This window comes from Anomaloglossus baeobatrachus, chromosome 12, assembly GCF_048569485.1.
Source record: "Anomaloglossus baeobatrachus isolate aAnoBae1 chromosome 12, aAnoBae1.hap1, whole genome shotgun sequence".
NCBI lineage: Eukaryota > Metazoa > Chordata > Amphibia > Anura > Aromobatidae > Anomaloglossus > Anomaloglossus baeobatrachus.
Genome location: NC_134364.1, coordinates 106,264,623 through 106,332,221, shown reverse-complemented (window position 1 = coordinate 106,332,221; position 67,599 = coordinate 106,264,623). Strand labels below are relative to the sequence as shown.

Genomic DNA, 67,599 nt, shown 5'->3' with positions numbered 1-67,599 from the left:
CCTTGAAGCATTTATCACTCAAAAGTCACAGCTGTGAACAATTTTGTCCGCGTTTCACGCCATTTTTACGGACTCACCAGAAAACCTTCCAAAATGACCCCAAAATGATTTTTCATGGCAGAAATGTTAAGGGCACATACCCTATAGTGAGATAGAGCTGGTGTATGTTACTTTTTGAGATTAATACATGAAAGATTTTACGTGAAAACATTGTGTGGCACTCCGATGTCCCTGAGAAGAGACGTACATGAAGGCCTCTTGAGTCTAATGTGCCCATTTTGAGGAAGTGAGTCTTTGTAGTATTTTCCTTTGCCAGGGCAGTCCAAAATTGTGAGGTTCACCAATGCCCCTGCATACAGACGTGCATGATGGCCTGTAAACCTGAAGTGCCCATTGTAAGGAAGTGGGTCTATTTCAGTATAGCCCTTTGCCAGGGCAGCCACAAATTGGGAGGCTCCACATTGTCCCTGGATAGAGACGTGCATGATGGCCTGTAAACCTGAAGTGCCCATTGTAAGGAAGTGGGTCTATTTCAGTATAGCCCTTTGCCAGGGCAGCCAAAAATTGGGAGGCTCCACATTGTCCCTGGATAGAGACGTGCATGATGGCCTGTAAACCTGAAGTGCCCATTGTAAGGAAGTGGGTCTATTTCAGTATAGCCCTTTGCCAGGGCAGCCAAAAATTGGGAGGCTCCACATTGTCCCTGGATAGAGACGTGCATGATGGCCTGTAAACCTGAAGTGCCCATTGTAAGGAAGTGGGTCTATTTCAGTATAGCCCTTTGCCAGGGCAGCCAAAAATTGGGAGGCTCCACATTGTCCCTGGATAGAGACGTGCATGATGGCCTGTAAACCTGAAGTGCCCATTGTAAGGAAGTGGGTCTATTTCAGTATAGCCCTTTGCCAGGGCAGCCAAAAATTGGGAGGCTCCACATTGTCCCTGGATAGAGACGTGCATGATGGCCTGTAAACCTGAAGTGCCCATTGTAAGGAAGTGGGTCTATTTCAGTATAGCCCTTTGCCAGGGCAGCCAAAAATTGGGAGGCTCCACATTGTCCCTGGATAGAGACGTGCATGATGGCCTGTAAACCTGAAGTGCCCATTGTAAGGAAGTGGGTCTATTTCAGTATAGCCCTTTGCCAGGGCAGCCAAAAATTGGGAGGCTCCACATTGTCCCTGGATAGAGACGTGCATGATGGCCTGTAAACCTGAAGTGCCCATTGTAAGGAAGTGGGTCTATTTCAGTATAGCCCTTTGCCAGGGCAGCCAAAAATTGGGAGGCTCCACATTGTCCCTGGATAGAGACGTGCATGATGGCCTGTAAACCTGAAGTGCCCATTGTAAGGAAGTGGGTCTATTTCAGTATAGCCCTTTGCCAGGGCAGCCAAAAATTGGGAGGCTCCACATTGTCCCTGGATAGAGACGTGCATGATGGCCTATAAACCTGAAGTGCCCATTGTAAGGAAGTGGGTCTATTTCAGTATAGCCCTTTGCCAGGGCAGCCAAAAATTGGGAGGCTCCACATTGTCCCTGGATAGAGACGTGCATGATGGCCTGTAAACCTGAAGTGCCCATTGTAAGGAAGTGGGTCTATTTCAGTATAGCTCTTTGCCAGGGCAGCCAAAAATTGGGAGGCTCCACGTTGTCCCTGGGTAGAGACGTGCATGAGGGCCTCAAAACATTAAGTGTCCATTTTAAGGAAGTGGGTGTATTATAGTATAGCCCTTAGGCAGGGCAGCCAAAAATTGGGAGGCTCCACGTTGTCCCTGGGTAGAGACGTGCATGAGGGCCTCAAAACATTAAGTGTCCATTTTAAGGAAGTGGGTGTATTATAGTATAGCCCTTAGGCAGGGCAGCCAAAAATTGGGAGGCTCCACGTTGTCCCTGGGTAGAGACGTGCATGAGGGCCTCAAAACATTAAGTGTCCATTTTAAGGAAGTGGGTGTATTATAGTATAGCCCTTAGGCAGGGCAGCCAAAAATTGGGAGGCTCCACGTTGTCCCTGGGTAGAGACGTGCATGAGGGCCTCAAAACATTAAGTGTCCATTTTAAGGAAGTGGGTGTATTATAGTATAGCCCTTAGGCAGGGCAGCCAAAAATTGGGAGGCTCCACGTTGTCCCTGGGTAGAGACGTGCATGAGGGCCTCAAAACATTAAGTGTCCATTTTAAGGAAGTGGGTGTATTATAGTATAGCCCTTAGGCAGGGCAGCCAAAAATTGGGAGGCTCCACGTTGTCCCTGGGTAGAGACGTGCATGAGGGCCTCAAAACATTAAGTGTCCATTTTAAGGAAGTGGGTGTATTATAGTATAGCCCTTAGGCAGGGCAGCCAAAAATTGGGAGGCTCCACGTTGTCCCTGGGTAGAGACGTGCATGAGGGCCTCAAAACATTGTTCCCATTGCAAAGGAGCGGGTCTCCTGTCGTTGTAATGTCCATTCTGCAAAGAATGGGCGAAAAAATTTACCACTGGGGGTATACCTGAAACAAAGGCCTAAGTATTGCAATTTGTAACGGTCATCATCATGGTGGCGCATGAGGAGAAGGAGGAGCAGTCCAGCGATTATCCAAAGTCCAGAAGTGTGTACCCATGGGTGAGTGGAGGTACATGGCAAACTTTAAATTCCGCTCTCATTTGCTGGTGGTGTGGTGAAGTCTGGCCCAATCCAACCCTTGTTCATCTTGATCAGAGTCAGCCTGTCAGCATTTTCAGTTGACAGGCGGGTGCGTTTATCTGTAATGATTCCACCTGCGGCACTAAAAACACGCTCTGACAAAACGCTAGCAGCAGGGCAGGCCAGGACTTCCAAGGCGTAGAGAGCCAATTCATGCCACGTGTCCAGCTTGGATACCCAATAATTGTAAGGCACAGAGGAATGTCGGAGTACAGTTGTTCGATCTGCAAGGTACTCCTTCAGCATCTGGGCAAACTTAGGATTTCTTGTGGCACTACCCCGCACCTCAGGGGCTGTGGTACGTGAGGGGCTGAGAAAACTGTCCCACATCTTAAAGACTGTTCCCCTACCTCTGGCGGATTGGACTTGTGCCTCTCTCGGCTGTACGCCTCGGTTGTCCACTGATTCCTGACCTATGCCGCTAGCGTTTTGTGAGGGGAATGATTTGCCTACTGCCGTGAGTATGGCCTTCCGGAACTGCTGCAATTTGGTTGACCTCTCCTCCACGGGAATAAGAGACAAAAAGTTCTCCTTGTAGCGTGGGTCTAACAGTGTTACCAACCAGTAATGATTGTCGGCCAAGATGTTCTTAACGCGAGGGTCACGAGACAGGCAGCTTACCATAAAGTCAGCCATGTGCGTCAGACTCTTAACAGCCAGGACTTCAGTAGCCTGACACCCACTACTGTTTCTTGCTGCAACTCATCGCGCTCCGCCTGCAATGCATCATGTTTGTTTTTCAGCAGAGACCGTTTTAGAAGGCAGAGTAGCGGTATGGTGACGCTAATAATGGCGTCATCACCACTCACCATCTTGGTGGAGTCCTCAAAGTTTTGGAGGATGGTACATAGGTCTGACATCCATCTCCACTCCTCAGGTGTTATGTGTGGAGTTTGACCCATTTCCCGACGGCTTAGGTGATGCAGGTACTCAACAACTGCCCTCTTCTGCTCACATATCCTGACCAACATGTGCAGAGTTGAATTCCAACGCGTGGGGACATCACACACCAGTCTGTGAGCCGGAAGATGCAAACGGCGCTGAAAGCCGGCAAGGCCGGCTGAAGCAGTAGGTGACTTTCGAAAATGTGCAGACAGGCGGCGAACTTTTACCAGCAGATCAGACAGCTCTGGGTATGACTTTATAAACCGCTGAACCACGAGGTTGAGCACATGGGCCACGCATGGAACATGTGTCAGCTGGCCTCGCCTCAAAGCCGCCACCAGGTTCCGGCCATTGTCACACACGACCTTTCCTGGCTTTAGGTTCAGAGGTGTGAGCCAGTGATCTGCCTGCTGTTTCAGAGCTGTCCACAGCTCTTCTGCATTGTGGGGTTTGTCACCTATGCAGATTAGCTTCAGCACAGCCTGTTGCTGCTTCGCCGAGGCAGTGCTGCAGTGCTTCCAGCTTGTGATTGGTGTGGAGGGCACAGTGGATGAGGATGCGCAGGAGGAGGAGGAGGCTGAAGAGCATGACATTCCGGAGCTGTAGAGTGTGGGTGAAACACTGACTGAGGTAGGGCCTGCAAACCTTGGTGTGGGAAGGACGTGTTCCGTCCCTCGCTCAGACTGGGTCCCAGCTTCCACAATATTAACCCAGTGTGCCGTCAACGAGATGTAGCGGCCTTGCCCACAAGCACTTGTCCACGTGTCTGTGGTTAGGTGGACCTTGGGTGAAACAGCGTTGTTCAGGGCACGTGTGATGTTTTGTGACACGTGGTTATGCAACGCGGGGACGGCACACCGGGAGAAATAGTGGCGGCTGGGGACCGAGTAACGTGGGACAGCTGCCGCCATCAGGTCACGGAATGCTTCTGTCTCCACCAGCCTAAAAGGCAACATTTCCAGCGCAAGCAGTCGCGAAATGTTAGCATTTAGAACTGTGGCATGTGGGGTGTTGGCAGTGTATTTGCGCCTGCGTTCAAAGGTTTGCTGAATGGATAACTGAACGCTGCGCTGGGACAAGGACGTGCTTGATGATGGTGTTCTTTCTGCGTAGGCAACTGCAGGTGCAGGAGTGGAGGAGGCTTGTTCGCAGGCAGCATGGACAGGGGATTGGCTCGCATGCACAACCAGCGAAGACGTAGCAGTGACATCAGCAAGCACTGCTCCTCGACTCTGTTGTACTTCCCACAAAGTCGGGTGCTTGGCTGACATGTGCCTGATCATGCTGGTGGTGGTCAGGCTGCTAGTTTTGGTACCCCTGCTGATGCTGGCACGGCAGGTGTTGCAAATGGCCTTTTTTGAATCATCTGGATCCAACTTAAAAAACTGCCAGACTCGGGAAGACCTAACATTTGTACAGGCACCTTGTATCGTCGTGTTGTTCCGGGGAACGGTTGCCTGACTTCTGCCTGGGGCCACCACCCTGCTTCTTACTGCCTGTTGTGATGCTACGCCTCCCTCCCCCTGTACACTGCTGTCCTCGCTCTGCATATCCTCCTGCCAGGTTGGGTCAGTTACTGGATCATCCACCACGTCGTCTTCCTCTTCCGCACCCTGCTCCTCCTCCTGACTTCCTGACAATTGTGTCTCATCATCGTCCACCACTTGTTGAGACACGTTGCCAACTTCGTGAGAACGTGGCTGCTCAAATATTTGGCCATCTGTACAGACGATCTCCTCATGACCCACTTCAATATGAGCTGGCGAGAGGCCAGAATGTGTGAATGGAAACGTGAACAGCTCTTCCGAGTGTCCAAGTGTGGGATCATTAATGTCCGAGAAGGACGTGTACTCAGCCTGGTGGTAGGAAGGAGGATCAGGTTCAGAAATGTGCGGTGCAGTATCACGGCTACTGACACTTGACCGTGTGGAAGACAGAGTGTTTGTGGTGGTGCCAATCTGACTGGAAGCATTATCTGCTATCCAACTAACAACCTGTTGACACTGGTCTTGGTTCAAGAGCGGTGTACTGCTGCGGTCCCCAAGAATTTGGGACAGGACGTGCGAGCGACTAGATGTGGCCCTTTGTTGTGGCGAAATTAGAGCTTGCCCACGACCTCGGCCTCTGCCTGCACCACCATCACGTCCACTTCCTTGTTCCTTGCCAATGCCCTTGCGCATTTTGCAATGCTGTGCACTGCTGACGTGTATATTCACTACTTGTGCGTTATATTAAAGTTTCTGGAAATTGCACACAAGTGCACCTGTACGCTGCCACCAACAGGCACACACGTGCGGTTTTAAAAACCAAGCACGGACGCAATAAGAACCTAACAGGTTTTTTTGGGGAGCGACAATTACAGACAAGTCAGACACTATCTGGACTGTTTTACACTGTGTACACCAGCCCCAGATATGATGAAGGCTGGTATACGGTCACCACTACCCTGCCTGCCTGCCTGCCTGTATACTGGTACAATAGTCCTGACAAGGACTCTTTTGGTCACTAGCCTGTATTCAGACCTGGCTATACCCTGCCTGTATATAGCAACAGTAGTCCTGAGAAGGACTCTGCTACTGTACTCCGACCTGGCTATACCCTGCCTGCCTGTATACAACTAGAATAGTCCTGAGAAGGACTTTTGGTCACACTGTTTGCAGCCCTGCAACTGAAAAAGCTATAAAGGGCCGCAAAGCTTTCCCTGAATCAGCGACACTCTCCCTGCACTGACAGTCTGGATAGCTGTGAGCAGAGCACAGCGCGCCGGCCGATATAAAGGCTCGGTCACGCTGTGCAGGCCGGCCAATCACTGCAATTCCACAACTAACAGGGCTGTGGCATTGCAGTGGTCTGCCAGCCAATCCCTGCATGAGGGCTGGCTCTCAAAAGAGCGCCAACATGCAGAAATGAAGACCACGAGTACAGCACGAGTATCGCGAGATTACTCGGTCCCCGCCGAGCAGCCCGAGTACAGCGATACTCGTGCGAGTACCGAGTAGTGACAAGCATGCTCGCTCATCACTAGTCATGAGTGCTGCCGACTCTGGGGAGCTACAGTTCATTGAGGAACCATGAATATCAACATGTACTGTGACCTACTGAAGAAGAGCATGAGCCCGTTTTATTGGAAATGGAGCTGCAGGACCATATTCAAACATGATAAGGACCCCAAACATACCTCCAAGATGACTACTCCCTTGCTATAGAAACTAAGGTTAAAGGTACTGGACTGGCCAAACATTTCTCCAGACCTAAACACTATTGAGCATATGTGGTGCCTCCTCAAATGGAAGATGGAGAAGCACAAGGTCTCTAACATCCACCAGCTCTGTGATATCATCATGGAGGATCAAAGAGGATTCCAATGGCTCCTGTGAAGCTCTAGTAAACTCAATCAATTGAACTCTTATTAATGCTATCCTAGAAGACTGCCTACTATACCTGTCCACAAACATCTCTCAGACTATATATTTGGTCATACAGGCCAAATATAAAGCAGCTATCCTCAATAAAAAAAATCTTTACAAAGTATTAACATATTTTCTGATAAATTATAAGAATTAATGTTTTTGCACCCAACAATGTACAATCACTTGGCCAATTCCTTTACTTGCCAAACACAAAAGCATCGGTGGTCAAATATCAAATATGCCAAATCCTTATCCTATCTGACATCATTAGCAGGAAAAATTATGAGCTTCAATACACATTAGATTGCTGGCAGAGCCCACTGATATAGGTGGGTTTATCCTCTGTTAGTAGGGATGAGCAAACCCAAACTGTAAAGCTCTTTGTCCGGGTCTTGAACACAAACACATACTTTTACCTGTACATCTGGTACCTGTTTACCTGTTGGTTTTCTCATCCAAATAAAGCTGAAAAAAGGCTTTTCAACTATTGGCATGGTTGTGATTGGCTGGTGCACCACTGTAAAAAAAAAAAATATAATGTGGGCTTCTGCCCTATGTTTGTTAACCAGCACAGGTAAAACAGAAAGCCTGAAAATAGCAGCCAGCAGCAGCCGCTAGCAGAGCCGATGATCATGGTGGAGCGTTGTGTGGTTTACGTCGGACCTTCAGAGTGTTTAGGGGTTAAAAAATTGGTGAAAGAGGGTATCTGGTTTTTTTTTCCGAATAAAGGATTTTTCTGTGTTTGTGTTTATTTCTTTTAATTTACATGGTTAATGATCTGAGTGGGATGATGAAAGGCAAAAATTGTGCTGCCAGTGAAGAACCACTGATCCAAAGATGGTGAATTGGTGAATTGTTTTGTCAATGCGTTTCTGAGAATCAATCTCCTTCATCAAGACAAAAAAAATCACATGATAATTTTTGTCAGTGGTTCTTCAGCGGCAGGGCGGTTTTTCCTTTTTATCCTCCCACTCAGATAATCATCTGCACGGGTGCTGCAGCATCCATTTACATACATTAATAATAGTTGTAACTCTCAGAATATTTCAAGGTAAGCCTTGGAACATACAAGAACCCTCTCTGTTTTTCAGGTAAGACCATATCTGCGCTCCTTGTCTTTCTCATAGAAGCCTCCACATTACGAACCTAGGGCTTCATTGGTAGCTGTGAGTTTTGACAAACCACAGGTATCTTATGTAATACCCCAACTACCACTGCAACAGGGCAATCTGTATGACCAGTGTAATGGGATAATACAGGAAATAAGGTGGAACAGGGTTCCTAAACTGACCCTATGACTAAGGACCCTGAGCTGTCCCTTATCCCGATGATAGACTTTGTGGTAGTCAGGGTTGAGCCTCCATCATGACCCTGTCTCCTATTCAGGCCCTAACAACTGTATCCGCACCACCTAGGGGAATGACCCGGATGGAGCTTAAACACCCACCTACACAGAACAAAGAAAGGGATAACAAAAACTCCTATCTAAAACCTGCTCTTTGGGATAACACAGGTGCACGGGTACGGTACAAAGAAAAGGAGGGAGGAAAAATGACTAACAACAATTGCAGCAGGTAATAGCAGAAAAGAACAGACCTGTCCATTCTGCTCCTGGCCTAGCACCAACTAAGCTGAATATCCAGTAACATCTCCAGGAAGCAGAGGGATTATATCTATGCCAGAAATGATCAAATGGCTGAGAGAGACTGCTGCAGCACAGAAAGGAATTAACCATTAACTGCCCAAAGGAAATTAACAGCGTTAAAATGTGCATGGTGTAAGATGGTGATAGAGAGCGCTAAATCTGAGCCTGTCTTGACACACATGACAGCCAGATAAAGAGCAAGAATTGGAACATCTAATAGATTCGCCAATTCTTTGGCAGCTGCTGGCTGCTATTTTCAGGCTGGAAAGGGCCCAATAACCATGGAACTTCCCACCCTGATAGCATCAACCCCCAGCTGTCAGCCTTACCTTAGCTGGTTATCAAAAATGAAGGGGGATGCCACATCATTTTTAAATCATTTATTTAAATCATTTTTAAAAAATTCTTGGGATTTTCTTTTTTTAATAACCAACTATGGTAAAGCAGACTGCTCAGGGTTGCAGCCCTTATTGTTCTGCTTAACACTCCCTGGTTATCAAAAATAGGGCAGGAGCCCACACCATTTTCTTTTAAATTATGTATTTTTACACTACAATGCAGCAAACTGCTCAGCATCTAATCACAGACACCAACACAGAGGGTGGGGGTCATGTGTAGAAGTCGGCAACCAATCACAGATGCTGCCACAGAGAGTGAGCAAGTAAGTAATGAATATTCATGAAGTTTAATAAGCGGGCCATAAAAGGACCCAGAAAAGAGACTGGCTGGTTTGGTATCAGGGTATGTATAACTGGCTTGCTCTTATTCCCATTTTGCTTCCTTTTGCAGTCCATTAGCGTTTACTACAACCATTTTACAGCCATTTTGCAGCACAGAAATTCAGGTACTTATTGACTTGTATGGAGTTTGGAAAATGGGTTCAAGTTCTGGTCAAATTCAGTTTACGAACCAAACTTTTTTTCACGTCAATGCGAATTTGGAGAACCTGAATATCCACGGGTTCACTCATCTCTATTCATTAGTGTAATGTGTCTGGAGGCCTTAACTGTATCTATTGTATTGATAGTTATTCTTCATTTAATGACCTCAGTGTACTTTCTTCTATATGAAATCTGTAAATAGTCTCCTTGTTTTAATTACCACTTTAATTGTAGCTTACGAATATGCGACTTAATTCCTTTAGGGACCTCGTTAGAAATAGATTTATTCCCAGACGACTTGTGCATCTTTTATATAAGTGATTTGAAGCCTTCAAATACATTTGGAGCATTACCATTTCCCAATATGAGAATTCCGGCTATTTTAGAGAAATACTCATACTTTATTGACCAACAATACAGTAATTTATTCCTTTTTTTAAGAACAAATGTCTCCCACCCTAAACTCAACACTTTAGTAGATATGTGTGGTTATATCATATAGAACATTTTATATATAAGGTTTAACATGTTGGAGAAACTTTGCTATTTTGCTATAAATATGTACATAATATATTTTTGTGATATTTCATCTCAATGGAGAAAAAACTCAATTCAAGCTTCATAAATTATATAGGGCATGTTTTTTTAATTCTGGAACTTACCGTAAATGTAGTTGATAATGGTAAGTGCTGGAAAACAGATATGCATAATTTTAATTAATTGATATCCGATTAACATGAGACTATTAAATAATTTAACCTTTATATTAATCATATATTTTCATCTTAATGTCAATGTCCAGGTCCCATATAGTTGGAGCTCCAACGTTTCTGTTGAGAAATGCCGAAATGGAAATACACAACTTGACTTCCGTAGATGGTTTCATTCTTCTGACCATCACTGATGTTCCACGCTTTCAGATCTTCCTTTTTATTCTTTTTCTCATGTTCTATCTGTTTAATTTATTAGGAAATCTCACCATTGTTCTTCTCATTATTATAGAACAGTCTCTTTACAAACCGATGTATTTCTTTTTGGGTAACCTTTCATTTTTGGATGCCTTCTACTCAACTACTATAGTTCCGACAATGCTGTCAGGCTTACTTCTAGGTGACAAGAGAATATCAGTCTTTGGTTGTATGGCTCAACTCTACTTTTTCCAATTTCTGAGCACCACCGAGGCCTTTCTTCTTTCTTCAATGTCTTACGATAGATATGTTGCCATTTGTAACCCTCTGAGATATCATGTCCTCATGGGAAGAATGTCCTGCATCCAGTTGGCTTCCAGCTGTTGGCTCATTGGATTTCTTTATTCTTTATCACAAACAATTATAACTTTTAGGTTGCCTTATTGTAACAAAAGGCAAGTTACACATTTCTATTGTGACATAAAACCAGTTATAAAACTGGCTTGTGCAAATACAAAGCAAAGTGAACTTCTAGCATCAGCCCTTTTTGCTATTGTGGCTTCCAGTACATTTCCAATGATTGCTGTGTCCTATATATACATTGGAAGCCATCTTTTGAAAACTCAACCTAGGCAGCAGAGACTTAAAGCCTTCTCCACTTGTACTTCTCATATCACGGTTGTTTTATTTTATTTTGGAACATTCTTGGGAACATATCTGGGTCCAGCCACACAGGACTCGTTAAAAAATGACAGAATGGGTGCCATACTGGTCACAGTTGTTATCCCAGCCATAAATCCTCTTATTTACACACTGAGAAACAAAGAAGTACATAAGTCTTTTCAAAGGCTATTGGCTCAAAAACAACTTTGCCTAAAATGTAACTGACACGTCTAAAAAATAGTCCAAAAAATGTGACAAAAATAATATTCAGCCTACCGCTGAATGCCTTAAATATCAGAAGGTCAATTTGATGCATAAAGGATCACCATGGTTGGAAGCCCAGAGGAACAGACTTCAGAAAATACGGAAAAAAACATCCAGCACCATAACGGAACTCCAACCAGAAAGACGAATAAAACATTTTCTCTTTCTTTAGATCTTCATGTTAAAAATGCAAAAAGGTTAAAAAGACATAACCAGCACCTGCCATGTTTCGGACCCTAAAACATGGACCTTACTCAGAGGTCGACCTCATAGGTCCAAAACATGTCAGGTGCTGGTTATATCTTTTTAACCTTTTTGCATTTTTTAAAATGAAGATCTAAATAAAGAAAAACATTTTTATTCATCTTTCTGGTTGGACTTCCATTATGGTGCTGGATGTTTTTTTTCCTTATTTTCTAAAAAATGGGACCAAAATGTATGCTTTGGATCAGTGTTGCAAAAAAAAATAGATGAATAAAAAAAGTATTTTTCTTAATGAACAAAGACTTGTTCAGCTTATTGTTAATAAATTAAAGATTGAAAATAGATTGCAATTGTTAAGAATTCTAAACCATGTTTTCACCATTTGCAGCTACAGTGGTGTGAAAAAGTATTTGCCCCTTTCCCGATTTCTTATTATTTTGCATGTTTGTCACACTTAAATGTTTCAGATCACCAAACAACCTTAAATATTACACAAAGATAACAAGTAAACACAAAATGTAGTTTATAAATGAAGGTCTTTATTATTGAGGAAAAAATTAATTCAAGCCTGCAGGGCCCTGTGTGAAAAACTGATTGCTTCCTCATCCGTTAAGACATAAATTAACTGTGGTTTATCACATCTTTGGGAAGCGGAGTTCAATTTCCCTAGCCACACCCAGACCTGATTACTGCCACGCCTGTTCTGAATCAAGAAATCACTTAAATAGGACCTGCTTGACAAAGAGAAGTAGATCAAAAGCTAGACATCATGCCTCAATCTAAAGAAATTTAAGATCAGATGAGAAACAAAGTAACTGAGATCCATCAGTCTGGAAAGGGTTATTTATAAAGACATTTCTAAAGCTTTGGGACTCTAATGAACCACATTGAGAGCAATTATCCACAAATGGCAAAACCATGAAACAATGATGAAGCTTCCCAGGAGTGGCAAAAACATGGAACAGTGATGAATCTTCCCAGGAGTGGCCAGCCAACCAAACTTACCCCAAGAGCCCAGTGATGACTCATCCAAGAGGTCACAAAAACCTAACAACAATATTCAAAGAACTGCAGGACCACTTGCCTCAGTTAAGGTCGGTGTTCATGATGACTCCACCATAAGAAAGAGATTGGGTAATAATGGCCTGCATGGCAGAGTTCCAAGATGAAAACCACTTCTGAGCAAAAAGAACATAAAGGCTTATCTCAGTTTTGCCACAAAAGATTTTGATGATCCCAAGACTTTTGGAAGAATACTCTGTGGACTGATGAGACATAAAAATGAACTTTTTGAATGGTGTATGTCCCATTACGTCTAGCATAGAGGTAACACAGCATTTCAGAAAATGATCATACCAAGAGGACAATGTAGTGGTGGTAGAGTGATAGTCTGGGACTGTTTTGCTGGTTTAGGACCAAGAAGACTCACTGTGGCAAATGGTACCATAAATTCTGCTGTCTACCAAAAAATTCTAAAAGACAATGTCCTGCTCATGACCCCAAACTGAAGTGCACTTTGGTTATGCAGCAGGACAATAATCCCAAACACACCAGCAAGTCCACCACTGAATGACATAAGAAACACAAAATAAAGCCTTTGGAGTGACCTAGTCAAAGTCCTGACCTTAACCTGATTGAGATTCTTTGGAATGACTTTAAAAAGGAGGTTCATGCTCGGAAATCCTCCAATGTGGCTGCATTACAACAATTTTGCAAGCAAAGATGAGTTGGCCAATAATCCATAAAAGCATCGTAAAAGACTCATTGTCAGTGATTGCAAACACTGTTGCAGTTGTTGCATCTAAGGGGGTCCAACCAATTATTAGGTTTAGGTACAGTCCCTTTTTCACACAGGGCCCTGTAGGTTTGGATTTCTTTTTCCCTTAATTATAAAGACCTTCATTTATAATCTGCATTTTGTGTTTATTTGTGTTATCTCTGTCTAATATTTAATTTTATTTAGTGATTTGAAACATTTAAGTGTTCCAAACATGCAATAGAATGAGAGATCAGTTAGAGGCAAACACATGTCATGGGTGTATCACGGGTGACAGACAGTCCTGTCGTGTCCGGCTATAGATGGTCACAGCATTTAGCTGCACAAAGTGCTTCCTGACGTTCTATCATTTCTGCTTGCTTTTCAACTCTTTCCCTTTAGGACCCTGTGGTGTTCTTCAACCTGTCAGCTGCTTTTCATTAGTGCCTCCTTTGTTCCTTTATATACCTTCACTTCCTATTACTCGATGCTGGTGATATTTCATGTGCCTTTATCAAGTATTCAGTGCTAGCAGTCGTTGTGATTGTTGCAGTTCCTGTCCTTGAGTCAACTGAAGTTATGTGTTGTCTCTGTGTATCTTTTAGCACCTAGTGGAGTTGAGAAATAACTCATCCCATCCACTCCATACCTAGGGCCCAGATCAGGGTCAGCCTAGGGTCAGGTATCCAGCTCAGCGCATAGGTGCAGAACTTATCTAGGGCAGTGAGGGAACCCGGGGCCCAGCGGTAGGCTTGGTCAGGGGTTAGCATCTCCCTCTTTCTTAGACACAGGGTTTCCCTTCCCTTTCGCCATTCGCTTGGTACTTCCCCATACCAACTAGATATGTAATATTATTTTAATAATACCCATATGACTTCTTGATTTGACATCCTCATACAATGTTATTGTTGCAGCATGTCCTGCAAATGATATCAGTCCGGGACAGATAATGAAAAGAGGAGCCAGGAATGCTGGAAGGTAGGAAATGGCTTGCAGGACTTTTGTCTGATGACCCTGCAATGATAATGTGGCCACTTGACAAGGGTCCAGCAAATCGATTTGAGCATCTCTAATGGTCATGTCACACACAACGACAGCGACGACGATGTCGCTGCTAAGTCGCCATTTTCTGTGACGTAGCAGCGACCTTGCTAGCGATGTCGCTGTGTGTGACATCCAGCAATGACCTGGCCCCTGCTGTGAGGTCGCCGGTTGTTGCTGAATGTCCTGAACCATTTTTTGATCATTGCTCTCCCGCTGTGAAGCCCACATCGCTGTGTGTGACAGCGAGAGAGCAACGAACTGAATGTGCAGTGAGCAGGGAGCCGGCTTCTGCGGACGCTGGTAACCAAGGTAAATATCGGGTAACAAAGCAAAGGCTTTGCTTGGTTACCCGATATTTACCTTCGTTACCAGCATTCGCAGCTTCTTGAAGCCGGCTCCCTGCTCCCTGCACACGTAACCAAAGTACACATCGGGTAACTATAAGCGAAGCGCTTTGCTAAGTAACCCGATGTGTACTATGGTTATGGAGCACAGCGTCGTTACATGGGTCGCTGGTGACTGGAGGCTGATCTCTCTGAAGATCTGCCTGTTAGACATCTCACCAACGACCTTGTAGCGACGCTCCAGCGATCTCTGCCAGGTCAGATCGCTGGTGGGATCGCTGGAGCGTCGCTATGTGTGACAGTACCTTTAAAAACACATTTACAGCCAGTTTTAAATTCATTTGCTTAGAGTACAAATTGAACAATTCTTATGTGCCCATCAGCCACAACAAGGTGTACTTTTCTTTGAGAGACACCTTAATTTTGTCCCATCATATGCTGTTTTTTTTTTGGAGTTATAGACATTTATTGATAGTTTTCATCTGTGATATGTAAAAAAACACTGACTTGTCTCTGTGAGTTTTGCATGGACACATATAATGCTTGCATATGCTCAGGGCAGATCAAAGTGCGCCTGCACAGGACCTCAATATCGGCTAGTGTACATGACGTAGAACGCGTGATCCACACTAGCGTCAGAAGGAGGACAAAGATGGCCGAAAGAGGAGGCATAGGACCCGGAGAACGGAGACGCCCATCCGACCAGTCTGCTCCGCACCGACTGTTAGGTATTATAAACATCCGGTGACAGGTTCCCTTTAACAGATGAAAATAAACAACTAAGATAGCAAAAATCGTTTTCATTTACTTGCATATTATTTCTGCACACATAAATATTCTCCTAGGAAAGCCAAATTCATGTTTATTAAGCTTTTGGATTGATGGACAGCACTGTAATTGTTGAAAAGTAAAATGAATCATCAAAAATAAAAAAAATCCTAATAATTCTGCACACAGAGTAGATAGACAGTTTTGTATTGGACATTTTAAAATATCCTCTTATTCAGACAGGTCAAATTTTAACCCCTTCACCAAAGAGCAAATTTTCCGTTTTTCATTGTTTTCTTTGCTCACTTTCTTCTGAGAGCCATAACTTTCATTTTTCTGTCAATCTTGCCATATGAGGGCTTGTTTTTTGCAGGATTACTTATACTTTTAAATGAAACCATAGGTTTTACTGTATAGTTTACTGGAAAATGGCAAAAACTTCCAAGTGCGGAAAAATTACAAAAAAAGGACAATTGCACGATTGTTTTGGGGGTATTTTATACACCGCATTCACTGTATGGTAAAACTGTGTTAGATTGATTCCTCAGGTCGGTGTGAATTCGTGGACATCAAACATGTATAGGTTTACTTTTATATAAGGGTTTAAAAAAAAATCTGAAGTTTGTCCAAAAAAAGTGGCGCACTTTTTGCGCCATTTTCCCTGATCCGTAGCGTTTTCATTTTTCGGGATATAGGGCTCATTGACAGCTTATTTCTTGCGTCTCGAGCTGACTTCTTTAATGGCACCTTTTTGTGCAAATGTTACATTTTGATCGCCTGTTATTGCATTTGGTGCAAAATTTGCAACAACCAAAAAAACTTAATTTTAGCTTTTGAAAAATTTTTTGTCGCTACACCGTTTACCTATCAGATCAATTGATTTTATAATTTGATATATCAGGCATTTCTGAATGTGGCGATACCAAATATTTGTATATTTTTAATTTTTTTAACCCTTTAATTTTCAATGGGGTGAATGGGGGGTGGTTTGAACTTTTAGGTTTCTTTATTATTTTTAATTTTTTAAAACATTATTTTATTATTTTACTAGTCGCCCTAGGGCGCTTTAAGGATCAGCAGTCTGATCGCTCAATTATTTCTGCTTATCAGAGCTGCATCCTTCTGATCAGCAGAAATGCTGCCTTCTTGTTAGAACTGGCGCTCTGTCAACTGTAACAGGAACTATGTCATGATAGCAACAGGAGTCATCACATGCCTCGTTGTTACCACGGCAACCATTGGCTCCCCATGATCGCATCACAGGGCCTCCAATGGCAGCGGGGAAAGGAGATTTCCTTGCCATGGTTATTTAAATCGTGACGTCACATGTTGACGATGCGATTTAAGGGGTTAACAGGAGTGGGTGGATCGAGGAGGATCCACCGGCGAGGCACACGTCTGCCATTTAAATCAGCAGACAAGTGAAGGGATTGCTGCTGGCACACCGCAGCAGCCAGCGATGATCTTCCCTTCATGACTTAGGATGTACCGTTTCATCCTAGGTTGTAAAGGGTTTAACACTGTTGAGGTACTGTTACACTACATTATGTGCCATAGTTTCACCATAATGAGCAATACATTATATTAAAAGTTTGCGCACTGAAACCACAGATAATGGAATATTTTGCTAAATGAATAAGACATCCAGCACTTCCTCAGGGCAAATAAAACTGATACAAATTAAGTACCCTGAATATTTTTTGGGGGGTTAATTCGCCATACGGTTACAAAGATATGGGCCTTTTTCAACGCTAATTGCTATGGTTTTTGCAAACGAGGTGTGGCTTACAGGATCCTCAGGGGTGTGTTTTTAAAATACTCTTCATTATCAACCTGTGAGCAGTGACCTCTTGGTAATTACCATAAAACATAAACCAATAAACATTAAACAAAAAGGCCCATGTGTGGAACTTTATAGAATATTTAAAAACAAAAAATCTCTCTCTTTCTCTCTCTCTCTCTCTCTCTCTCTCAATATACTGTATATATACATTGTCTTTAAATGCTGCATATATTATTCAGGAGAGAAGCTGAAATACAATAAGAGTACAAACTAGATACTTTGTTCCTTATTACGTCGGTTCTCTGTCTTTTTTATGCCTTTCCCTGTAGCACAGATTCTCTTAGGGTTCTTCACTTTAGGCCAACACTTCAGGTATGACTAGTCCACTAACAAAACTGTGTGCCATGCCCTGACTCTGGTGATATGCGTCATAACCTCATGAAGCCCTGGCCAAAGAGGAACCGAGCAACAGAGTAAGGGAGAAAGAAGTAGCACGGAGAATGAGGCAGGCAGTCTGAGGCGGTGTAGATCAATGTGAGCTGTGAGTTGAGTATTATTATTCAAAAAAAACTTGCCTAGCCCTTTTTGATTTCGCTAAATGGAGGTCACAGCTGGCTACCATTGTGCTGAATTCTCTGAGAATGAAATTTGCATTCTTGAAAAAAAACTTTTTTTTGTAAAATTTTCCATATTTGTAAAATTTGAAACTTGTACATGTGTTGAGATCTGGAGGGAACATAAGCCCAATGGGACCCCAAAGATATTACATTAAGAGTCTGGAGAACTTGTGAATGGGAAAGAAAAGACTGTTGTGTGGGGGATCTAGTGGATGTGTGTTGTGGAGAGAATACAAACATCTTATGTAACTCAAGAAATTATTTGTAATTTTGGTTCTCAGTACATTTGGCAATACATGAAATTGACTTACAAATCTTAGTTAATTGTAATAACCAAGATTCCAATATTTTTGAAAACTTGTTATTGACCTCTCTGATACCAAAAAGTGGGAAAAATTCCAAGTGGTCTGAAATGATTTTAAAAAACAAACCATAATTCTGATACTTTTTTTGGGGGATTGTGTTTTAAGGCATTTGGAGTACAGTAAAAATAACATGGCAGTATTAATTAAAATGCCAGTAAGATTGTGGCTATATCAGAAGTCTAAGGGGTATTTTGCATGCTGCGACATCGCTAGCCGATGCTAGCGATGCCGAGCGCTATAGTACCCGCCCCCGTCGCACATGCAATATCTTGTGATAGCTGCCATAGCAAACATTATCGCTATGGCAGCTTCACACGCACTTACCTGCCCTGCGACGTCGCTCTGGCCGGCGACCCGCCTCCTTCCTAAGGAGGCTGGTCGTGAGATATCACAGCGACGTCACACGGCAGGCGGCCAATAGCAGTGGAGGGGCGGAGATGAGCGGGACGTAAACATCCCGCGCACCTCCTTCCTTCCTTATTGCTGGTGGAGGCAGGTAAGAAGATGTTCCTCGCTCCTGCGGCTTCACACACAGCGATATGTGCTGCCGCAGGAATGAGGAACAACATCGTATCTCCTATCGGTGCGTCATTATGAAAATGACCGACACTACACAGATCACCGATTTACGACGCTTTTGCGATTGACTCGCCCACCCCAGGGCTATGGGACACCCGGTGCCGGGCCGGACTAGTCCGGTGGTAGTCAGTGGTGGCTGGGCCCGGCTCCGTGGCCCTGGTGGGTGTCAGTAAAATATGTGGCTTGCTTAATAATGGTTGTGTTCGTGACGCCACCTGTGGTATGCGACTATTAAGCCACCGCTGCTGTGTGGGGCCTCCGGGATGGTGTTATGGCAGCAATTGTGGTTCTGCTCCCCACAGGTGGAGCAATGCCCGGGGCACAGTTGGTGCTTGTGAATGTCTATGCAGCTGAAATAACAGAGATCACTCAAAGGGTGCAGTTCAAGTTCTTTACTCACACTTCTTGTCACAGTACTGTAGGGACCCTTGGACTGCTGGGACCACCGCCGTTTCTGGGTGATTCTGAGAGTGAAAGCCGGTACCCTTCTCTTAGTGTCTCTTTCTTCTGCTGTCTTCCTTAGCCTTGCCTTTGATAGGATAAACCTGGCTTGGCCTCCACTACAGCCTCCAGGCTGGGGGGTAACCTGTCGGCTGATTACCCCTTTTCTGGAAGTTCTGCTATGGGTTCTGGCCCTGGGAGTCTACAACGTTCCCTGGGCCTCGGTTTTTACTGTTTGGAGATTGTCTTTGCACTCCTCCAGTCTCTAGGGACCGTCCCCTGTCGCAGCTTGATCACTCCACCGATGTTCTTGTGGAACAGGCCACCATAGCTCTAAACTGCCCCGACAGCTATACAGACTACCCGTGGCCCTGTGACTCCTTCTGCCTTCTACGTGGTGTCACCTGGACCTCTGGGTCCCAGGATCTTCACCAGGAAGCGTCTCCTTCTGTTTCTCTGCTCCTGACTGACTTGGAGCCTTTCTTTCCTTCTTTCTTTCTTTCTTTCTTTTCTCCTCCTTGCCTGCCTCCAGCAGGCCTCCTCCTCCCTCCTTTCTCTCGTTCTTCTTCTCCAACTACATGCTCACTCTCTCCCTCCCTGAGGTAGACTAACTAAACTTGACCTTCCTCTCTGTGTCTGCTCTCAGATGGCTCCTCCCACCTCCCCAGTTGCCCTGTTCTACCCTATAGGAGCAGGGATGGGTCTTATGACCCCTCCCAGCATGCAGCATGGGAGGGCTGTCTGCCACTTTCCCTGGTCCCAGTGTGTTCCTAGCAATGGGTGTAGTGTGGATTTACCAGGGGACCGGAGTTCACTCTCTTCCTCTCCCAGAATGGGGCATCACACCGCTGGATGGGGTGCAATGACCTGTGGCGACGGAAGCCTCAGGGGTGCCACACTCCCCCACAGTAAATCCCAGCACGTCCTCGGGCTGAAGAACAACAAAAACATGTGGAAGAACTGCAAAACATTTTTGTTATGAATAACATAAAACAATAAAACATTTCTTCCCTTTATGGGTGGCATAGATACTTAAACGTTGTAAACTTCTTATAAAGAAACTATGTGTGCACTTCCAGTTCATTGCACGGTTTGGGCACATCCCCCATAATTCTGGTAGGGGGCACAACGGGTGCAACTATATACATTTCTTGGCTACAACAAGTCCAGTAGCCTGGCAGTTTGTTTCTTTTCAAACAACAACAATGGGGCAAATACTCAACCAGCCACTAAGTCCAGTGGCCTGGTTACACAGGACACATAAGACATCACATTTACCGGGGCCCACATTCCAGTTCAGTGGCCCGGTACACATAAACATGGGGGGTGACATCTTCAAAAACCATGAGGGGCAGTACAGCAGGAAAGGGTGTCATCTTCGAAAAGAATAATGGGGTAAAACACAAGGGACATCTTCAAAAAGAATGCAGGGCAGACAGGGGCTATTTACAGTTCAGCTGCTTCTTACTTCTTTACTCTTCATTGCTGGGGTCCTTCTTTGGCAGGGCCCTGGGCAGCATGTAGGCCATGGAGATCCTGGTCTGCGTCTCCTGAGTGGCTGTCGCAGGACCTCTGCTCAGTTCTGTGGCCTGGGTCTGCCTTGAGGCAGTGCTGCTGCTAGGGGAGAGGCTGCGCGCTTGCATTGTGCGGCGCCACTCTGGTTCTTCTGGGGCCTCTTCTTCCTTCAGGATTCGCACATGCAGCGCATACCACCCACGGTTCCCCATCAGCCGTGTGTACTCGACCACATCACCCAGCTTCGCATCTCTCCCTGGGTGGCCTCTGGGCAGGTGCTCCTCGATGTCTCTTCGGGCCACAAACACGTCCTTGCCCAGGCCGGGCTCCCTGATGAAGCCCCAGCCACCAGCTTGTCGGAAGTCCACTACTAGGCCCCGTCGCACTGGGCCCTCGGATCCTTTCAGGGCCTTCCTGACCTCTTCTTTGGAGGCCAGATTAGCGGCTTCTCTGGCCCTGCGTTTCTCCTCCTGGAGTTCCCGCTCCCTCTGGTACTCTATCACCAGCCTCCGGCATGTTAACTCGCTGGCCAGGGGAGTCTCCTTGGGGAGCAGCGGCCGCTGCAGCCCCCTACTTTCAATGGGCGCTGCGTCCCAATTCACTCCCGGGGATGCCATTCCCAGGAGGCTCACAGGGCGACTCGGCAGGGGACCCGCTAGCTGTTCAGGATCCACCCCTCCACAAGCTCCGTCTGTGGGGGTCTCAGGCAGGCCTCCGGTGCCCCACCGGGCGTCCGCCGGGTAGGCTGGGAAGGCCATAGGGTCGGTAAAGGGGCTAAGCGGGGGCGCGTGGCGGGACCCTGGGTCCGGACTGGTCGGGATTTCTGGTTGCTCACCCTACTTCCGCTCCGCGGCATCCATCCACCGCTCCAGATCCTCCGGTACCCTCGGCGTTTCTTTCTGCCGGTCCGCTTCTACTTCCACGCTGCTCAGCCTCCGGGCCAGGACTCGCATCTCCTCCCGGAGCAGGCCCAGCTCAGGATCCTCTCTTCCGGTCCCTGGTGCACCTTGCTGCAGCTCCTCCGCCATGCTACCGACCTGGGGAATGCTGACTGGAGCACTGCTCGGGTGCTCGACCACGCCACTCGGCTGCACCCTTTCCCTTCTTGGAGGCGGGGCCGGAGGCTGCACTAGCATCTGGCGCCAGACTGGCGCCCAGCCCATCACGACCGGCATCACTCCGTTTGCGATAAGGTACATTTTCTTTATCTGCTGGTCTGGCATTTAGACTCTCTCTGCCAGCCGGCCAGCTTATCTTAGTCGCCACTTCTTCCCCCACCTTCTATGGCGGGCACTGCTTCGCGCTCTTTTCTTGGACAAGGGGGCGGGGCTTCTCTTCGCGCCCTTTCTTCTTTCACGCCCCCCTTCTTCCCGCGCTCAGTGACTTCAATGGCGGCAGTTTCTCAGTAAAACACAGGCTTTTTCACGATTCTTCAGGCGCACAGTACCCGGTGGAACCGGGCACGAAATCCTGTTTGTGACGCCAAAGTTGACTCGCCCACCCCAGGGCTATGGGACACCCGGTGCCGGGCCGGACTAGTCCGGTGGTAGTCAGTGGTGGCTGGGCCCGGCTCCGTGGCCCTGGTGGGTGTCAGTAAAATATGTGGCTTGCTTAATAATGGTTGTGTTCGTGATGCCACCTGTGGTATGCGACTATTAAGCCGCCGCTGCTGTGTGGGGCCTCCGGGATGGTGTTATGGCAGCAATGGTGGTTCTGCTCCCCACAGGTGGAGCAATGCCCGGGGCACAGTTGGTGCTTGTGAATGTCTATGCAGCTGAAATAACAGAGATCACTCAAAGGGTGCAGTTCAAGTTCTTTACTCACACTTCTTGTCACAGTACTGTAGGGACCCTTGGACTGCTGGGACCACCGTCAGGGACCTCCGCCGTTTCTGGGTGATTCTGAGAGTGAAAGCCGGTACCCTTCTCTTAGTGTCTCTTTCTTCTGCTGTCTTCCTTAGCCTTGCCTTTGATAGGATAAACCTGGCTTGGCCTCCACTACAGCCTCCAGGCTGGGGGGTCACCTGTCGGCTGATTACCCCTTTTCTGGAAGTTCTGCTATGGGTTCTGGCCCTGGGAGTCTACAACGTTCCCTGGGCCTCGGTTTTTACTGTTTGGAGATTGTCTTTGCACTCCTCCAGTCTCTAGGGACCGTCCCCTGTCGCAGCTTGATCACTCCACCGATGTTCTTGTGGAACAGGCCACCATAGCTCTAAACTGCCCCGACAGCTATACAGACTACCTGTGGCCCTTCGACTCCTTCTGCCTTCTACGTGGTGTCACCTGGACCTCTGGGTCCCAGGATCTTCACCAGGAAGCGTCTCCTTCTGTTTCTCTGCTCCTGACTGACTTGGAGCCTTTCTTTCCTTCTTTCTTTCTTTCTTTCTTTTCTCCTCCTTGCCTGCCTCCAGCAGGCCTCCTCCTCCCTCCTTTCTCTCGTTCTTCTTCTCCAACTACATGCTCACTCTCTCCCTCCCTGAGGTAGACTAACTAAACTTGACCTTCCTCTCTGTGTCTGCTCTCAGATGGCTCCTCCCACCTCCCCAGTTGCCCTGTTCTACCCTATAGGAGCAGGGATGGGTCTTATGACCCCTCCCAGCATGCAGCATGGGAGGGCTGTCTGCCACTTTCCCTGGTCCCAGTGTGTTCCTAGCAATGGGTGTAGTGTGGATTTACCAGGGGACCGGAGTTCACTCTCTTCCTCTCCCAGAATGGGGCACCACACCGCTGGATGGGGTGCAATGACCTGTGGCGACGGAAGCCTCAGGGGCGCCACACGATCATTTAGCGGCGCATCTAGGCTTTACACATTGTGACGTCGTTACCGGTGCCGGATGTGCGTCACTTTTGATTTGACCCCGACGATGTCGCAACGTGCAAAGTACCCCTAAATTTATATATTCATTTTTTATTTCGTTGTTAAAAAAATGTTGAACTTTGTAACAAAAAATAATTTGCGTGACCAGTTTCTAGTGAGTTGACTTTTATCGATACTATTTTGAGGTAAGAACAGCATTTTTACGGCTTTTCATTGCATTTCTGGAGAAGATACAGAGACCAAAAATTGAAATTCTAAGATTTTGATTTTTTTTCTTTACAGGGTTTACTATACACGGTACTTAACTTTATAATTTTGCAGATCAGATTTTTACAGAACGGCAATAACAAATGTATATTTCTTTTTCAAATTTATTTTTTAAAATGTGATGTGATTTTAGGTTTCAAAGGTTTATATATTTTAATATTTTTGAAAAAATGTATTCATTAATACTCTAATTTCAGTTCCCCTTATGTTGGAAGAATACACTTCAATATTACCATTTTGTAATATATATTATAAAAGATTATCTACTATGAAGCTTGGCCTTTGGCTGGGCTTCATGGAAGTACAAAAAATGGCAGATAATTAAAAAGCAGCTATCGAATTTAACTCTTATTGCTGCTGATACAGGCTGATGTCAGCTCTATAAAACAGCTGTCATCTTCCTGGTATGGAGTAGCCTGCTCCATAAAAGCTAATCTTGACTGTGATGTACAGATACCACTGGGAATGTGTATGTGCTAGCAGCATCAAGCAGCAAATCATGGTGCAGATGTCTTCCCGATTTTCAATAATTATTTGTCCTTAAGATGTAGATGTATTTGAATATAGAAGCAGCTCAGGAAGTCGTCAAAAATGACATTCAATTGGCCAATGGTAAATAGTTTTTAAGACTGAGCATTTTATGATATATTTTAAAATCCATAAAATGCACCCTCCTTCTCAATTCCAGCCTATATGACTGATGAATCCACCTGCTCCTCAGCACCCTCTATGATATCTATTTGGCCTAACATATACAGTAGTAGTCCTCATTAAATATGTATTTACAAAAATTAACATATTTTAGGATAAATGATAAGAATCAATGTTTTCTGTTTGCTCATATCCAACAATGTATCATGAATAGGGATGATCAAATACTTTGATTAAACAAAGTAAAATGAGGATGTTTGGCGCTGCAGCACTAGGCTGTGTGGTGGAGCCATACTCACGGATTCCAGCGGTCAGCTGTTCCAGGACTTTGTTTAGCCATTCGAGGGGGTGCTCTGCTGGCAGCGTGGTCAAGATCAAGGTATCTAAATGGAGAAGGAAAGCAGAAACTCACTCTGGTAGATGGCAAATTTTATTCTGCAAGTGCAGACATTAATACTAGGAAAGGGGGGAGAGAGGGGTGTGCAGGGGCGGCAGGTGGACGACAGCTGTTTCACGCCCTGGCTAGCACTTTGACACACTGTCACAGCCTGTAGTTCTGTCAAATACCATAATACAGTTAGGTCCAGAAATATTTGGACAGTGACACAAGTTTTGTTATTTTAGCTGTTTACAAAAACATGTTCAGAAATACAATTATATATATAATATGGGCTGAAAGTGCACACTCCCAGCTGCAATATGAGAGTTTTCACATCCAAATCGGAGAAAGGGTTTAGGAATCATAGCTCTGTAATGCATAGCCTCCTCTTTTTCAAGGGACCAAAAGTAATTGGACAAGGGACTCTAAGGGCTGCAATTAACTCTGAAGACGTCTCCCTCGTTAACCTGTAATCAATGAAGTAGTTAAAAGGTCTGGGGTTGATTACAGGTGTGTGGTTTTGCATTTGGAAGCTGTTGCTGTGACCAGACAACGTGCGGTCTAAGGAACTCTCAATTGAGGTGAAGCAGAACATCCTGAGGCTGAAAAAAAAGAAAAAATCCATCAGAGAGATAGCAGACATGCTTGGAGTAGCAAAATCAACAGTCGGGTACATTCTGAGAAAAAAGGAATTGACTGGTGAGCTTGGGAACTCAAAAAGGCCTGGGCGTCCACGGATGACAACAGTGGTGGATGATCGCCGCATACTTTCTTTGGTGAAGAAGAACCCGTTCACAACATCAACTGAAGTCCAGAACACTCTCAGTGAAGTAGGTGTATCTGTCTCTAAGTCAACAGTAAAGAGAAGACTCCATGAAAGTAAATACAAAGGGTTCACATCTAGATGCAAACCATTCATCAATTCCAAAAATAGACAGGCCAGAGTTAAATTTGCTGAAAAACACCTCATGAAGCCAGCTCAGTTCTGGAAAAGTATTCTATGGACAGATGAGACAAAGATCAACCTGTACCAGAATGATGGGAAGAAAAAAGTTTGGAGAAGAAAGGGAACGGCACATGATCCAAGGCACACCACATCCTCTGTAAAACATGGTGGAGGCAACGTGATGGCATGGGCATGCTTGGCTTTCAATGGCACTGGGTCACTTGTGTTTATTGATGACATAACAGCAGACAAGAGTAGCTGGATGAATTCTGAAGTGTACCGGGATATACTTTCAGCCCAGATTCAGCCAAATGCCGCAAAGTTGATCGGACGGCACTTCATAGTACAGATGGACAATGACCCCAAGCATACAGCCAAAGCTACCCAGGAGTTCATGAGTGCAAAAAAGTGGAACCTTCTGCAATGGCCAAGTCAATCACCAGATCTTAACCCAATTGAGCATGCATTTCACTTGCTCAAATCCAGACTTAAGACTGAAAGACCCACAAACAAGCAAGACCTGAATGCTGCGGCTGTAAAGGCCTGGCAAAGCATTAAGAAGGAGGAAACCCAGCGTTTGGTGATGTCCATGGGTTCCAGACTTAAGGCAGTGATTGCCTCCAAAGGATTCGCAACAAAATATTGAAAATATAAATATTTTGTTTGGGTTTGGTTTATTTGTCCAATTACTTTTGACCTCCTAAAATGTGGAGTGTTTGTGAAGAAATGTGTACAATTCCTACAATTTCTATCAGATATTTTTGTTCAAACCTTCAAATTAAACGTTACAATCTGCACTTGAATTCTGTTGTCGAGATTTCATTTCAAATCCAATGTGGTGGCATGCAGAGCCCAACTCGCGAAAATTGTGTCACTGTCCAAATATTTCTGGACCTAACTGTATATAGCATCCTGGTGGCGGCTTCATATCTTACAGTGCTTACATAGTGTCCTGCTCATACTAAAACACATTGTCTGTGTTACCAAATTTTAATTAATAACCGGTGTTAGTGGCTGTTTTTCTGCCTGAAGCAAAATACTTTCAAAGCACCAAACTAGCATCCTGGTGGTGGCATCTTCCTATCTTACAGAACCTACATAGTGTCCTGCTCGTACTAAAACACAGTTTGAGTGACAAAACTAAATACTAAAATAAAAGTGTTGTCAAACACTGTTTTCTTTTAGGGCTGAAAGTCATTCACAACATCATTGTCAACTCCTCCAAGTGGTACTTTGTCCAATAAAGGTACCTTGTGGTTTTTAGACTTACAGAAACAGCTATCGTGGGGAACTATTAACACAAGTTTAACAACCCGGTATCAGTGTCGTTCCACTGCCTGTACAAATGGTCACATTACACTATTCATCTTCAAATAATCAAACAAAAAAATGTGAAAAAGAGGGGGTAAGGGCCATGGATGAGGTGGTAGTAAAAGTGGTGGTCGCCCAAGCAGTGTGACCGAGCCAAAGAAAAAGGTTTCTGCTTTATCTACCTCTGCCTTCCTATCCCAATTTTCTTGTCCACGTGGGAAACAACTCTTGTGCCCTGAACAGTGCGAACAAGTAACGAGTTGGCTAGCAGAAAATGCCTCCAGTTACTTGTCAAGTAGCAAATCCGAAGGGTCCACACAGACAGACTTGAGTAGCCCAGAGGCTAGGCCATCGAATCCTGAGCCTGGTCTTCCTTCCTCTAAACATCAGTATTCTAAGGAAACATAAAAGCAGGTTACTCTGAGGAACTGTTTACAGGACTCTTTGACCCTTCTTGCCTCTCACCGTGTAACACCACCAGGTGAGGCCGTAGTGTCCAGTGATGCACAGATCTTTGAGCACCCAAGGCTAGAATTAAGCCATGTTTTTGTCCGTGACATGCTGGGCAATCAGGTGGAAGTGTTGGTGGATGATGAGCACATTTGCCCTCAGGTCAGCCTCAAACCTCCATTACCGAAGATGTTGACCTTCAGGAATTTGAAGATGACCTGCTCAATGATGAGGTGACTGATCCAACATGGACAAGTGGCATGGATTGCGAAAGCCGCAGTGCAGAGGATCATGGGCCTATAGTTCGCAAAAAAACTGTAAGAGATAGGGTTTCGACCACTGCCAGAAGTCAATCAACTGTGCACATGACCCCACCACCTCTAGCATCTCAGAGTCCAAGGGTCCTTGCACCACCTGTGCCATCTCAGAGTTCAAAGGTCCATGCTGCGATTGTGTCGGAGTTTTTTTCCAAGAGTCCTTCGGACCAAACGGTTGCCATTTGTTAAAACTGTGAGACCAAGCTTAGCAGAGGCAGAAATACTTCCAGTTTGGGCACCTCCAGCATGAGAAACCATCTGTTAGCCAAACACACTACTAGGTAGGTGAAAAACATGATTTCCAGACTCAAAACACTGCCACTTCCCCTGGGCTGCCTGCTTCCCAAACTAGTGTGCAAAAAGGTGGCGCTGATGCCTCCTTCTCTCAATCTGATGTTGGCCAAACTCAATCATCAACGACCACTTCCGATTTGGTGTCCCAGGGTTTTGTTATGTTGTCCTTACCAAAGACCTTCGAAAAGAAGTGAAAATACCCCGTTACTCACCCAAGGGCAGAAACCATAACTGCACACATTGCACGATTGATAGCCCTTGAGATGTTGCCGTATCGGCTTGTGGGAACAAAGGCTTATCGCAACCTTTTGGTGGTGTTAGAACATCGGTACTCTGTGCCTAGCCGCCACTATTTTTCACGTTTTTCCATCCCCTTGCTCCACAATCACGTGTCCATAAACATCAAACGGAGTCTCATGACTGTCGGCTAGTTCACATTTTGGCAGAGAACAAATACTGGTTATGTACCTTCCTTGACCCACGCTACAAAGACAAGTTCGCTTCGCTACTTGTCGAGGCAAATAAGGATTGTACTACGGAACCATTCAAGAGGGCTGTAGTGGAGCATTTGATGAAATGATTATCCTCAGATCATGCTGACGTCCGAGGTAGTGTGTCATCTCACGCAACAGGATTACAAGAGAGGGCTACGCATAGTAGGAGCAACCCAGGCAGGGGACTAATGTGCCAAAACTGGTCCATTTTTGACAAACCGTCAACTTCCAATCAGATACCGGTTGGGGGAACTATGACAAGGAAGGAATTGTTAAGTAAGATGGTGAGGGACTATATAGGTGACCATATCAGCATGCTTTCAGAGTCTACTGTTCCCTTTAACTATTGGGTTTCCAAGCTCAACACTTAGCCAGACCGTGCCTTATATGCTTTGGAAGTACTAGCTTGCCCTGCTGCGAGTGTGTTGTCTGGGCATGTTTTCAGCTCAGCGGGGTAAATAACAACAGATACTCGCACACGACTATCCACGGAAAGTGCAGACAGTTAGTCGATGATAAAAATGAACCATAGATGGAGTGCCCCAAAGTATCTCAGGCCGCCTGTTAACAAGACCCAATAATAAGCTGTTGAGAGCTATTGGGAGTACCTTCTGATGCTTTGCTACATGGTGTCTGAACCATCACACCCTAGGGGAACTGAATGTATTAAACTCCTTGGCATGTTATGCTCTGTTGCAAATTCTACCAATTTTGTAAATAAAAAGCTGTTGGGAGTACCTTCTGATGCTTTGCTACATGGTGTCTGAACCATTACACCCTAGGGGAACTGAATGTATTAAACTCCTTGGCATGTTATGCCCTGTTGCTTATCCTACCAATATTTTAAAAAAAGCTGTTGAGAGCTGTTGGGAGTACCTTCTGATTCTGTGCTCCATGGTGTTTGAACCATTCCCCCTGGGGAAACTGATTTTTTTTTTTTTTTTAATCATTGGTGTTAGCTAGTGGAATAATGCCTTAGTTCCAGAGTGAAACAACTGCCACTTCCTCGGTGCTGCATGCTTCACAAACTGCGGTCTAGGAAGCAGGCAATGATGCCTCCTGCTCCCAACCTGCTTTTGATCAGATGCAGTCATCATTGACATCAGCTTCGATGTCCCAGCGTGGCATTCATTTGTCCATAAAACATACATTACTGAATCATTTGAATAGAATTTGAAAAGAGGGTCACTTTAGCCTGTGGTGTTGGTGGAGGAGGAGTAGGAGGGCAAGGCCAACACCCAAATGGCCACATTGGCAATAGCACTGTAAAGTGTTATGGAGTACGTATTCCAACTTTCACACTATTGATATAGGGGACGCAAAAAACTACAAATGACTGCCATCCCTCCCTAATGTATGTTACAGGGCCCACCTGAGAGCCCTAAAAAGTCTGATATTTGAGGCCAGCCATTGGCCCTTTCTACATTTGAATAGAGAGCCACAGGAGCCGGTGGTGCTGGTGGAGGAGGAGGACAAGGCCAACACCCAAATGGCCGCATTGGCAATAGCACTGTAAAGTTTTATGGAGTACATATTCCAACTTTCACACTAATGATATAGAGGACGCAGAAAACTACAAATGACTGCCATCCCTCCCCAATGTATGTTACAGGGCTCACCTGAGACCCTAAGAAGTCTGAGATTTGAGGACAGCCAGTGGGCCTTCCTACATTTGAGTAGAAGGCCACTGGAGCCGGTGGTGCTGGTGGAGGAGGAGGGCAAGGTCAACATCCCAACAGACACATTGTAGCTGACTTTTTAAAGTGCTGTCAAATATGTTCCAAAAAAGGAGGTGTGAGACAGACACCAATATAATGTAAAAGTTACAGCCCTTTCTAATCAAAAAAGAAGGAAATAAGTAAAAACGAAATGTGTGAACATATGCTAAAGTGTTTTTTTTTAGGTCGGAGCTTGATTTGACGTTTTATTACAGTGATTAGGCACTAGAAACTGTTTCTTAGCAATTTCCCCTTTTTTTACTTTGGTTTGAGAGCTGTTCTGGCGACTACGTAAACGCCGCGTGCTGCTCTGAGCACGTTATTCCAAGACATCAGAAATGCAGTCAGGCTCCTTCTACAGGCTGTGCCCATACTGTTTCAGCCTTTTCCCATCGATTTCAGCTTTTTCCTCAGTCACCCCAGGTCACCGTTGGGTCCAACGTAAAATTATTCTGGTTTCCCATAGATTTACAGTGGAGGTTGAATATTCGCGAATAGTCGAATATCGGCAAGGTATTCGCCGGATGTTCGTCGAATCAAATATTAGGGTATTCGATCATCCCCAATTATGAGGACTGGAAGGAGCCAGCTACAGATAGTGAGTTAGAGGACATTAGAACAACAGAAGTAGTGCTAGAAACCATAGAGCAGTCTGCGGTATGTATTCTTTTAAGTCAAATGTTCAGTTCCTACAATGTTAAAGTGTTGTGTGGACAAAAATGATGTGAAAGAGATACTGTGTACTGTTCATATGGCTTGCACAAATAAATTCCACACATCCCACCAGGAACCCACCAGCTATCCCTTTTCTTTTGCTCTGTGGAGAAGACTAGGGGGCAGGCCCAGGAGAGAGAGAGGCCGAGTGGAAACAGAAAGAGCCCCTTTCCCATGACTGTGTCGCAGTCCGGCCCAGTTCCCCCACACCTCCCCTCTACATTTCAAGCTGCAAAATACGGTGAGCCTCCATGTCAAGAGAAATGCCAGGATGTGGCGAAAGCCACTGTACAATATAGTTTTGCACCCTGGGGGAGGTCAAAGAAAAATAGTAATATGAATGTTGTGGCATAAAAGGTGAGACAGGGCCATCATGACCGTTGCTACTCTCTCATGGCAAAAAAGGTTTAGTTGACCCCTGCGAGGAATTCTAATCGCTGCTCAACCCAGGTGGGCACGGGTATAGAAGGGGCCCCACCTATTGCAGCAAGCTGAGTAATGTGCAGTGGCACAAAGTGAACAGGCGGGGATGCTGAAAGAGACACCAATTTGATAGGTGTAGGCCAGAAAAAAAAGGGGCTGCCATGGCATGTTAGGCTTGTGCCTTTGTGTAGTGAGCAGGAGAGCAGGATGGAGCCATCAGGAGTGTGAACCGAGCATCAATAGCAGTGGCTTGGGGTTCCATCACATGGAAGCCCAGGGAGAGAAATCTGGCAGAAATGCCAAAACTACAGGAAGAGGTGTTGAGGCCGCGAGGCCTAATGGATCTACAGGGTTATGGTGGGTTAGGAAACCTGGTACCATATGATGATGATGATGATGATGAAGGCCAAAGACACTTCAAAGCTGCAGATACCTTGTCAGCCTAAAGTGAGTACAGGCTGCCTTCGAGGATACAAAAACTAGTGAACAAGGAGGGGTATTTACCATGTTTTGCTTGAAGTAAGGCTACTACACCACAGTTGTGAAAAAAGTATGCAGTTTTTATTATTACAAAAAATACAAAATATTAGGACTCACATGTGATGACAGTTAGTAGTTAGACATACATAGTTAAAAACCAGTTAGATGAGACAGAGAAAAAGGGGGTCCCAGAGAGGGAGACAGGTTACCCCTCAACACCTAAATGGGGAGCAGGCTAGTTTAATAATGTCCCAGATGGCTATATAAATAACCAGAAAAACATAGGTATATCCCCTAAGGTGATGAAATAATAGGATGCTAATACATTAAAAAGTAACCAACAGGATAAGGTCCAATTCAGAGCCTGAACACAGCAGTATGTAACACCACCAGCAAGTACATAACATATTCACAAACAAGGAAAACGTCATACAATGGTGGAGATTGGCACCTGAAGGACCTACCTGTGGTATGTATAGCCCCTAGAGAGAGTAGTCTGTCAGCCTCACATGTGGACCCGGTCCCGACACGTGTTTCGCAGGTGCTTCAACGGGAGACCATGACCAGCAGTGTACCGGCGGTGTATAAATAGGGATAAGGGGCAGGAATTAGCTGTGATAATCCCCGCTGTATCCAGACTCAGCTGAGCACATGTAACACACCAAGACCCAGCACTCGATATGACTTCCGGGTTCCAGGAAATACTTCTGGTGACGTCATACCCAGAAGCCATAGCGCCGAGGCCGGATTGGAGTGCGCGTGCTCAGGAGTCTGTGACAGCGCTGAACAGCGATATCCATCTTAAGTCCTGGCAGCAGTATGGCAAGGAACACAATTAATAAAACAATGATAGTTTCATTCAAAAGTTGCCAGTAATTAGTGTTAATGATGTCTGGTGCTTGGTAAACAGACACCATATATTGTTAAGTGTGAAGTTCCTTGTATTAGGTCAGTATACCATGGGCAATCCAGACAAGCGCTGAACAATAGCGCTCATCTTAAGTCCTGGCAAGAATAAGGGCAAGGAGACTGAATCATGTTACCATGACAATCATAGTCAGAGAACCACACCAACACACCCATAAAGTGACACCTATGGTGTCTGACCATTAGTAAAACAAAATAGACAATGGTTGAGGTTCACTAGTAAAGTTCACAGTGAACGCAGATGTTCATGGCCGCTCCTCCAGGACTTCTGGATATTCAGTTCACATTGTCCATCCCCTATACAGATGGTATATTATACACCGCAGGCATGAAAAGTAAGCTAGAAATAAGAGAGATACAAGAATAAGGGTCAATATGGATCACTGCTAAAAATAATATATACAATTAAGGCATATGGAAAAGCCGATGCCAAGACTTAAAGCACGAGGTACTTATAATAAATTAAAAATAAAACTGATGAATCAATAATAATGAGATAGGGTGAAGAGGGAAACAACTCCATATATCCAAAAGAATGGAAGTAATGTTAATGCTGGGCAATCCCTCGTTTACCCCAGTTGGGGTATGGCCATTTGCAAGCAAAACAGCAGGGGAGAGGGGGAGTCTAAAATGGCCGTAGCTCAGCCAAGACAGAAAAATGTATGAGTTATGAGTTGATGCTAAGAACCAGCGGAGGAGTATATATTATAGGAAGGGTGAAAATGAGAGCCTCTCATTTAGCCCATCAGGAGCAACTGTCCCAAGCCAAAAAATCCATTGGGCTTCTCGTTGTGACAGTCGCTTCATGAGGTCGCCCCCGCATATGCCCATATGTATCTTATCGATACCACAAACCACTAAGCTAGATGGATCGCAATTATGCTTCAGCTTAAAGTGGCATGGTAATGTCTTGAGGGACTCAGTAGACTCAACCTCAGCTGCCGCCGCAATATCGCTTGCATGTTCACGTGTCCTCCTATGGAGTTCACGTGAGGTTAACCCGATGTATATCAATCCACACCCACATGTAGCATGGTAGAAAACTCCACCAGTGCTACACATAATGTAGTGACGAATCTCATATTGTCTGCTGGAGTTGGCTGCCACAAAAGTGGTGGTCCGTCTGATATTGCGGCAGGTGAGGCATGAGCCACAGGGGAAATAACGCCATTTGGGGTGACCTGTATGAAAGGGCAGGCCCGATTTTGGAATGTAGTGGCTGTGAACTAATAAATCGTTCAGGCTTCTGCCAAGTCTAGCTGTCATAAGTTGGCGATCAGAGATCACCTTCCTCAAAACAGGATCTGTCTTAAGCACCCCCCAATGCTTCACAAAAATCTTTTGTATATCATGCCACTGGCTGTTGTAAGGGGAAATGAATCGAGTGGCACCGGAGGATGATGACGAGCTGCGACTGATATAGGCACGGGACAAGGGACTGTTTCTGTTAGGGCCTTTTGCCCTCTGGTATCCTTTCTTAATCCACCTCTGACTGTACCCACGTTCTGTGAATCTCTCCCGCATGTCCACCGCCTGTTGTTCAAAGCATTCATCAGTCGAGCAGATCCGTCTGAGACATAGCAACTGCCCGACTGGAATTGATCGTATGGTTGATGGTGGATGACTAGATGTAGCATGCAGGAGAGAATTCATGGACGTGGATTTCCTAAAAATATCCGTTGCCACCACACCATGTTCCATCACCGATATTCTCAGGTCCAGGAAGTCGATGGTTCGAGTATGGTGAGTGAGTAAGTGAGGTGGATATTATAGCTGTTGGAGTTTAGCTGATGCACAAAATCCTCAAGTTCGGGACCGGTACCTCCCCAGATGACAAACACGTCGTCAATATAGCAAAGCCAGCACTGCGCATGGGAGCTAGCAATAATGCCCCCCCAAACACCTCCCTCTCCCAATAGCCAAGAAAGAGGTTGGTGTACGAAGGGGCAAATGCCGCCCCCATCGCAGTTCAAGGATAGCAACCTCCCTATCGCAGCTGCAAGTAAGTGCAGCCGAAGTACCTCCAAGCCTACGACGTATATGGCAAAGACCCCAATTCCAGAACCCGCTAAGGTGGAGTTGATTGTGGAGGTCATCTGGGGGAAGCTACCGAAGGAGCTGTGGGTAAAGGCCTAACTAAAGGTACTTGGAGGAGAAGCGGTCGATGACAAATTCACCTATGGTGTAGTATGCTTTCTCGACTGCAGAAAAGGTTACAGTTTCATGCAGGTGGAACAGACTGGGGACCAGATATATGTAAATGCTGGTTCAGTGCGCCCAGGACATACTCTCCAAGAAGGGGATCAGATGCGGTATATTAAAGAGGACGGCCCCAGTAGATAGTTTGCAGTGGCAGTTATGCTGACCGGATTTGAGGCTAAAGGCCCTGTCACACACAGAGATAAATCTGCGGCAGATCTGTGGTTGCAGTTAAATTGTGGACAATCAGTGCCAGGTTTGTGGCTGTGTACAAATGGAACAATATATCCATGATTTCACTGCAACCACAAATTTGCCAAAGGTTTATCTCTGTGTGTGACAGGGCCTTAAGAGTACCTCATTGATCACTTTCCCCCAGCCTGCAGTATCGGCAGCCAAGGCCCTGGTATCTTCTCCATCAGTGGTACTCAACCGAACATACAGAGGCAAGAACTCGACTGCTGATTCACCGATGGCTGCTCCATAGACAGCGTGCCGCACAGCCATGATTCATGTGGCCCAAGAAGGAAATTTGGCTACCATCATATGTCTGGAAGAGCACAAAGAGTGCGGCCATGATTGCTATGTGAGTGGCTGTTGAAGGAGAACTACATCTACAGTGCTCCCCCTTCTTGTGCTTGTTACACAAAACAATTAAGACTAATTCGCATCCTGAAGGGAAGAGGCGGGCCAGGAGAATTGGACCAGAGCAATGATGTACAAGAGATACTGAGCATAACTGTTTGTAAAAAACGCTTGAATAAGAAAACTGAATCCATGTCCATGAAACCCTAAAAGGAAACCCCTGTTTTTTACAAGGGCCTGAGCAGAGGTATGGCTTGCACACACAAAGTCTACACACCCTGCCAGTCACCCCTTTTCCCCTGCTCTGTGGAGAGAATCAGGGTGCATTCCCAGAAGAGAGAGGCAGAGCCGAAACAGAGGGAGCCCTTCACCCAGCCCACGCCAGCCACATGCCCTGTACATTGGCATCAGTGATCGTAAAAATCTTCACTGTTATTTCTATCATTGCTGAGATGTGGGCGTAGGGAGCAGTGCATATTCAGTCTGGATATACATATGTCTAAAGGTGGTGACACACACAGCGACGACGACAACGACGTCACTGCTACGTCACCATTTCGCTGTGTGTGACATCCAGCAACGAGCTGGCCCCTGCTGTAAGGTCGCCACTTGTTGCTGAATGTCCACCTTCATTTTTTTGGTCATCGCTCTCCCACTGTGAAGCACACATCGCTGTGTGTGACAGCGAGAGAGCGACGAAATGAAGCAAGCAGGAGCCGGCATTTGGCAGCTGCAGTAAGCTGTAACCAAGGTAAACATCGGGTAACCAAGGGAAGCCCTTTCCCTGGTTACCCGATATTTACCTTCGTTACCAGCATCCACCGCTCTCGCTGCCAGTGCCAGCTCCCTACTCTCTGCACATGTAGCTGCAGTACACATTGGGTAATTAACCCGATGTGTACTGTAGCTAGGAGTACAGGGAGCCAGCGCTAAGCAGTGTGCGCGGCTCCCTGCTCTCTGCACATGTAGCACAGCGGCGCGTGTCGTTATGATCGCTGCCGTGTCTGCTGTGTTTGACAGCTAAGCAGCGATCATAACAGAGACTTACAAGGTCGCTGTTGCGTCACAGAAAATGGTGACTTAACAGCGACGTCGCTGTCGCTATGTGTGAACCCAACTTAACTAGCCAGCATGCAATACTGCATTATCAAGGGCTTGCAACAAGATAACAGGAGAAGGTAGAGCAATAACAGTTACTGATCCTGAAAGGGCTTCCCAGGCACTATTCGAGGATAGTATTTGTTTTGTACTTGAAAATGACCTGATAGACTCGCTTTAACTATATCTTTTGGTTTGACTGATATTTATGATTCTTCCTATGTTGACCTCAGTGATTTTTTACCTATATGAATGTCAATTTTCTCTTTCTTTTAGTAATACAGTTATAACTAATGACTGAGCAGTGTAATTACTTTAGGGACCTCGTTAGATACAGATTTTGTCCCAGAAGACTTGGCCATCTTTTCTATAAATAATAAATTGTATAATACATTTGAAGCATTAACTTCTTTTGATGTGAGAATTCCGCTATTTTATAGAAATGCTCGTACTTTATTGCCCAACCTTTCAGTATATTTAACATCTTTTTTTGAAAAAAACTAATTCCTCCAGCCTTAAACATAAAATATTAGATATGTGTGATTAATATCCAATAGAACATTTTGAAAATTAGATTTAACAAACCATGCATTTTTATAATTGCATATATGACAATATACTATTTGATATATCAACATTATAGAGGAAAAGCTAAATGTGAGCTTCACATATTATATAAAACGATTTGTTTAATTAATTTTGGAACTTAAATGCTGTTGATAATGGTAAGTGCAGGAGATCAGACATGCATAATCCTTATTAAGCTCATTGATAACTGGTTAACATGAGAATATCCATACCTTGAACTTAACTTTAATGAGATACAATCAAACTGTTTCCTCTTCAAGTCAATGTCCAAATCTCAAAAGGTTGGACATTGATATTGAGACATGCAGAAATGGAAATACACAACTTGTCTTCGGTAGATGGTTTCATTCTGTTGGGCATAACTAATGTTCCAGATCTTCAGATACTCCTTTTTATATTTTTTCTCATATTTTACCTATTTAATTTATCAGGAAATCTTAGCATCATTCTTCTCATTATAATCGAACAGTCGCTATACAAACCAATGTATTTCTTCTTGGGTAACCTTTCATTTTTGGATGTCTTCTACTCAACTACCACGGTGCCCAAGATGCTGTCCGGCTTACTTCTAAATGACAAAAGGATATCAGTCTTCGGTTGTATAGCGCAACTCCACTTTTTTCACTTTCTGGGCAGCACTGAGGCCCTTCTTCTTTCTTCAATGTCTTATGATAGATATGTTGCCATTTGCAACCCTCTGAGATATCATGTCCTTATGGGAAGAGTGTCCTGCATGCAGTTGGCTTCCAGTTGTTGGCTCATTGGATTTCTCTACTCTTTATTGCAAACAGTTATCACTTTCAGGTTACCTTATTGCAACAAAAAGCAAGTTACCCATTTCTACTGTGATATAAAACCAGTTATAAAACTGGCTTGTACAAATACTAAGCAAAGTGAGCTTCTAGTGTCGGCCATTTTTGCTCTTGTAGCTGTCAGTACGTTTTCTTTGATCACCGTGTCCTATATGTACATTGGAAGCCATCTTTTGAAAATTCGATCTAGGCAGGAGAGATGGAAAGCCTTCTCCACTTGTACTTCTCACATCACAGTTGTTTTTTTATATATTGGAACAGCCTTGTGTATGTACCTGGGTCCAAATACACAAAACACATTAGAACAAGACAGACTGAGTGCCATATTGGTCACAGTTATTACCCCAGCCGTAAACCCTCTTATTTACACACTGAGGAACAAAGAAGTAAAGAAGTCTTTCCAAAAGCTATTGAATCGAAATCAACATTGCGTAAAATGTTATTGACATTTTTGAAAATTATTGAAAGGACTTCATCTAGATAATGTTTTAGTTTTCCTTGAATAAAAGTTGTCAATTTAGACTAATAATTACCCTTGTCTGGCAGACATAATGATATTCCATGGCTGTCGGAACCTCATCCTACCCATTGGCATCCCTGGTTTTTCATAGATTTGTAGATCTTACTTGATGTCATGTGCATGTGAGTAGCCTGCCTGGCCAAACAGAAGAGGAACCCAGGATTCAAGAAGGTAGGAGGTTGATTATAAATGTACCATCAGGCAGCTACAAAATGCTCCTGTGTATAAAGGACCAGCATCCTGTTAATTGATTCTCTCATCTCTCATGGATAAATATAGAGTTAGTTTTAAATTTTGGTACTTCGTGAAAAAAATTGGCTAATTTCATGTTTACCAACCAGCCATGATAAGGCATACTTTTGTTTGATGGGACCTTACCTTTCTTAGGCATGGCTCTCCTCGGCCAAGGCCTACAAATTTAAAGGGCACATAGGATCCAGTAATAATTAAACACAACTTTAGATTGAGATATGGAGTGCTCACCGAACTATGGAGACAGTCATTATCTTAGTAAGTGCTCTTCAAAGATGTTTCTTTTTAGCATACAATTTAAAGTACTGACTCCCTCCTAGCAATCTAAGATTGTTTTTAATTATTGTTGGATCCTACCTGCCCGTTCAATTTGTAGGCCTTAGCACAGGAAAAATAAGTTCAATAGCATTAAGTTTCCATCCAATAAAGGTCACCTTGTCATGGCTGGTGGGTACACACAAATTGTCCTATTTATACAACTTTACCTCAATTTTATAAGCATAGTCTATTTGGCAGTAAAACAGATTACAATTCATACTTCGTAGTTGCATATAACTTGGCGCACATAGTGTTCTGCTGTATTTTTGGTTTATAAACTCAGCAGCTTGTACTTTCTCACTTTTGCTGGGAGGTGCTGCTTACAATTTGCTTCTTTGTAGCATACAATTGGAGGTGGTTATTGCCTCCATAAATGACTGATCTCTCCTCCCAATAACCTAAGGCTGTTTTTTTTAGTACTGCATCCTACCTGCTCTTTAAATCTGAGGACTCTTGAAAAGAAAAGTTAAATCTGACATAGTTATGGTCACATCAAGGAAAGTTACACCTAGTCATGGTTGGTGGGCACAAAGAAATGGACCAGTTTCCATGTTAAGAAATGTAATTGTATAATTATAATGTAGATAGATAGTCTGTTGTTTTTTCTGAAAAATGTCCTGAGGAAGGAGGCTGCATCTTTTGAAATGTGTAGACCTGATTGAATAAAAGAAAATTAATCAACAACTTTACGTTTGATGTCAGCGCGGTATATCCCGGTTTCTTCCTTTCATCTCTGCAATGTAGATAGATGGATAGATAGATAGATATAGGATAGATTGATTGTTGGGTATTTTAAAATTTCACTTTATTCAGACATGTCAATGTAACATTGGTGAGTTATTATTACACTGTATTATGCCCATTAGTTTCTCCATGATGAGCAAGGTATCAACAGGTCAAGCACTAAAGCTTCAATTAACTGCATATTTTGCTAAATGAATGTTCCAGGGGTCGACAAAAGACAGAAGAGGTCACTTTTATAACAACAATGCATGATCTGCTCTTTGTGTTTAAAACAAACATTATGGCTACTTTGGAGGTGGACATGGGCCCCCTGAACTCTTGGGATCCTGTGCGGCTACACAGGAGGTCCCAATGTTGTGTCTGCCTCAGAAATTTGCCATAGCTGTCATCCATACTAATGTAAACTGATATGTCAAGTACCTTCAAACTTATTTTTGCAGATAAGGATATTGTGAGTTAATGCCTATCACTAAAAAAAAATTCCATCAAAATTTAAATTGATTTTCCCGCCACTTTAACAATTGTTTTGCATGGGCCAAGAGTGATGAATGGAAACTAAAAAGCCTCCCAGACCCGCGCTGTTTCTCCACACTATACAAGTGTATGTTGTCATGCTTTCTCCACCAAATCCTTATCTGCCTCTATAATTTTCAAATATTTGCGAATAGCTGTTTTTTTACGGCCTGTTAGGAAATAATGGGTACAAAAATAATTAGAATACTCAACTCACCACTCTAGTATTCCAATGATCTTATTAAAGAGGCGGTCGGGGGCCATTACAGTTGTGCCAGAGACTGCTGTTTGGCTGCATCGCAGCACAATGTTCTTCTGCACACCAACTGCCACTTTTGTGCAATACAGTAATAAGCATACTTTTCCTTCATGTGTCTTCAGCACTGACACAGTCATGGGTTTTTTTAACCAAACTTCTTTACTTGTCAACTTCAAAAACTGTTTTTTTTCTCGCCTGAGGCAGGCACATACACACATGGTCAAAATTGTTTGTCCCCCTGGTTTAATGAAAGAAAAACCCACAATGGTCACAGAAATAACTTCAATCTGACAAAAGTAATAATAAATAAAAATCTATCAAAAAGGAACAAATGAAAGTCAGACATTGCTGCTTTTCAACCATGCTTCCACCGGAATTTTTAAAAAAATAAATGTCATGAAATCGTCATGGACAGAAATGAAGGTCACTTAACTTAATATTTAGTTGAACAACCTTTTGAGATAATCACTGCAATCAGACAATTCCTGTAACTGTCAATGAGACTTCTGCTCCTCTCCACAGGTATTTTGGCCCACTTCTCAAGAGCAAACTGTTCCAGTTGTCTGGTGTGTGAAGGTCATCTTTTCCAGACGGCATGTTTCAACTGTTTCCAAAGATGCTTAATGGGATTTAGGTCAGGGCTCATAGAAGGTGTTACGGGGGGACCGGCAGATTAGGACCAGGGGTATATATCCCAATCGCCAGTCAGGGCCCACCGTGCTCCAGATGGTATTGGAGCTGCTGGCACTCTGTGGGTTAGGCAGAGACTATAGAGCTGGATGACTCTGAGATAACTCAAGGAACCGGTCACGTGCGTAGGGACACATCAGACCGGACGACAACCCAGTTAGCGTTTCGGTGGAGCGGACGCTACTCCGACCACGTGTGTAACAACACGTCAGGCCGGATGGTAACCAGTTAGCGTTGACCGAGAAGACTTCACAGGGGTTCTGGAGTGCGCTGTCCATGAACGTAGAGGGCACAACCGGACAGGTGGCGCAGCAGGTACACTGTCCGTGTGCGTAGAGGGCACTCTCGGACAGGTGACGCAACAGGTATTCTGTCCGTGTGCGTAGGAGGCACAACTGAACAGGTGACGCAGCAGCCGCAGCCCAGTTAACGCCACTGGACTGCTCTAGCACAACAGGAACGGTAGCAAGGAAGCACGGCGCCTTACCCTCATGTGCTGAGCCACGAATCTTGGCGTGACAGGCACCGTTCGCCTAGCCCTACCTACCGCTTCCAACAAGGCTTATGCCACCAAGAACTCTAAATGAAGACTGCGCACATCCATGTTGTCTCCAGCCCCTTTTATAACCTAGGTCTGCCCCAAACCCAGGGTGGAACCACCAAGGTCCAATAGCAGAGTGCCATGTCATCAGTGACGTCACATGCGACCTATCCAGAACCGCAATGTCATTGATGACCTCATGGCAGCCACGCCCCAAACACTTCACCAGTCATCGTCTGATGACCAATGGTGAGGTGCCAGATCATAGGGGCAGGCCTCTGCGAGCCAGTCCGGAGTTGCCACGTCATCAGGACACCTGACACCCTCTGCCCTATCAGGGCCTGCCACCTCACGGACATGCTTAGTGAGGTCCTTACCGCACCTAGCCTCTGATGCACTAAGTGCCTGAGCATGCTCAGTGGCCTGAGCAACAGGCTCAGAAAGCAGACTATCAGTTTGAGCATGCTCAGTAGGCACATCCCAGAACTTAGACACAGCACGAAATCCAAGTACCTGTGCAAAGAGGCTGTTAGGGTTAATTGTGGGAGAATGCTCAGTAGCCTGAACTGAGGACTTAATCTCAGACATAACACAATCAGGCTGAGCATGCTCACTAGGCAAAACACCGGGCTTAGACTCTGGCTGGGGTAAATCGGCGCACGCATGCGCACTAGCGCCTCTGCACACTTAGACGTGGTGGACGGAACAGCCAACTGGACGACCCGAGGCACGGCCAAGAACAGCTGCCGGCGCCTGGGCACAACAGGAACCGCAGCAGGCTGCTTGCGGCTATGGCGGCGCTGGTTTGTAACAGTACCCCCTCTAGCGGCCCTCCCACTCGAATGGTCTATAGTCACCACAGATACCACTGAGCGACGGGCGGAAGATGAAGACATGCAGTGGGAGCTACAAGACTCGCTCCACCGCGTAATCACCCCAGATGACCAGTCGATATGTGGGGAATGCCGCTTCAACCAAGGAATACCCAGCAGAATATCATCTGCACACTTAGGTAGAACCAGAAATGAAATGGTCTCCATATGCCCAGATGACATGGCAAGGGTAATGGGTACTGTCCGCTGGTGAATTAACTTGGGCAACAAGGACCCATCCACCACACGGACTCTCACTGGCCTTGGCATTTGCACTAGCGGGATGGCATGCCGCCGGGCAAAAGAGGAGGAGATGAAGCTATCCCCAGCACCTGTGTCCACACTTGCCCTTGTGGACCATGTTGACCCCTTAAAGGAAATGGACGCGGGAAATGTCACCCTAATGGATGACGCAGAGTCCAGTCTACCTCCAGCTATGGTCACCAATCGCGGTCGCTTACCCTGACGCTTTGGGGAACAGTTGGCATAATGACCATACTGCCCACAAGCGAAACAGGAAATGCCCTTACGACTCGAAGACCTAGCAACACCAACCCTAGCGATGTCCATAGGGACAGAGATGTCCTCTAAGGGAGGTGCAGTAGGAGAGACCACTACAGTGGCTGAACGACCCTCTGACCTGCGCTCCAGCTGACGTTCGGAGGTCCGCAGGTCAATGCGGGTAGCCAGAGTCATGAGGTCCTCAAGGGTAGTTGGTACCTCACGCGACGCTAACGCGTCCTTCACGTGCGAGGCTAATCCCCTCCAGAACAGTGGAATGAGAGTCCTCTCTGACCACCCCAGTTCTGCAGCAAGTGAGCTGAAACTCACAGCATATTGACTTGAGGAGGTACGCCCCTGCTCCAAAGTTAGTAGCTGTAGGGCCGAGTCGTGAGTGACCTAAAGCCCCAGGAACACTTGTCGCAAGGACTCCAAAAACTCCTTAGAGTCCTGTACTACGGGGTCATATCTCTCCCACAATGGTGTAGCCCACTCCAGTGCTCTATCAGAGAGCAAGGACATGATAAACCCCACCTTCGACCTCTCTGTAGCAAACCGTGCAGCCAACAGCTCTAGATGGACAGAGCACTGGTTCACGAATCCCCTACATGCCTTGCTGTTCCCCGTAAACTTGTTGGGCAGCGAGAGGTGAGGGAGGGTTGGAGTGGGCTTGGTGACGGACACCATTGCAGCCGCTTGAGCCACCACATCATCCATATCAGCAGCAAGAGCAGACTTCTCCAGAGACCTCACTCTGGCATCAAGCTGCAGTATGAATTGACATAGCTGCTCCATCTCCGCCATGCCAGCCAGACCCTGGCGCAGTCTTACTGTTACGGGGGGACTGGCAGATTAGGACCAGGGGTATATATCCCAATCGCCAGCCGGGGCCCACCGTGCTCCAGATGGTAATGGAGCTGCTGGCACCCTGTGGGTTAGGCGGAGACTATAGAGCTGGATGACTCTGAGATAACTCAAGGAACCGGTCACGTGTGTAGGGACACGTCAGACCGGACGACAACCCAGTTAGCGTTTCGGTGGAGCGGACGCTACTCCGACCACGTGTGTAACAACACGTCAGGCCGGATGGTAGCCAGTTAGCGTTGACCGAGAAGACCGCTGCGACAGCGCCCTGTTGGCCACGTGTGTAAGACACGTCAGGCCGAACGGTCCTTCGATTAGCGTTTCTGGCCACCACTCGACTGGCCACGTGTGTAAAGGACACGTCAGACCAGGTAGTCACACCAGTAGCATTTGACTGGGAAGCCGAGGAGGATAATAGGGTTCACATACCCAATCCAGGAACACCCTGTTAACTTCACAGGGGTTCTGGGGTGCGCTGTCCGTGCGTGTAGAGGGCACAACCGGACAGGTGGCGCAGCAGGTACACTGTCCGTGTGCGTAGAGGGCACTCTCGGACAGGTGACGTAACAGGTATTCTGTCCGTGTGCGTAGGAGGCACAACTGAACAGGTGACGCAGCAGCCGCAGCCCAGTTAACGCCACTGGACTGCTCTAGCACAACAGGAACGGTAGCAAGGAAGCACGGCGCCTGACCCTCATGTGCTGAGCTACGAATCTTGGCGTGACAGGCACCGTTCGCCTAGCCCTACCTACCGCTTCCAACAAGGCTTATGCCACCAAGAACTCTAAATGAAGACTGCGCACCTCCATGTTGCCTCCAGCCCCTTTTATAACCTAGGTCTGCCCCAAACCCAGGGTGGAACCACCAAGGTCCAATAGCAGAGTGCCATGTCATCAGTGACGTCACATGCGACCTATCCGGAACCGCCATGTCATTGATGACCTCATGGCAGCCACGCCCCAAACACTTCACCAGTCATCGCCTGACGACCAATGGTGAGGTGCCAGATCATAGGGGCAGGCCTCTGCGAGCCAGTCCGGAGTTGCCACGTCATCAGGACACCTGACACCCTCTGCCCTATCAGGGCCTGCCACCTCACGGACATGCTTAGTGAGGTCCTTACCGGACCTAGCCTCTGATGCACTAAGTGCCTGAGCAACAGGCTCAGAAAGCAGACTATCAGTTTGAGCATGCTCAGTAGGCACATCCCAGAACTTAGACACAGCATGAAGTCCAAGTACCTGTGCAAAGAGGCTGTTAGGGTTAATTGTGGGAGCATGCTCAGTAGCCTGAACTGAGGACTTCGTCTGAGACATAACACAATCAGGCTGAGCATGCTCACTAGGCAAAACACCGGGCTTAGACTCTGGCTGGGGTAAATCGGCGCACGCATGCGCACTAGCCGCCTCTCCACACTTAGACGTGGTGGAAGGAGCAGCCAACTGGACTACCCGAGGCACAACCAAGAACGGCAGCCGGCGCCTGGGCGCAACAGGAACCGCAGCAGGCTGCTTGCGGCTATGGCGGCGCCGGCTCGTAACAGAAGGCCACTTCAGAATAGTCCAATATTTTCTTCTTAGCCATTCTTGGGTGTTTTTAGCTGTGTGTTTTGGGTCATTATCCTGTTGCAAGACCCATGACCTGCGACTAAGACCAAGCTTTCTGACACTGGACAGCATATTTCTCTCTAGAATCCCTTGATAGTCTTGAGATTTCATTGTGCCCTGCACAGATTCAAGACACTATGTGCCAGATGCAGAAAGCAGCCCCAGAACATAACAGAGCCTCCTCCATGTTTCACAGTAGGGACAGTGTTCTTTTCTTGATATGCTTCATTTTTCTGTCTGTGAACATAGAGCTGATGTGCCTTCACAAAAAAATCCATTGTTGTCTCATCTGTCCATAGGAAATTCTCCCAGAAGTTTTGTGGCTTGTCAACATGTAGTTTGGCAAATTCTAGTCTGGTTTTTTATGATTTTTTTCAACAATGGTGTTCTCCATGGTCGTCTCCTATGAAGTCCACTTTGGCTTAAACAACGACGGCTGGTGCGATCTGACACTGATGTTTGTTAAGCTTGAACTTCACCTTAAATCTCTTTAGAAGTTGTTCTGGGCCCTTTTGTTACCATTCGTATTATTCGTCTCTTTGATTTGTCATCAATTTTCCTCCTGTGGCCATGTCCAGGGAGGTTGGCTACAGTCCCATAGATCTTAAATTTCTGAGTAATATGTGCAACTGTAGTCACAGGAACATCAAGCTTTTTTGACATGGTCTTATAACCCTTACATTTAACATGCTTGCCTATAATTTTCTTTCTAATCTCCTGAGACAACTCTTTCCCTCACTTCCTCTGGTCCATGTTGAGTGTAGTACACACCATGTCACCAAACAGCACAGTGAGTATCTGTAGCCCTGTATACAGGCTCACTGACTGATTACAAGATTGTAGACACCTGTGATGCTAATTAGTGGACACACCTTTATTTAACAAGTGCCTTTTGTCACATTATTTTCAGAGGTACCATTATTTCTATCCAGGCCTGTTTCATGAGTTTTATTTTTTAAAAATTCTGTGGAAGCAGAAAAGCAGCAATGTCTGATTTTCATTTGTTCATTTTCATAGATTTTTTTGTTTATTATTACTTTTGTCAGATTCAAGTTATTTCTGTGACCATTGTGGGTTTTTCTTTCATTAAACGAGGGTTTCCACCAATTTTGAACACGTGTGTATTTGTTCCGCGAAGTGGTTACCATTAGTAACAGAAAACTAACACATTTTGTTGGTTGACTGCTTCCCTGGTACTTGGGCTCCCATTGGGGTTTGTAAGTTCCTCATTTTCTCCTTTAGCTTCATTGTTAATGACAGAAATAACAGTGTTTCCGGTCAGTTAGGACCTACTCTTCTCTCAAGGGTCCACTGACCTACCGCTGATTGAGGGGGTTCACTAGGTTTCCACCAGGAAATGGCCACCACCCGAGCTGCCCTTCATGTCTGGCACCAAGATTCAACCTAGAAGGTCACTGCAAATTAAAGTTATTGGGGTTTTCCTCCACCACATCTCTCACAGACGCAGTCTGTTCCTCTCTCTCAGGGACTGTCTTCACCCTGACTTCTTAACCGTTATTTTTCAAACTAAGCCCCTCCCATTCACTAACTCCCTCTAGCCCGGGAGTACCAGGGAAGCAGTTTACACATTGTGGCAACCTAGTGGCTTGTTAAACACATTACACCATAACATAAACTTTAAACATTGCATTTCATACACAGTGGATTTGCAGGCCTTGGACAGCTAAGCCTTAAACCCCCTTACTCTCTCTAAGCTCACCATTTTCCCACTTCTCCTTTTCCACTTCCACAGTTGTACGCATCGTTTTTGGCCCCCTCACTTTTGGTAATTGCTTCCATCATGGACTAGACCTCTAACAGCAATGAGGATTGTGCCGTTGTGGCTCATGACGTCATATGGTTGTGATGTTTGTCATCTGTGGTCTAGTCAGCTCAGTAAGAGTCCTAATCACTGATGTCATGTAGATAAGTGGCCAAAGAAGGTGTACACCATGGAGGAAGAAAAGAAGTGTGGAGGACTACATGGTTGGCTACAAAAGTGGTAGGACAGATTAGTGGTCAATTGAATATTAGTTTTATTTTTTTTATTATAGTCTGGAACCTAGGATGCTATTTGTTGTATGATAATTATTCTGTCACAATGATTGCGCTTGGGCAAATCGTCAAGATCCACTGCTGGCGGATCCCTTAGAAACTGCTGCAAAAAAGGAGAACATTAGAATTTTGGAGACTAATGATGTCCCAGATGTTTTAGATGTAAGTCAAGCCCGGAGATGCTGTAGGCTTTCTGCACATGACACTCATACACGATGCTGAATAAATCAAAACTTTGTGAAAATTTTGTTTCCATTTTTTATTTCCATATCATTATCATGTCAATCCTTCATTTGAGTTCCAAAACTCCTTAACTTTTCATTCTTGATGTTAATGTTGAAGAGTGTATATTAGCGGTGTAAAAAAAATTACAACTTTGAAAAAAAATATGGTTTGATTCACCATTTTCTAAGATAATGTATAATGGCTTCCCTTTTGCGTGGTGAGACAACTTTTTATCTCTACTTTTTTAGGTATTATAGCATTTTGAAAGCTTTTATTGCAGTTTTTGAGAAGGAACCATGACCAAAAAATGGAAATTCTGACAAACTTTGTCTTTAGATGCAGGGAAAAAAAGAAAAAATGCACAGTTTCGCTGCGCTGCTCAGAAAGGTAGTGATGAGGTTATTTGGGATGTGGATTTATTAATTAATTACATGCCACTACGCGTTTCGGGGGTACAACCTCCCCCTTCCTCAGGTAGCCTACCTGAGGAAGGGGGAGGTTGTACCCCCGAAACGCGTAGTGGCATGTAATTAATTAATAAATCCACATCCCAAATAACCTCATCACTACCTTTCTGAGCAGCGCAGCGAAACCGTGCATTTTTTCTTTTTTTCCCTGCATCATTATCTCCCTATGGGAGCTCACGGGGCTGCTGCAGCCAGAACCAGGATCGTACTATCCATTTGAATCTAACACCAGGGGCTGGGGAATCACCGCATTTGTGATCACGGGACCGTCCGATCCGTAGGAGGAGCTGCTATCAGACGCCGGTCCAGCGGCTGCACACTGCACGTGGAAACCCCGATCGTGTGAGCAGAGTCCTGCGGAGTCAGGACGGGATCCCTGCTGACAAGGAGCGGTGAACTTGCGATCCCCCTTCAATACCACTAACAGTGTTGTACCTGACGTACAACACTATCAGGTGAGTGTGCACCTCACATTGTACATACCTCGGTACATTAAGATCCCACACAGGAGCGCCCTCTCTCTCTTTATTCAAACTTTGTCTTTACAAACTTTATTCAATTGGTCAATTAATTTTTATTTGTATAAGTCAGTGGTGATACCAAATATGTTTATTTTTATTTTTGAATTAGAAAAAGGAGTTTAGTAAAAGTTTTATTTTTTTATTTTTATTAAAACATTTTTTATTACAATTGTGAAGATCTGAGGTTGTGGGTTGTATTAATCACCTAGGCAAGTTAACAATGCAACAATTTTTAATTACAATAGTCCTTATGCTCCTCCAGACAATGGATATCAACAAGAGTCCTTAGGATAGTTCCTCAAATCCAGAAGATGCAAATCAACAATAGTCGTTAGGATTGTTCTTTAAATCCAGATGAAGGATATCATAATCACAGCAAGTGTATCTAGCTCCAATCTCCATAGTCCATTCATGGGCACCAGGACTTGGCCCCAGCAAGAGATTTTCCCCCTCCACGTTACAGCACCAACTCACTATCTAAACATTTGGTTCACTCTTCCACCACTCCTTGGATAAGCACTCTGGTTTATGACAGGTGATCAAAACCCACCCCCTAAAACATTTGTAACATGAACTCAAAGTATGCAGAAAGTTCTGCAAGTTGTGTCTGAAAAGATCAAAGATGTGTATTGGGCCCCTGTGGGGAGATGAAGAAAGATGCACAACCCCTCACCAGATGAGGGACACTAAATCCTACTGTAGGCCTGATAACATTAGAGTCCATGGAGACAAGCTGGAGTTGACATTGTTGGATTGAGAATAATGACTCAATGGGGGTTCCTGAGACATTCAGTCAGAGCATCTTAAACCGAGAGCAAGCAATCTGTAATAAAATACAACAATAAACTGGTGTAACCAGCGTTCAATACTGGAAAAAGTCCAAATCCCTTAGAGCCATGGACTGCGCTCTTCCTCCATTTTGAACAATAGTCTTTATTTTGCAGCCAGATCCTCACAAGCATTAATACTTGACTTTTATTACCCCTAAGGAACTAGAACCTATGACTGTTTTATTGCTTGTACAACATAATACGCTATTTCTATTTTGGAGTTTATAGTAGAAATGACAATCTTCAATGAATACAAGTCTGTTAGAGTACAAAGAGGACAGTTATTGGGATTTGCAGTAAGTTTCCATCTGCCATGGCAACTTAACAGTACCCTGCAATGATGTCACAATGGACAATGGTCACAAGACTGGTTAATTGTTCCACTTAATTGTTTTTGACAACAGCATTCAATTAGTTAAACAGCAGCTCTCAGAACTAGCTCTGATTGCTACTATTAGAGGCAGGTATCGGTTGTGTTCTGTACAGCTTGCCCCGAATAGAGCTAATCTTACTCCAGTGCAGTCCCATACACCATAACTTTAAAAGAACTGACAGGTATAATTTAAAAGGCATCAAGTAAAAAGTTAGTTGTTGGTGAAGAATATGTGTTGAAAAATGGGCATGCATAATAATCTGATCACAGCAAACAAGGAACCCCTTACAGAATCTACCATTTTTGAGATAATCTACCCAGAGCTCCAAAGATGATCCATTTAGATGACCCAGGCATCTAGCCTCCACAAATTGACCCTTTTTAGAGTGGGTTAGTTTATACCAAAATTAGTCCAAGGAAGGACAACTGGTAAACGAGCAATTTTAAAAAGGGTCAATTTGTGGAGGCTAGATGTCTGGGTCATCTAAATGGATCATCTTTGGAGCTCTAAGTAGATCATCTCAAAAATGGTAGATTCTGTAAGGGGTTCCTTGTTTGCTGTGGTTAGTTTCTACCAAAATTAGGCCAAGGAAGGACAACTGGTAAACGAGCAACTCTAAAAGAGTCAGTTTGTGGACGCTAGATGTCTGGGTCATCTAAATGGATCATCTTTGGAGCTCTTAGTGGATCACAAAAAAAGCAAAAAGATAATCAGCTCACCGATCAGCTGTTCCACCGGTCTCTGTGACGGTACTGCGCACGGAGAGGCTAGGCAACCTTGAAAGTCAGAAGAAAAGAAAAGGAAATCCAGCGCAGACCTCAGAAGATTAAAAGGTCCATGTTTATTAATATTCCATTTAAATATGTAAATCCGGTATACAGCAATAGATGTCACAGAAATTGTTCTTACAGCAGTAGCATGGGATTACGCGTTTCGACTGTCTTAATCATGTTCCCACATGATTAAGACAATGCGTAGTCCGATGCTTCAGACTCTTAGTGGATCATCTCAAAAATGATAGCTTTTGTGAGGGGTTCCTTGTTTGCTGTGGTTAGTTTCTACTAAAATTTGTTCAAGGAAGGAGAACTGTTAAACCAGCAGCATGGTATGGCTCATTCATACTTGGGGGCCACCTTTTGTCTGGTCCTAAAGAGGATCTACTGGACCACCATTTGCTAAGAAAAAAAAGTATTTAGACACACATCATTTTATAGCTTGTTGTACAACCCCATCTGAATTCTCATCCTTACCTCTGTTAACTGCTAAAAAACCTACACTGGACAAATAAACATGAGAAATAGACAATTGAATAGACAATTGAACATTGGAAAAAGGTGACCTGGAATGTTGAACCTATTTTGTTTTATTTTACATTTAATGGATGGCTGGAACATAATCGGCACCACCTTAGGGAAGAGGTGTCGCCAAGATGCACATGCTTCAAAATCTTGAGTCATGCATTTTGTATGGATGTTGAAATAAATCACCTACCTGAACTTCCACAACATGCACACCCCTTTATACCAATGATGAGATATTTTTTGTCATATAGTGAATGTGACTATGGTATTGACTTGGCCTTCAAATTCTCATGATCTCCAATCAAACAACTGTTTAGAAAAACTAATCAATCCACAAAGGTCCCACCATGCAAATTCCAGGACTTATCATTTTGATTGTAGAACTGATATATAAGTTCATCAAATTTTATTTCAAATTGTTTATTGGAGTATGTAGAATAAAAGGGTTACAGTAAGATAGAGTTGTCAGTTGTCTCCGAGTTGAGCTCAGTTACCAAGTAGACAGAGAAGAGCTGCTATAATGTGGATCATACACATCACTTAGAAAAGAGGATTTCCTGCTTCCTAATCTCTTACACATAATCAAATGTTGAATAAGCATGACGATATTGTACAGCAATACTAAGCAGTGTAGCTGCTAATCCAGCCCAGGAGTCAGTCTTAATACTTGCCAGAAAGCAGCAGCCGGCCCAGTGTGCTTCTTGATTTCTGTTTCCCTCCAGCAGCTTCCTCTACCCAATTACACTTTATAGTGTTCAATAAGCAACAGCTATAACCTGATCTCTCAGCGTGAGGTATCAGTTGTAGAAGGCAGGGTGGAAAGAAGAGAGGAGCCTCATAAGTGGAGAAAGAGATGTGTTATCTAATAATATGTAACACCATTTCTTATTTTCCCTTCTCCCATTGATTTATGGATAATAATTAAATTTATATAAACTGAGCACCGGCGCTACAGAAACGGTGGAGCTGCTGGTGATAAAGTGGTCCTGTGTGTAAACCACCTAAATAAAATGATTAAAATGAAATAAAAATAGAACACCGCGCGTCCAAAAGAAAAACATATAATGGTGCTGAACCAATAATGCCAAAAAATGCCCTTAATACAAACAAATTGGAATCAGTGCTAGTAGCACTACTTATTGGAATCAGTGCTAGTAGTGTGGCACCCTGGACTAGCCAGGTAGCTACAGACAAAACACACACACACCCCCACCCCCTAGACAGTTACATTAGTCAGACAAAAACCCTTGTTGCCTCCCTCCAGGGTCTAATGTCCACACCAGGTGGGGCAGAGCCAGGCGGTTGGCCCCACCCACCAAGGAGTTCACAGGCCTGGAGGCGGGAAAAGCGGGAGTTGAGTCCAGAAGGTTGAAGTGAGATGAGTGAAGTGGAGAGTGTCTGGGTTTGTGGCCCAGGCACTGACAACAAGGTTGGCAGATGGTGGTGGCCGTCTGCAGGAATGGTGGTTCAACGCGGAACCGTAAGACCGGGGTCGGGCGGTGGCCCGCCGGTACCGACCGGGGAGCGAAGTGAAGCCAGCACACACAGGCAGGGCCATCGGACCCCGACTAGGCTTGGAATCACCGTCAACAGTCAAATCCGAGTGTGACAGGAACCCCAGGGGTTTCCTAACAGCCAAAGACCCATTAGAAGGCAACCGTCCGCACCGTGAGGGTATACACGCCAGGACTCTGCAAGCCACATGGTTCCTGGAACCCCGAAGCCGCAGCACCATGTCAACTCCGCCTGTACCACCTGAGAGGCTCGAGTCTCCGGAGCCTGCCCCCGGGACGGCGGTGTGCCTGAAAACCCAAGTGATGCTGGTGTGCTGTCGTAACCGGGCCCAGGTACGAGACCTGCTGGATCGCTGGACCGCTGAGATGGAGGAGCTGGCTGCGGTCATGTGGGCGCATGAAATAAAGGCCATGCTAGAGGAGCTGGTGAGTGACCCACACCCTTATGTCCCCAAGGGACCGGCCGCTGCGGCTGAAGGACCCGGTCTACTTCTGGTCCCAGCAGAGCCCACTCCATCGCCCGTGCTGGCCACCCGTACGACTCCGCTCAGGCCACCGTCCCCGATGGAGGTGGCTGAGTCCGTGCTGCCCCGCCGGGGCCTGGATACCCAGGAGGACGCCAGCCAACCAATAGCTGAAGCAGTTCACTTAGAAGAACCGATGGCAGGCCTCCGTACACCGACCGATGACGGATCACTTGCCACTGAAGACCCACAAGTCTGGGCTCAGCTAGAAACCGTTGCTGTCCTGCCGGGTCCCACCATTAGCCCCCTGGAGTCAGATGACAGCGGCTCGGGCGCTGACACGGAGCCTGTCTCGGAGGAGGAGGGAATCTTCGGCTTCTATGACATGGAGGCCACTTACATCCCTCGGAGTGGAAATAATGGATGCCGGGCAGCCCTTTCCCGTCGCGCCTGCCGTGGGGGCTGGAACCCGTGGTTCTTCACCTGGAGCCGGGTGAGGAGTATGAAAGTGAGCAATAGAGGCAGCGGTCCACCGTTGCACCTTTTTGTCCCCCGTTGGGACCCTCAGCACTTTGTTTTTCCGTTGAATAAAAATTAATCAATACGAAAAATCACCAGATTACCGTCCGAGAAGAGAACTGTCCCCGTTGGGAATGGAGTTGTCCCTGTTATTAAGTTCACTCCCCATACCCACATGAGAAACTCCTCATGAACACGGCCAAGATTTTGCAGGCCACCCACGAACTTGTGGGCCTGTAAATAATGTTGTGGGATGGATACCGTTGCCGCCTCCGGAGAGGCTGATTTGGAGGATGGGCCTGGAGGAAAGTGATGGCCCAGGCCCGCCACTACCGTAACCGGTGGCGATCCTCCGGGGGTCAAAAGTCCCCCTGGACGTGGGGCCCCCTAAAGTGACAGTCGGGTGCGAGACACCGTACCCGTTCCCGCTCGGGCAGCCTGAACCTGGACTGGGGTAAAGGGGTGCTGCCCACTTCTTAGGGGCTACATCAGGGCTAGGTTGCTTGGGTCGGAGAGTGGAAGACATCCGTCCATCTGTTATTAAAAATGTTTATGTGTTGTAATGTTTAAGAGGACCTAAAGTATGCTTATATTCCATGTTTTACCGTTTTCCCATGTTATTTATATTTTTGCAGTTTGAAAAATAAAACCAGTGATTGACGAGCAGCCCGCGGACGGTCTGCATTGTACCAAGGGGGAATGTGGCACCCTGGACTAGCCAGGTGACCACAGACAAAACACACACACACCCTCACCCCCCAGACAGTTACATTAGTCAGACAAAAACCCTTGTTCCCTCCCTCCAGGGTCTGATGTCCACACTAGGTGGGGCGGAGCCAGGCGGTTGGCTCCACCCACCAAGGAGTTCACAGGCCTGGAGGCGGGAAAAGCGGGAGTTGAGTCCAGGAGGTTGAAGTGAGAGGAGTGAAGTGGAGAGTGTCTGGATTTGTGGCCCAGGCACTTACAACAAGGTTCGCAGACGGTGGTGGCCGTCTGCAGGAGTGGTGGATCAACGCGGAACCGTAGGACCGGGGTCGGGCGGTGGCCTGCAGGTACCGACCGGGGAGCGAAGTGAAGCCAGCACACACAGGCAGGGCCATCGGACCCCGTCTAGGCTTGGAGTCGCCGTCAATAGTTAAATCCGAGTGTGACAGGAACCCCAGGGGTTTCCTAACAGCCAAAGACCCGTTAGAAGGCAACCGTCCGCACCGTGAGGGTATACAGCTACCGCCTAAGGATAGAGACCCAAGGGCCAGCGCCTGCGGGAAAACGGGCTCCTCCGGCATCCATACACCAGGGAGCGGACTACCGTTGGGGACCCATCGTAGTCAAACAGTACACAAAGGTGCAGGGAAAGACAGCCGCCATCACCTGTCCGGGGAGAGACACTGCAGCCGGCTGCGGGACCCGTCCATCCAGCCGTTTGGTTTACCGAGGACTTTGTGCATCTCTTACTGAGTGAGTACACCCATGCCATCCAGCACCGCGCCGCGCTGTCCCTGCAACCCTGCACCTCACCAACCCTGCCTCCCCGTCACACCACCGGGCCCCGGGACCCCGACCCCTACCCACGGAGGGGGAAAACAACATCCCAGCTGCTCACTACCATCGCTCCCGGGATCCCCATCACCAGCAGCAGTGGTGCCCATCTACACCACAACCCGTGGGTGGCGTCACGGACTAAATCCCCCAAAACCAACCACCCTTTTCACTCACGGATGAGGAGCGCCTCTCGAGTCCCCGGATCTGGCCCACTGCTCTAGCCACCGAGCAGCAGCCGCAGCAGCGCCAGACCCGAGCTTTAGCGAGCGCAGCGGCGGCGTCCTCCCCACCCGCAACAGTAGTACTACCTCCTGACGAAGAAGGACGCCCAGTCTTTCAAAACAGGTTGGTTTTTGGACCCAGCGTGAGCCCGTAACACTCACCATTTGACCCTGTGACGTCACACGCTGCTCCACACGTGACTTCAATACAGTCGGGACACCATCGGCCGGGGTGCTCCAGCCTGTATCGCATTCTCTCTGTCACCCGCCCTGCACGAGAAGTCAACACTCTTACTCAGCCTCTCCAAGGATTTCTTGGCATCATTACGGGCGGCGCGGACTTCCTGCCGGATCTTTCTACAGCCTTTCAACCCTGTTTTTTCTGAGTAAGTAACACTCACGTCTCGTGGTCCTGTCATAACTGTGCAGCTTTTGTTTCAAGGGTGGTATGAGGTAGTGCTACTAGCACTGATTCCAATTTCTTTGTATTGAGGGCATTTTTGGGCATTGTTGGTCCAGCACCATTATATAATTTTCTTTTGGAGGCGCAGTGTTTTATTTTTATTTCAAGAGTTGCCTCGATGTAATGATGTTGTTCCTCGTTCCTGCGTCAGCCCACATCGCTGTGTGTGAAGCCGCAGGAGCGAGGAACATCTCCTTACCTGCGTCCTGTGGCTCATGCCAGCTATGCAGAAGGAAGGAGGTGGGCGGGATGTTTACGTCCCGCTCATCTCCGCCCCTCCGCTTCCTATTGGCCGCCTGCCTTGTGATGTCGCTATGACGCCGCACGACCTGCCCCCTTAATAAGGAGGCGGGTCGCCGGCCAGAGCAATGTCGCAGGGCAGGTGAGTGCATGCGAAGCTCGTGTGGCGATAATGTTCGCTACGGCAGCTATCACCATGATATCGCAGCTGCGACGGGGGTGGGGACTATCGCGCTCGGCATTGCAAGCATCGGCTTGCGATGTCGTAGTGTGCAAAGTGCCCCTTAAAATGGGCCGTCAAGAAAAAGTAGTGGCCAACCACTTTAAAATAGTAGTTGATGGAAGAACATGATACCACACCTATCAGCATCCGCTAATTCGAACATGGCTATCCCATAGTCAGTGGTTTTTGATTGGAGGAGTTGGATGGAGAGGAATGGTCATAACATACTTTGAAAGAAATATATTTTGAGAAAAATAGTCCTAAGAAGACTTTGCTCTAACATGTAAGAAAAACGATAAATTATTCTCCAAATTCAAACACATTTCTAAAAATCAAGATAAAGTGGAAAACCCCTTCAACCCATTGCGGACCAAACAATTTTACATTTGTACACTTCCGATTTTTCCTCTTCCTCTTCTTAGAGCCATAACATTTTTATTTTTATATTGACATAGCTACATGAGGGTATGCATAGGGGAGGATCGGAAATAGTTGTTAGAGGCACATGTTGGCTGATCAGATCAGCTCACGTGCAAGGAAACAAGAGGGCTGCGCCATTGGAGCCCACATCAAAGGGACGGTCATGACATCAAAGGGATGGTAAATCCAAGGTCGTGAAGGGGTTAAAATTCACCTGCCAAAATTATTGCCAAGGTCAGTAATATTACAGTGATAGCAAATTTGTATTTTTTTTAAGTAGTAAAAAAGAAATTCGTAAAAAAAAAAATAATTTGCTTGTGTTACCCATTACATTTTCATTTCTATGTCAATAGAAATGTTTTATGGATATCATTTTTGAGTAGAAAGGACATTTTGATATTTCCATATTACATCTTCCGCATTAAAAAATGCAATTGTGCTATTTTTTATTTTTTTTCCCTTACACCTTTTACCATTTGAGGTAGATAATTTTATCATTTGACAGATTGAACTTTCATGGATGCAGAAATACCACGTTTGTTTATTTAATTATTTTTTTATTTCTTTTTTTTTTAATGGGGAAAATGTGAGTGATTTGAATAAATTTGAATTGTTTTAATTTTTGCTAAATTTTTAAAAACATATTTTTTAATTTTATTTTTGAGTCCTGCAATTGTATGCTGTTAGAGACAGATACTGGCTATTATGCAAGTTCAGCTCCTGAGACTGCAATGTGAGCTTGACATAAGACATACCAGTATGTCGAACATCGGGAAATGGCAAAATTAAAATAAAGTTGATGTATACATTGTTTGAGATATAATTCAAGGTTATTGTGCTCAGATTCAACTGCCACTATAGTAAATTTAATACATTTAGAAAGTTTGACTCCTGATGAGCTTTTTCAATGATTTTCTAACCCCTTCATTTCTTAAAGTATATATGATTGGATTCATTGCTGGAGTAATAACGGTGAACAATACAGCGGCTATCCTGTCTTTTTCTATTGAATTCTCTGAGGAAGGCCCTAGATAGGTGGACATAGCAGTACCATAAAACAGAATAACCACTGTCAGATGAGAGGAACATGTTGAGAAGGCTTTCGACCTTCCTTGTGATGAGCGAATTTTGGTAAGATTAAAAATGATATAGATATAGGATATTATTGTAAGGGTAAAGGTGCTGGTGCTAAGAAAACCAAGTACATTGGTCAGTAATGCTTCATTCAGGTGAATGTCTGCACAGGCCAATTTTATCACCGGTTTTACATCACAAAAAAAGTGTTTGATCCTGTTTGAGTCACAGAAAGGGAGATAAGATGTCATTATTGCATGAACCAATGAAGTGGTGAGGCCAAGGACCCAGGAGCCTACAACCAATTGAATACACACAGATTGACGCATTAAGGTCTTGTAGCGAAGGGGTTTACAGATGGCAACATATCTGTCATAACCCATGAATGCAAGCAGAGTACCTTCCGTACACCCCAAGAAATGAAAAAAATACATCTGAGCTACACAGCCTTCAAGAGTAATGATGTTCTCCATGAAGAATCCGACCATCATCTTCGGGACTGTGATAGAAGAAAAGCAAATATCCACAAAGGAAAGGTTGGCCAATAGAAAGTACATTGGGGAATGTAGGGAAACATCCCAAACTACTAGGTAAACAATGAGAAGGTTTCCTAATACATCAATAACAAAAAAGAAGAGGACTAAAGCAAAGAGAAACTTTTGGAGCCAAGGAAGGTCAGTTATACCGGTCAGGATAAATACGTTGAATGATGTTCCATTCCACCATGCCATCAGTTCAAAATGAAATCAAAGCTAAAAAAAAATACATTAATTGATTAATAATTTAATATTTTAAATATTATTTCAGATTTAAATTATTTTTAACTTTAAAGTTATTCTGGCAGATGGATTAATTAATGTGAAAATATGTTATTCAACTTTTGTAAGACAAAAAAAAAACACTGTTATAACCCTTTGCCCATCCAATTAACCCATTCAGATAATATTGACTAAGAATTAACCCCTTCCCGACCAATGGCATACTGGTCATTGGTCATGTCGAGATTCCCATTCATTGCTGCTGATTTAATCAGCAGACATGTAGGGCTAACAGGCATGAGTGGATCCGCAATCCACCCATGCCTGCTTGCCACTTAGATCGGGTTATCTAAATTTGACAGCATGATTTAAATGGCTGCGGCGGAGATCAAGCCATTCTCTGCTGCAATCGGAGGCCCTGTGACATGATCACGGGGAGCCAATGGTTGTCATGGTACCTTGGGGTCATGTGATGACCCCTGATGCTACCATGATGTATTTCCTGTTAGAGCCATCAGAGCAACGGCTCTCACAGGAATGCTGCATTTCTGCAGATCAAACCTTTGCAGCTCTGCTCAACAGACATGAACAAGCAATAAGACTGCTGATCCATGAAGTCCACTAGGGGGACTAGAAAAGTAAATAAAAATGTAAAGTTTTAAAAAATCTGAAAAAATAAAAAAACCCTAAATGTTCAAATCACCCCTGATTCGCCCCATTGAAGTTAAAACAGTTAAAAAATAAAATAATATACACATTTGGTATTGCCACTTTCAGAAATGCTAGATCTATCAAAATATAGAATCAACTAATCTGATTGGTACACAGCGAGGCAGGAAAAAAATGTGAAATTCCAAAATTATGTTTTTTGGTTGCCGCACATTTTTTTAAAATGCAATAACAAGCTATCAAACGGTATCATCAGCACGAAAATAGACTAATTAAAAATATCAGCTCAAGATACAAAAAATAAGCGATCATTGAGCTCCAGATCCCAAAAGATGAGAACGCTACAGGTCTTGGAAAATAGCACCAAAAGCGCTTCTCTTTTTTTGGACAATGTTCTGAATTTTTTATAACACCTTAGATAAAAGTAAAAGTATACATATTTGGTATCTATGAAATCGCAATACCCTGATGCATCATAGTGATATGTTAGTTTTATCATATAGGGAACATGGTGAATAAAATATCCCCAAACAATTGTGCAATTGTACTTTTTTTTGCAATTTCATCACACTTGGAATTTTGTTCCTGTTTTCCAGTACACTATATGGTAAAACTAATGGTTTCATTCAAAAGCACAACTCGTTTAGCAAAAATAAGCCTTCATATGGCAAGAGTAACAGAAAAATTGAAAAGTTACGGCTATCGGAAGAAGGGAAGTAAAAAACGAAAAACGGAAAATCGCCCGGGGTGAAGGGTTAAAGCAGATAGCACATTCAAAGCTCCAAATAAGGATCTGTAAGAAGTTCACAATAATAGTTTTATGGGATGTAGACCACACAAGCACTGATCTTCAGGCATCAAAAGTCATTTTTTTTCCTTAAAAACAGGACCAGCTGATAATTTTACGTTAAACCCAAGCATCTTCTTACCCCAAAAAAGGAACCGTCTTCTGGAGGACAGCAAGCTTGGAGTAAGAGCTTTCACTTTTAGGTGAATGTTAGCAGAACTATTCTGAGTCGGTATTCCAGCCAACATTGTTGAGGAAGTTTACATTTGGCTCTAGTAATATTTTCTTCAACAAGTTGATCAATATTTCGCCTATTCTTTGATAGGTGATTCACATGTGGCTAAGTGAGTAAAAAACGCATTGTAAATAGTTTTTAGTCTACAAATAAGAAGCGCTGGATTGCATTGATGGATTTAATACAATATTTTACAAATAGTCGGCAATGAAGCTGCCATTAGTGAAGTTTTATAAAAGGTTCTCCCATTTTAAATTTAGTGAAATGTCAATAAATGATCAACCTCATTCCAGATGTCCTTCAACATCCTTCGTCCTCGAACTTATGAAAATGTCACAAAAAAATGTCAATTATGAAACATCACTGTCAGACCATTAATGAACTCAGGGAGTTTAGTGGCATGAAGTTGAGTGGAGTTCATGTGTTCCTGTCATATATTTTTAATGGAGGAATTGGAGTTAATATTGACCAGCAAGAACCATTTCTGATGCTTTATTTCGAAAAGATTGAAAAACTCATGAGGAAAAAAATCACTGGAACCAAACACAACCTTCATCCAACATAGGTTGACTCACTGGATTCTGAGGGTTTCGCGAATATTCATCTTCCAGCGGAAGCCCATACTACAAGCCCTCTGCTCTCCAGAATCAATTCTTCTTTCTATTGTGTATCCCCTTTTACCTGGATAACATTTGAAGACCCCCTTCTATTGACATAAATGAAAAGTCACAGCAAAGTAGGCTTTTTCCTCCCTACAAGAAAAACCCTTGATTTCAATGTATTACATATAAATATAAAAAGGCATATGTGTAAAATTACAGTGAAATCAAATTGTACCGTACCATACCTATGTGGACTGAAAAATAAATCCATACAAATTAATCGTATTGGGCATATTCCATATCTCAAGATCCTGATGGTCTTCAATATATTGCATATGACAAATATATAACAAGAAGATGCAATGACTATAGGAACCTCTCATTGCACTCAGACAATCTTTAAGGCAGCTGCCATATATATTGCGGTTTTTATAGCTTGGTTAGAAAATTAATAGGGTTCTTTGGGAATATTATTATCAGGGGGTCTTTATTGCAGTTCCACAAAGCCATCTAATTAGCTCTTCAATGGAATAGTTCATAAACCATATACAATTCTAAATTCAGGTGTAGTCATAAAAACAATGGCAAAGTGGTAATAGTAGAAATAGGAAATTACAAGGAGAGGGCACTCCATGAGGACTTTTAGAACACTGGACTGCCAACTTCTTACATATGTTTCCTTCAACTTTGGACCACCATATATATTGTAAAATATTACGCACCACTTGCAGCCAATCTATATGGATGGGTACAAAAAGGTCTGTGTTAAAAAAGTGACCTGGGACAGTGAGTGAGCAAGTCTGCTAAAACCTGCAACCACCAGCGGAGACTAACATTGTAAACTATAAGAGTCTATTCTTGTGTTGACTGATGAATGGTAAAAATTTTACCGTAACACTTGTAGCCACATAATTTGTCCTTGTTAGAGATGAGCGAACCGGTCCCGGTTCGGCTCGAGTTCGGTTCGCCGAACGGAGGTCTCGTTCGAGTTCGGTTCGTCGAACGTTCGACGAACCGAACTCGAACCGCATAGGAAACAATGGCAGGCAATCACAAACACAGAAAAACACCTAGAAAACACCCTCAAAGGTGTCCAAAAGGTGACAAACAACTCACAACACAACACAAACACATGGGAAAGTGACAAGGACATATACTCATGCGAAAACAAAAGAGCTGGACAAGGAAAAAGAGGAGGAGACACAGATATAGGCATGGCACACCCTTATAAAATCATGTAAAACACCGCAAGGTGACTCCAAGCGGAGTCTCCCTTTTTTCCAAAAATTGGGCCACACACACACACCCACCACTTCAGTGGCAGCACTTGTGCCCCAGTTGTACACTTCACAGCTAGATTTGCTTCAAGCACATTCAAAAATACGCCATACTTAACCGTCCCCAGGATGACTCCGGGGTAGGTAGCAAAGTCTTTCCTGATCCCAGCTCTGTTCATCTTAGCTAATTTTTAAAAACAATGTAAGCAAGGCTTACTCCAAGCGGAGTCTCCCTTTTTTCCAAAAATTGGGCCCCACACACACCCGCCCATTCAGTGGCAGCACTTGTGCCCTAGTTGTACATACACTTCATAGCCAGATTTGCATCAAGCACATTAAAAAATACGCCATAGTTAACCGTCCCCAGGATGACCCCGGGTTAGGTAGCAAAGTCTTTGCTGAACCATGACTTGTTCATCTTGTCTCCTTTTAAAAAACACAGCAAGCAAGGTTTACTCCAAGCGGAGTCTCCCTTTTTTTCCAAAAATTGGGCCCCACACACACCCACCCATTCAGTGGCAGCACTTGTGCCCCAGTTGTACACTTCACAGCTAGATTTGCATCAAGCACGTTCAAAAATACGCCATACTTAACCGTCCCCAGGATGACACCAGGGTAGGTAGCAAAGTCTTTCCTGATCCCAGCTCTGTTCATCTTGGATCATTTTTAAAAACAATGTAAGCAAGGGTTACTCCAAGCGGAGTCTCCCTTTTTTTCCAAAAATTGGGCCACACACACACCCACCCATTCAGTGGCAGCACTTGTGCCCTAGTTGCAAACAGGATGTTTTGATTTGCATCAAGCACATTCCAAATCCACAAGCATTTACTCTCCCCAGGATGACACAGGGGTAGTAAATTCCTTGTGGATCCATGACTTGTTCATTTTGATGAACGTTAGTCTGTCCACATTGTCACTGGTCAGACGCGTTCACTTATCTGTCAGCACACACCCAGCAGCACTGAAGACACGTTCAGAGACAACGCTGGCAGCTGGACACGACAAAATCTCCAAGGTGTAACTGGAGAGCTCTGGCCATTTTTCAAGATTTAAAGCCCAAAATGAGCAAGGCTCCATTTGCAAAGTAATGGCATCGATGTTCATTTGGAGATACTCCTGTATCATCCTCTCCAGCCGTTGACTATGTGTCAGACTTGTTGTCTCTGGTGGCCTTGCAAAGGAGGGTCTTGTTACAGGGGGCTGTCTGATAATAAAACCTAAAGGAGTATCAGACAGTCAGGGTCCACCGTGCAAAGACTCTGCTGCAGACTATGGCAGAGTTCAATACCTCTGTTAAACTCACAGAGGAATATAATTAGTAAATAAGGCAATTCCTCCCTTACTTGGAGGGTGTGTGGAATGGTCTCTGTTAATAATCACAGAGACAAAGGCAGTGAGTGTGAAATGGCACCTACCTAGGTCTGTTCCTCTAGTGGTGCCAGGAGACGGACAGCAGCGTAAGCCGCACAAAGCTCCTACCTGCGTTCGCTCCACTAGTGTGCGAGGACACGAACCACTAGATATGGCACCTGCCTAGGTCCGCTCTTCTAGTGGTGCAAAAGAGACGAACAGCAGCGTAAGCCGCACACAGCTCCTACCTGCGTTCGCTCCACTAGTGTGCGAGGACACGAACCACTAGATATGGCACCTGCCTAGGTCCGCTCTTCTAGTGGTGCAAAAGAGACGGACAGCAGCATAAGCCGCACAAAGCTCCTACCTCTGTTCGCTCTCTTAGTGTGCGAGGATACGAACAACTGTCAGACGCAGTATAAGGAACGTTACCCTAGCGGCAACATCCACCTACGAGTAGAATCACAAGGCCCAGCCGGACCATGTGCCTCAGGCACCTGCCTATGTCCGCTCCCCTAAGAGGTAAGGATACGGACTGCAGCCGAAGCTGTAAGGTATAAGAACGCTACCCTGCCGGTAGCGCTCACCTAGCATAGACAGAGAGATGCCTAGAAGAACGTGCACATAGCGTCTACCCTCATGCATGAACCAAGAGGACTGAGCGCCATGCGGCGTGCGTCAGGGTCTTATATAGACTCTGTGCCTCATCCAAGATGGAGGACACCAGAGCCAATCCGCTGCCAGAACGACAGGAATGACGTCACGCTGGCCTATCACCGAGCAAAGCGTCACAAGCACATGACCAGCGACCAATCGGCATAGAAGGTGTCAGAGACATGTGACCACATGACCAGCGGCAAATCGGCATAGAAGGTGTCAGAGACATGTGACCTCGTGTCAGCGATGATGTCACCCGCACATGTGCAATGGCTCCAAGATAGGACTTTGTCTCCAGCGCTTGCACATGTGCAGTAGCAAGAAATCTGGACATAGTCTCCAGTGCTCGCACATGTGCAATAGCAAGAAATCTGGACATAGACTCCAGTGCCACAGCAACTAAAACAGTACCTCCCCCTCAAGGGCCCCCCTCCCGGCGACGCAGGTAATCGGCAACTAAGTTGGGAGCATGGACAGCCTCCTCAGGCTCCCAAGAGCTATGTTTCGGGCCGTAGCCCTCCCAATCTATCAAGAAGAACCTGCGCCCTCTAATCATCTTAGAACCAACTATGGCTCGTACCTCATAGCTAGAGCGAGAGGAATCAGAGGCAGAAGAGTGCACTTCACGAACGTGAGGTAAAATAGCCGGCTTTAGCAGTGAGACATGGAATTTGTCATGGATCCTAAGATGGACGGGTAACTTCAATTGGTAGACTACAGGATTTACCTGTCGAAGAACCTCATAAGGACCCAGGAAGCGACGAGCAAATTTGACAGAGCTCACTCTAAGTCTCACGTGTTTTGCAGAGAGCCACACAAAGTCCCCCGGAGAAAAGACAGGAGCCGGGTGACGAAACCGATCGGCCACCGTCTTCATACGGTCCTTAGCTGCTTGGATCGACTCTTGAGTCCGATCCCAAACCTCTCTGGCATTAGTTGCCCAGTCGGCCACAAGAGCAGGAGGTGCAGCAGCGGGAAACGGTACCGGTACCCTAGGGTGTTGCCCATTATTGAGTATGAACGGTGTCTGCCCAGTGGCCTCAGCCAGCGAATTGTTAAGGGCAAATTCTGCCCAGGGTAGGAGGGAGGACCAGTTATCATGGTTCTCAGCAACAAAGTGTCGAAGGTATATAATCATGGATTGATTGGTACGCTCAACCAAACCATTGGTCTCCGGATGGTATGCCGAAGAGAGATTCAACTCAATTTGCAGAAGGCTACAAAGATCTCGCCAGAAACGGGAAGCAAATTGCGGGCCTCTATCACAAATTATACGATCTGGCATCCCGTGAAGCCTAAAGACATGCTTGAGGAATAGTTTGGCTAGTACCCTGGAAGATGGGATTCTCGATAACGGTACGAGATGAACCATCCGGGAGAAATGGTCCGAAATGACCCACACAAATCTATGTCCCTGTGAACACGGAAGATCACCCACAAAGTCCATGCCTACCACCTCCCATGGTCTATCTGGCACTGGTAAAGGATGCAAGAGCCCAGACGGTCTCTGCCGTAATGGATGGTTGCGAGCACACGAGTAGCAGGAACCGACATATCTCTTGATGTGGCTGGCTAAGTGTGGCCACCAATACCACCTCTCCAGTAACTCTCGTGTCCGCCTAATACCAAAATGCCCACCCACCTTTGAGGTGTGGGCACACGACAGTATATCATTCTGTCGATCAGGCGGAACAAAGGTCTTGCCCGGTGGGATTTGGTCTAACGTCACAGGGGAGAGTGTATGCAAAACCCTGGAGGGAAGGATAAGACGAGGTTCGTCAATCTCTTCCTGGGTAGAAACCATAAAGCGAGACAGGGCGTCTGCCTTGTTATTCTTACTCCCAGACAGACAGTTGATGGAGAAGTGAAAGCGGGAGAAAAACAAGGACCAGCGGGCTTGGCGAGGATTCAGACGCTGAGCGGGTTGTAAGTACGTCAGATTCTTATGGTCTGTATAGACCTGGAAAGGATGTTTTGCTCCTTCCAGCAAGTGACGCCACTCTTCCAAGGCTAATCTCAGGGCGAGCAGTTCCCTATCCCCAATGGTATAGTTTCTATCTGCCGGTGAAAAGGTTTTAGCAAAGAAGAAACACGGCCTTTTTCTACCTGCACCATTCTTTTGATACAAGACCGCACCAGCACCCACTGAAGAGGCATCAACCTCCAAGAGGAAGGGCTTATTCTCATCGGGTCTTTGAAGAACGGGAGCAGTTGAAAAGTGTCTTTTTACTGCCTCAAAAGCCTGAGATGTCTCAGTAGACCAGACTTTGGGATTAGCACCTTTCTTAGTCAAGGCCACTAAAGGGGCCACCAAAGTAGAAAAATGGGGTATGAACTGCCCGTAATAATTTATGAATCCTAAGAAGCATTGCACCGCCTTCAAGGAATGAGGTTCGGACCATTCCAGGACAGCAGAGAGCTTCGCAGGATCCATAGCCAGACCCTCATGTGAAATAATGTAGCCCAAAAAATGCAAGGATGACTGCTCGAATACACATTTTTTGAGTTTAGCAAACAATGAGTGCTCCCTTAAACGGGAAAGGACACGAACGACATCCTGACGATGAGTCTCCAGATAAGGAGAAAAAATCAGGATGTCGTCCAGATACACCACTACTGAGGATAACAGTAAATCCCTGAACACATCGTTTACGAAGTCCTGAAATACTGCGGGTGCATTACATAAACCAAAAGGCATGACGAGGTATTCATAGTGACCGTCTCGGGTGTTAAAAGCGGTCTTCCATTCGTCACCCTCTCGAATTCGTACCAAGTTATACGCACCCCGCAGATCCAACTTCGTAAAAACTTGAGCTCCCCTCAGTCTGTCAAAGAGCTCCGAAATTAAAGGTAACGGGTATTTGTTCTTTATTGTGATTGCGTTGAGACCCCTGTAATCTATGCAGGGACGCAAATC

The 67,599-nt window shown here is 45.3% G+C and overlaps 3 protein-coding genes across 3 annotated transcripts; 2 read left to right on the top strand and 1 right to left on the bottom strand.

Annotated features, from left to right (window-relative positions):
* The first annotated feature begins 10,340 nt into the window (after nucleotides 1-10,340).
* Nucleotides 10,341-11,288, top strand: LOC142257629 (olfactory receptor 12D1-like). Its single transcript, XM_075329767.1, has one exon. The coding sequence runs from the start codon at nucleotides 10,341-10,343 to the stop codon at nucleotides 11,286-11,288; it is 948 nt and encodes a 315-aa protein (XP_075185882.1).
* Nucleotides 11,289-37,711: 26,423 nt separating this feature from the next.
* Nucleotides 37,712-38,659, top strand: LOC142257628 (olfactory receptor 12D1-like). Its single transcript, XM_075329765.1, has one exon. The coding sequence runs from the start codon at nucleotides 37,712-37,714 to the stop codon at nucleotides 38,657-38,659; it is 948 nt and encodes a 315-aa protein (XP_075185880.1).
* Nucleotides 38,660-58,148: 19,489 nt separating this feature from the next.
* On the bottom strand, nucleotides 58,149-59,078 carry LOC142257627 (olfactory receptor 12D1-like). Its single transcript, XM_075329764.1, has one exon. The coding sequence runs from the start codon at nucleotides 59,076-59,078 to the stop codon at nucleotides 58,149-58,151; it is 930 nt and encodes a 309-aa protein (XP_075185879.1).
* Between the last annotated feature and the right edge of the window lie 8,521 nt (nucleotides 59,079-67,599).

What these genes read in the sequence shown, in the direction of transcription:
- LOC142257629 (XM_075329767.1), top strand. Translation starts at nt 10,341, where the DNA reads ATGGAAATACACAACTTGACTTCCGTAGATGGTTTCATTCTTCTGACC.
- LOC142257627 (XM_075329764.1), bottom strand. Translation starts at nt 59,078, where the DNA reads ATGGCATGGTGGAATGGAACATCATTCAACGTATTTATCCTGACCGGT.
- LOC142257628 (XM_075329765.1), top strand. Translation starts at nt 37,712, where the DNA reads ATGGAAATACACAACTTGTCTTCGGTAGATGGTTTCATTCTGTTGGGC.